This window comes from Cervus elaphus, chromosome 13, assembly GCF_910594005.1.
Source record: "Cervus elaphus chromosome 13, mCerEla1.1, whole genome shotgun sequence".
NCBI lineage: Eukaryota > Metazoa > Chordata > Mammalia > Artiodactyla > Cervidae > Cervus > Cervus elaphus.
In genome coordinates this window covers 24,497,219-24,558,166 of record NC_057827.1, presented here as the reverse complement: position 1 = coordinate 24,558,166, position 60,948 = coordinate 24,497,219, and the positions used below count along the sequence as shown (strand labels likewise).

The 60,948-nt window shown below is 44.0% G+C and overlaps 1 protein-coding gene and 1 non-coding gene across 2 annotated transcripts; one reads left to right on the top strand and one right to left on the bottom strand.

Annotated features, from left to right (window-relative positions):
• Positions 1–994: 994 nt before the first annotated feature.
• On the bottom strand, positions 995–41,338 carry TICRR (TOPBP1 interacting checkpoint and replication regulator). Its single transcript, XM_043921685.1, has 22 exons — positions 40,579–41,338; positions 34,263–34,542; positions 33,106–33,344; positions 31,618–31,852; positions 30,576–30,705; positions 28,793–28,932; positions 27,609–27,827; positions 26,154–26,320; positions 25,442–25,539; positions 24,535–24,628; positions 24,361–24,440; positions 23,956–24,192; positions 23,351–23,444; positions 21,323–21,380; positions 17,804–17,950; positions 10,559–10,649; positions 9,451–9,512; positions 8,043–8,177; positions 6,841–6,998; positions 2,954–5,078; positions 2,716–2,841; positions 995–1,874 (listed from the first exon to the last, which is right to left on the bottom strand). Exons 1-22 carry the CDS (start codon positions 41,239–41,241, stop codon positions 1,762–1,764), a joined length of 5,691 nt encoding a protein of 1,896 aa, XP_043777620.1. The 5' UTR covers positions 41,242–41,338; the 3' UTR covers positions 995–1,761.
• Positions 41,339–54,607: 13,269 nt separating this feature from the next.
• Positions 54,608–54,708, top strand: LOC122707091. Its single transcript, XR_006344616.1, has one exon. It is a non-coding gene; the product is annotated as a U6 spliceosomal RNA (small nuclear RNA).
• Positions 54,709–60,948: the final 6,240 nt, after the last annotated feature.

Genomic DNA, 60,948 nt, shown 5'->3' with positions numbered 1-60,948 from the left:
AGTATCTTCCAAGGTGTCTGCCACCAGTGTCCTTGTCCCCATGGTGAACCACAGCCGACCCCCGCCTCCAGAGCTCAGCTGAGGAATATACCACAGGGCCTCCACCACTGGTGTTCCTGCCCCTGCAGTGGGCCACAGCCAACCCCCGCCTCTAGGAGACCCTCTGAGACCTGCAGGTAGGTCTGGTTCAGGCTCTAATGGAGTCACTGCTCTGCCCTGGGCCCCAGGGCTCATGGAACCTTGTGAATGCCCTCGAGAGTGCAACCTGTCTCCCCCAGTCCTGTGCGCTCCTGCACTCAAGCCAAATTCTCTGGGGGCTCCTCCCCCCCGATGCCAGACCCCCAGGCTGGGAGCCTAATGTGGGCTCAGACCTCACTCCTGTGGGAGAACATCTGCAGGTGTGGGACTTGATTACATCATGAAAACGCCCCTCCTGTCTTGTGGTTCTTCTTGGTCTTTGGGTGTAGAGTATCTTTTTTGGTAGGTTCGAGCCTTTTTTGTTGATGGTTGTTCAGCAGTTGTGATTTTGGTGTTTTCGTGAGAGGAGACAAGTTCAAGTCCTTCTACTCCACCACCCTGTCTCTCTCTCTCTGCCACCTTTTGGCTTGAGTTTCAGAAAACCATTTTATAATAAAACAATCTCTGGAGGGAGAAAATAATGGGAGTTTAACTTAAGGGTTTTGTTTATAAGATCATAGTAGGACTCAGACTTGGAAACACAACAGGCTTGAAAGCTTTTCAGAGACCATGAGATGGTTCTGAATCTGCTGTTGGCCAAGGCCCTGGCCTGGACTTGCCAGCCAGCTGGGATGCGGGGTGCCCTGGACAGCTCCACGACTAAGGTGGGTTTCCCTGTGAAGGACGGGAACCGTGCTGGGGACTGACTGGCTCCCAGGGCAGACCTTGAGATATGGCTGCTCTGGAAACCATTAGAGCTGGACCATGGTCATATTTAACCTCAGGCTGGAATGTCACACACAAATGCACCAAATGCTAAATAGCTAGAGACGATTTTATTGTTACACAGGGAATGCAAACCTTTATTCTACCCCTGTGACACGGCCTTCTGTTTTGCGTACGTTGCTTCCATCTCCAAGTGCTGCCTCTGTCTTGGGGTCCTGGCCTTATAGCAACTCGAGGGACCAACATAGGGGTCCTTCTCCCACTTCGCAAGTGACACGGAGTATTCTGAACTTGCCAGGGTCACTGCTGACGTGGGGCTGGAATGGGATCCTGCCCTTACAGTTCCTTGTCTGATTCTGGACACCCAGGCTGCCTCTGAGTTACACCACCAGTAATACCACCTCACTAAGGCCAGGCAGGCGTGGTGGATTAGGGCTGGGCTTGGGGGTGGATGGATTCCAGAGAGGGGATTTGAAAACTTGAAGGCATTCTACTGGGACTCTAAAAGCTGATCCTGGTAAAAGAGGCTTGGGACCAGGCCACCAGTTTCTTTCTGCTGTGGGGACCTGGCTGACCTCACCTTCATGTTTTAAATTTCCTCAGTTCCATTAAGCCCTGGTTATTCCTGTTTCTGTGCAGCAAGCTGAGGGTTACATATGAGGAGTGGGCTGGCAGGGCCCTGGCTCAGATGGACCGGGTTTCTGGGTACATGACTAAGAATGCGTTTATTCTACACGCCTGGAATTCCACGTATGTCCAGAGAAAACTGCTCTCAGAGCACTTTTGTGAGGAAGTGCAGTGGCTCCAGGCAGTCGGTAGTGTTTGTAGTTACGTGTCCCCCAGACGGTTCCATTCTAACTAGCTGAGCAGCTTCTTCCGTGAATAAGTTCTGATGTTAGGGCGTCTCCGGGAGAATGCTCGGCTGAAAGGAGAGTCTTCTGCCGTGGGAGGAAATACATCCACATTCTCATCTAGAAAGAGGCAGGAAGACTTAGCATGCAGAACGTAACCGAGAACACAACAGAGGACAGTGGGCTTGACCTGCACAGGGTTACGCATGAAGACGGACTTAAGAAAACCAGCATTGCTGGTAGGCGCTCTCATTCCATGGAAGCATTCATTCCCCACAGTTTATCAGGCCCTCTACTCTTAATGTAAGCACTGAGCAAATGGCAACAAGTAACTGAAAATGCAGAAAACCTGTGGCGCTTCAGTATTCTGCACCTTCTTTTTGTCTCAGGTTGTGGGGGCTTTGCTATTTCGCATGATTTATATCATGGTCTTGAGGGAGGAGAACCATTGGAGACCCCCGCCTCCTGCACCCCCTCAACAATTCTAGCCATGCAGTGCAGTTAATAGGTTCAATCCCATTCTTCCCAGGTGGGGTCGAGGGGAATCCTAGTCTGAAGGGTGGTGGTGATGGATGGAAACGGGTGTAACCTGAGGAGAAACGGCTGGCTGGCTCGACAACACACCACCTCCGACTCGTGCTGCTCGCCCTCCAATCCCAGGGGCGCAGACAAGCAGTCAGTGGCTGTGCCCACTTCTGTCACTGTCTTCAAGAAGCTAAAGTAATCCGGCAGGATTTTGAGAGTTTTTTTTTTTTTTTTGGTAGTGGTGGTTCCAAAGCACGTACGTTCTCAAGTGGTGTTTCTCTGGGAGCCCATGACAAGGCGGGGGATAAAACAACCCTAACCCTACGACGCCTCCAAGATTCAACTGCCTGAAAACCCCAGAGGTAACTTGAGATCGAGCTAACCAAAGGACATTAGCTAGATCCTGGTGATGTCTCTAGGACCTCCAACAAATTACCTCCGGCATCTTTACGCTGAGAGGAGGGCGTCTTCCCCTGGAACAGCAGCGGAGAGTGGGTCAGCGCCTGCAGCCCGCTGGCAGAGAGGCAGCTCCGCACGGCACAGCCGGGAGGCGGGGTGGAACCTGGAACGATGGCACAGTCAGCGCAGCCCACGGCCCCAACAAGGAAGCCTGAGCCTCCCCCGGAGTCCCCTCGGAGCTGCCGCACCCACATGGCCGGACATGGCCAACTCACCTGGGACGAACGCCCCGTCGTCCGCCACGGAGGGCAACTGGCGAACGCTCGTGCCTGGAGACCACTCTTCCAAGTCTCCCTGCTGGTCGCAGACCCTCTTCGCTTGACGTTCAGCCTCCTCCTCAGCAGAGAAGCATCTCTTCCTAGATCCCAACCCAAACTGTCCCCAGAAGAAGGCCTCCTCAGCCGTGGGCACACTGTCCCTGGGAGGCGACTGGTCTGGCAGCTGACACACGCCCTCCAGCTCAAACTCCCCCAGGACGGGGGCCCTGCCGAGGCCAAGTTCCAGGCCTCGCTCCTTGCCCTCCGGCTCCAGTGGCGACACTCCCCCGGGAAGGTCGGCGCTGACCTCGCTCCTCCCAGCAGAGGGGCCGAGGCTGCAGTCCACCGCCCTCTTCCTGCGGGGCCAGTCTTTAATTGTGTCAGGAGTCGTCTTCCCGCTGTGCTTGGGGGATGGGGTCCAAGGAACCCCAACTTCTGTCTGGAATGGAGAGGGGGTACTGTAGGGGCAACGGGTGGGGGTGCATGACTGGCAGATATAGGTCTGTCCCCCACTCTTGCCAGGGGTGCTGTGTGAGGGGCGAAGGCAGGGGGCTTCGGGTTTGCCTGAGGACCTGCTGGCCCTGGGCACACTGGGACCGGGGAGGGTGTTCTCCTCCCTTGGCGGAGGCTCGGCTGCTGGCAGAGAGCTGGAGTCTATCTTCTTAATTCGGAGCTTGGGGAGGCCAGAAGCTTGCATCTCCAGCTCAACCTCATAGGCCTGCGGGCTGGCAGGGGCTCTGCAGGGCCGGGCTGACGCCTGCTGATCCTCGAGCTGCGTGGCCGCCTGGTGCTGCTTCGTGCCCGCCGTGCAGTGCGCGTCGTAGTGGGGGGTCAGCGGAGAGCGGGGCCCAGAGGAAGGAGAGGTGGAAGGAATCCCAGGGTCACATGGAGACGGCTTCTCACACGTACCCGGCCTTAACCCCTCACCTTCGTCCAGGGGTGAAATGCTGCTTTTTAAGTTATCACAGCCATGGTGCTCAGCTTCATCCAGGAGAGTGAGACAGTCCGAGTCTGTTGCAACAAGCAAAGGAGAGGATGTATGCCAGACACCCCCAAAGCCAGTTCCAGGGTAACCGTGTGTTTCAGGTGAAGCCGGAGGAGAGAGGGTCACTGCCTTCTGGTTCTTTCCAGCGTCTGTGATGGCAGCTGGGTTGTCAGTTATGGCAACCCTCAGAGCAGCCAAGCTGTCAGGCTGGCCCTCCAGGAACTCTTGTTCTGTTTCCAAGGTCTTTTTATGCCGTTTCCCATGTTTAGAAGGGGGCGGAGGGGGCCAGAAGTCAGATGGAGCTACCTGTGAGGCATTGGGGGGCGTCAAGGGAGCAGGACAGGAAGGAGGTGTGGTGACGCTGGGTGATTTCTGGGCCTCTTGCCAGCCCACTTGTCCAGAGGAAGGAGATGCTATGGGAAATTCCCCAAGTGAACTCTTCTTAGAAATACCACGTGAAGGAGAGGTAACGGGTTTTTTTGGAGAAGTCAGAGCTGCATTCCCTGGTCTCTCTGGGGTTTTGACAGTTTTGTTATTCCACAGCTGTGGCAGCTTCTCTGCCTGGGGCGCTTCAGAGCCCCGGGGGAGCTGGTGTTTCTGACTTGGAGATGTGCCCTCAGAAGTGGCTTGTTTCTGGAGCCCCAAGGCTGCTGCCCCGGGAGGTGCTCGAGCAGAGGATCTGCTGGGGGTCAGACACTCACTCCTGATCTGGGCAGTTGATGAAACCAGGGCTGCTGGACAGGAGGTGCTTTCTGGACTGGAGTCCACCAAACATGGCCAAGAAGAATTCTGCAAAAATCTGGGGGGCTGACTACCTTGTCTCTGGGGAGTTCTCGGTACCTTTTCAAGAGGAGAGGCAACTTTTGCCAGGGAGTGTCCTTTCCGAGGGGTGACTTTTGGTCGCGATAGTGAATTCCAGCCATGTGGGGAGAAGTCTTTCAAGAATTCCTTAAAAATGACCTGTTTGGCAGGGGTCATTTCCGCAGGGGATTTCTGCAGCCTTTCCGGGGTGCGCAGTGGAGTCTGTGGTGTCCGAGGGACCTTTCTTGGTGTGGCTTTACAAGAGCTTGGAGACTTCCAATAACTCTTCTCAGGCGTCTGTAAAGAAAGATGCTTATTTCAGTGCTTTGAACATCATAACCCATAGTCTCGGAAATGTTTTAATGATCTCTAAGAAGATTAAAAAGTCCAGTGGGAGGTTTATCATCAGCCAAAGGAATGATAAGTTGGATTTCATACAGTGACACGTTTCCACTTCCAAAACATGACCCAGATTTTACTTGTCAACTTTTTCTAGCACTAAGCACTGTATCCAAACTTCATTTCTTCTAAGACAAATTGTTTTAATAATTTGCACACTACAGTGAAAATATGCTTTGCCTTTATCACTCCACTCACTACTCATAGCTGTCTTTTCCTCCAAGGAGAAAACTATTTCTGATCTTTGCCTGAAGTAACCTTTAGGAGCCACATCATCTGCTATTCACCCGCCTTCAACATGTGCTTTTAAGTACCTGATATGCGTCAGGCAAAATGTGTGCAGAAGGCAGGGGTCGGGGGGATTGAGGTGAAACATGGACTCTACGGATACAGAGCAACAAAGATAACATCTCAGAGAGGAACCTTCCCAACAAAAAAACTTCCCTTCTTGCGAACGTTGCAGTTAATTCCAACAGGTAAGGCAGTCTGACAACTATTGTGTAATCTTATTATCTCAAGAGTCCTGGTCCAGTTGGCATTTCATGTGGGGTATAGACAGATGAGGGGAAGATTCCCTGGAGGAGGAAATGGCAACCCACTCCAGTATTCTTGCCTGGAGAAACCCATGGACAGAGGAGCCTGGTGGGCTACAGTCAATAGGGTTGCAAAGAGACATGACTGAAGCAACTTAGCACACAGACGGATGATAATACGCTGGCTGATGTAATGACGGAGCGTGCACGGGACACTGGGAGCACAGAAGGGCTGGCTGTCTAACCCAGCTGGGGGTGGGGGGCAACGGACAGTGAGTCAGGTCTTAAAAGAATGGGTGTCGGCAGGTGAAGACACAAGGTGGACAGTGCGGGAGAGGGAAACTGAGGCACAGACAGCAGTATGAGCAAAGGCACAAAAGTGAAAAACAGCAGCTATGTGCATCCTGAGGCGGCTGGGAAGGTGGAATGTGAAGCAGAGATGGGCGAGCAGGGATCAGACCACGGAGGTCCTTGCCTGTCCAGGGAGGAGACAGAATATAGTCCTATGGACCCTTCCCCACAGCTCTGTGTCCCCCCGATCCCCTAAGTGGTTCTGGGGCAGAGTCTGTAGAGCTTCCAGCACAGTGAGGTAGTCAGAGGAGCACCCGATGGGGTCACAGAGGTCCCCCCGTCTCTGGGGGCAGGGTGGATTTGAGAGCGAAGAGGCTTCGGAAGTGTTGCAGGCAGAAGTGAACTAGGGTAGGAACTGAAGGGATGGAGAGGAGGGAATGAGCGTCAGGTTGTCAGTAAAATGGGCAGGACCGACTGATTAGCCAAGCCTGAGGAGAGGGAGAAGTCCAAGACGACCACCAGGTGTCTAACATGGGTGACTGGATCGAGTGGGCAGTCTAACGGAACTGGCGAGAATGCTACTGCACATTTCAGGTAGATATAGATTTGTGTCCAATATAAACAGAGATGAACCCAAGAGCTAGCTGAGATCTATCTGCTCAGTCCAGCTGCTACCTTAAGTCCCCATATACCCAATAATCATTCATCAAGTCAGCCCCAACCACCTCAAGTCTCTATTATTATCTTCTCTTCCTTACTCGCCTCAGTGGCTTTCCTTGCCCATGTCTACATGTTCCCCAAACTGTACTACTTTAAACATCATAGTAATTTTATACCTGATAGGCTGTAGGTATTTCAGAACCCAGAGTGTTTCCTGAAGGCCTTTTAATCCGTGCTGAGCCCTTCTCTGAGGGACTGATCATCTCAGACATTGCCCCGAATAGAAGTCTCTTGGGAGACCGAATACTTTGGACTGGAGAGTTTTCTCTTTGGTCTGCAAGTCAAAAACAGTGACAATATTTAATTCTTTCTCAACTCCTGCCCTCTCACCCCCCATCCAATACTCATAAAACAGCCAGTCTATATAAGAAAGATGACAATTTGGGAGCAAATGGGGGGAAATCCCACCTAATTATGATAGCACTGGTAACAAGTGCTGCTTTATTGCATTCTGAGACTGCGTACCAAGCCCAGTCCCTATGTTAGGAGGTGTGGGCAACTGAAATAATTTAATTTGAAAAGACAAGTATAAAAAGATACATCTGATGAGCCAAGTTGATAATAGATAAAAGAATGAAGGTCATACAGTACCTTCAATCTGGGGATATCTTCCCATGGGATCTGAATGTATGGAGGAAATTACAGGTAATTTCCTCTGGAATGAATGCAGTACCTACAAGGATAGTGTGGACAGCCAGCCATGGGAAGCCAAAGGGGTGACTCTGATAATGGTGGCTGTGGTCACCTGCTCATCTGGTCATCACTCTGAACCTCAAATATTTATACCGTAAGTCCCCTGCATACAAACGGGTTCTGTTCCGAGAGTGCATTTGTAAGTCCAACTCGGTCCTAAGTCCAAAGTCAGCTGAGATACCTAGCTAACACAACAGAGTGCTATGTAGCACTGTGTTATAATTGGTTTGTAATATTTTTCACACACAGATGAAAATATTCCTAACCTTGGAGTACAGTACAACAGCTGGCATCAAGCAACAACCGCCAGCTACACCACCACTGTTTCTATGCTGCTTCCAGACAGCCTGGGCTTGAAATAAAGACACTGCACTACCGAGCCCTGTACAGTACAGTGCACACACACAACCACTCGCAGAAGGTGCACGCTCGTGACACCGTACGCCAGACAGGTGCGCGTACATGACTGGACACTCTAACGCACGTTGGCATCTGTGAAAGCTCACATCTGAAGGTTCACACATAGGCAACTTACTGTACCTGACCTGTTTCTCCAATATCAAATTTCATTCTTTTCCCACCAAGTTTGTGTGGACCTCTGAAGACAGGTAGGCAAAGTGTGTACCTGACTTCATTTGCTGGAATGAGTGAACTCTTTGTATACTTCGAGACTTTGGCTGAGACAAAGAGTAGAAGGAAGCAGAGTTCGTCCTGCTGAATGCCAACTGCTTGATTCGAGGACTTCGTCTCAAACTCCCCACTGTAAGACCAGAATCACAGTTAGTAACCAAGAAGAAATGCAAGCTCGCTGTTTCCCCTATGAAATGGGTAAGATCTATGTGACACCATGTACAAGAGGGGATTCCCTGGTGCCTCAGGCAATAAAGAATCCACCTGCAGTGCAGGAGACCTGGGTTCCTGGGTTGGGAAGATCCTCCTGGAGAAAGGAATGGCTACCCACTCCAGTATTCTTGCCTGGAGAATTCCATGGACAGAGGAGCCTGGTGGGCCACAGTCTATGGGGTTGCAGAGAGTCAGACATGACTGAGCAACTAATACTTTCATGCAAAAGATGGAAACTGGACAAGCTCTTGGTTTTGAGATCGTTGGTGACAAAGCTAGGAGGGCTATGATATGTGGCCCCAGCAAATTTCCAAAAAAAAAAAAAAAACCACCCCAAAACCCCCAACCCCTCCAGAACTGTAATCTGCATAAATATTATGAACTGCCACCTTGAAGCATTATGTAGAGTGATAAAAAAGGTTTGTAGAGTGTGACTTTCATTAAAAAGTTTTAAATCACAGTTTTCATACTTATGTTACATATATTTGTACAGAAACAACACCTGTAAGAGTATTATTAAAGCTAAATGTTACAGTATTTCTGATTTGTGGGATTACCAAGTGTTAATTTTTTGGCTTCTCTATGTTTTCTAATTTTTCTACAACAAACTACTTGATTTTAAAAAATATGTTTTTGGAAACCCCTCCTTCATGTATACTTTAAAAATAGGCCACAGGTTTTTATTTTTAACTTTTGGCTAAGCTGGGTCTTGGTTGCTTCACGAGCTTTTCTCCAATTGCAGCACGCGGGGGCTATTCTCTAGTTGCGCTGCATAGGCTTCTCTTATTGTGGTTCCCGGGCTCTAGAGCACAGGCTCGTAGTTGTGGCACATGGCTTAGCTGCTCCGCAGCATGTGGGATCTTCCCGATCAGGGATGGAACCCATGTCTCCTGCAGTAAACATTGTTTACCACTGAGCCACCAGGGAAGCCCCACAGTACCTTATATTAACATAGTTTAACGTTCACTCTGAATCCCACTTCTATTATGTAAAAATATTTCTTCTCCAGAAACTCTCAGTATACTCTGTGTAACAGATCATTCACCAATTAACATGTATGATACACACTGTGGGCCCAGAGCTGTCACAATGGATATGCTGAGCAAGAATACAAGTCCAGAAAAGTTTCCATAGAAAGTAGAGAAAACACAAAAGCCCAGAACCCCAAAACAAACAAAAGGAGGTAATACCATCTTCTCCTTTCTCTGGGGACTCTTCAACGACGTTAATATCAGGACCAGGGTCAGAGGACCTTGAGGAACAGTGGGTACAAGGACAATTCAGCATCACTAATAAATAACGCACATCACAGACCTATCGGTTCTCACCTCACAAGGTAACAAAGACCACAAGTGGTCTTGGTGACATCACTGTAGGCAGGCACTCTCAGACATCACTGTCAAGAGTGAAAGGGTAAGAACATTTTTTTTTTGAAAGTAGTTTGACAAAGTTAAATTTGTATACCGTTTGATCCACAAATTTCACTTCTTACAATTTACCCTGTAGATAAATGAGCACAAGTGTGTAAAATCCACACACAAATAATGTCCAGATGTAGCCTTGACAAGGAGTAGATGTACTTCTCCCATTCTTCCTCTCATGTACAGCTAAGAACCCTGGATGTTACATACAGAGGAAGCAGAAGGCTCTCAAAGGTGGAGAGAAGACTGAGGACCGCACGACCTGAAGAGACACAGCACAGTGGGCTCTGGGGTTTGTGTTTGAGTCATAGATCCTGGATCGGGTGCTCAGCAAGCTGACGACCCCAAAACACCAAGAGGTGCAGACAAAAACTTCCCTAAGGAAAGTTAGTTCTCTTTAGACAAAGAACCAGGAAAGGGGCAGCCAAGTAAGACAGAAACATTCAGCAAGAGCTGCCCTACTGCAACCAATTGCCATGGAAAACTGAGGCCCCACCACACCCCTGAACGGGCCTAGCTGGGATCATCCCAGGCCTGGCAGCGAGACTCCCTCCTTCCCTAGGTCAACACATGAATAGATTTTAAAACCAGGCAATATCCATTCAATAGAATACTACTCAGCAATAAAATGGAACGAACTATTGATATATACAACAACACAGATAAATCTTAAAATAATTGTGCCAAATGAAAGAGGCTGGACACCAGAGTGCATTTTGTATGGCTCTCCAGCCCTCATAGAATTTTCAGAACGTTCTTTGGTAATGAGCAACACAGTTGAGACTGGGTCACAAATGTCATGAGAAGGTAAGCATGGCCCATAAGATCAGGAGGGCTGTGTGGGAGCATGAAGAAGCTAGACAAGGATGTCGCTCACCTGCCCTTGATCTGTCTATGAAGCAGCCTTCCGGAGATTTGCTTGTGTACTGGCGTCTCGGCCACACTCTTGGTCAGCAGCTTGCGATAACCTAAAATATAAACAGGATAAATTTCACACTTATCAAGAAGGAACAGCAAGTCAATGGAAGCAATTTGAACTTAAATACGGTTTAACACTTAGCCAGAGTGGCTCTTAATGGTCTCGTGGACCAAGGTCTTACCGTAAGATTCGACTTAATCTGACATTACAGTTTATCAGCACTATTAGAGTTTAACAATAAATAATCCAATATAAAATATAATGAAATTTTAAAATAATGATCCTGAAAAAAAGTTCTTACTTATTAGGGCTAATACTTCTGTCCGCCTGGTTGGTGGTTCTTTTATTTATGATTAAATTATTGCATTTATGATTAAATAAGGCATGTGAAAATGCTGATATGTCATGCAATGTTAAGATATTTAATATAAAGATAAATCTAATTTATGCTCTGGCATAAATTTTCTCAATAGCGTAGGACAGACAAGTTACTCATGGGAGGACTGGTTTTAAGTGAGATAAAAATGACTAGGAAGAGGATTGATGTCAGCAGGAATGTGGGTAAGGACCTCTGAGAAAACTCCCCCATAAAATGAATGAGAACACTGACCAAAAGTGAACATCAATTTCTCCAGAACTCTGGAAATTAACCAGTTTGGAGTAATCCAAGGAGTAGTTAATTCAACACAAACAGCTGTATCTCATTAAGAATAGAAAGCCCTGCAGAACTTTAACTTCCCTGGCCCTGACCTCCTCTCCCTGGCCCTTGAGAACCAACAGCCCAGTGGCCCCTGGGTGAACAGAATGGTGTCTGAGCTCCTCCACAGCCCCATTCCCAGATAATGGTCTATTTGGCCTATCTGGCGGTTCCCTGGAAAATCCCACTCACTGGGCCTATCTCTATTTGACCTGACTCAGAACTCGTCCAATGCAAACAACTTTTTCCCAGGGAGCCATTTACAAAAAACAATCAGCAGCAACTGTAAACATCACAGCTGCCTGAGGTGGTGATAACTCGTGGGGCAGACAAGATAACCAAAAGTCTAGATGTGAAAACTGGGGAATGAGACATCCACAATGGACTCTGCTAACTTCTGACACACTCCCGGGAACCTACAAGTCCATGTGCGGGAGGGCTGTGTGCATGCCCAGGATGGACCCAAGAAGGCCCTTGCATGCGTGCTCAGTCGTGTCCGACTCTTTGTGACCCCATGGACTGTAGCCCCCAGGCTCCCCTGTCCACGGAATTCTGCAGGCAAGAATACTGGAGTGGGTTACCATTTCCTCTTGGCTATTACCTTTGGCTGACTCCAAGGCTCTAGAAAACAGAAGTTGTAAAATGTCTGGCTGAGTACTGAAGACGTGAGCCAATGCACACATAGGGCCCCTCAGCAAAACCTGGGAAACTTACTAGTTCCAGGCAGGGAACGAAATCTCTGTCCAACACTTAGCTGACCACTAAGCTAACCAAGCAGAGATTTTAGTGGCTACACTTGTCAGAATACAGACTTGAAAGAACTAGTTCAGTAAACAAACAAAAGCAGTTAAGAGTAAAACAAACTCTGCTCTGGAGCTGTGGCAATCTGATTGTCAGAGCTGACTCAATATTTAACATGTCCAGTTGTCAACAAAAAATATGAGACAAGAAATAAGAAAGTATGGCCCATAAACACGGGGAAAAAAAAACCCCATTCAATAGAAAGTATTCCTGAAGAAGTTCAGACATGGATTCCTTAGCACAAGACTTTAAATCAGCTATCTGCAATATGTTCAAAGAACTAAAAAAAGAAATAATATCTAAAGAACTAAAGGAATGTACAAACCTGATGACTTGCCAAGTACAGAATATCAATAAAGGGAGATGTCGTTAAAAAGAACCAAGTAGAAATTCTAAAATCGAAAAGGATACTATCCAAAATAAAAAACTCATTAGAGGGGCCTAGAAGTTGATATGAGGTGGCAAAAGAAAGAATCAAAGTTGAAGACAGGTAATTGAGATTATCTAGTCTGAGGGACAGAAAGAAAAACGAACAGTCTCAGACACCCGTGGGACACAATCAAGTGTAACATAAGACATACTGGGAGTTCCAGAGAAAGAGGAGAGAAAGAGGTGGGAAACTTTGAAGAAATACTGGTTGAAAACTTCTGATGTCTGATGAAAGATATTACATAGCCAAGTAGCTCAATAAATCTAAATAGGATAAAGACAGAGATCTGCACCAGACAAATCACAATCAAACCGTCAGAAGTCAACGGGCAAGAGAGACTCTTGAAGGAATCAAGAAAGCAGCGATCTGTCCTGTACAAGCAGGCCTCGATATGATTAACAGCTGATTTCTCCTCAGAAACACAGGATGACAAAAATGTGGGGTGATGAAAGGCACAGGGTTGAAAGAAAAAGACTCAATCAAGAATTCTATTATAACATCTTATAGAAAAACCCGAATGAACTTTTTGGCTCACCCAACATATCCTGTAAGGGAATCTCTGATGGCTCCGCAGTAAAGAATCTGCCTGCAACGCACGAAAAGCAGATTTGATACCTGGATGAGGAAGATCCCTTGGAGAAGGAAATGGCAACCCACTCAAGTATTCTTGCCTGGAGAATCCCATGGACAGAGGAGCCTGGAGGGCTACAGTCCATGGGTTGCAAGAGTCAGACACGACTTAGGGACTAAACCACCACCACCAATAAATCCTGTAAACTCAAACATGAAGGGGAAATGAGCACATCCTCCCCACCCACAAAGATACACCCAAAAAACAACACTGGGAGAATCTGACACCGGCAGACCAGCCCTAGAAGTAATATCCGTACTATCATCAGTCCTTTAGGTTGAAAGGAAGGGCACTAGAGAGGAACGTGAGTCCACGCGAAGAACTAAAGAGCACCGGTAAAGGCAAGCATACAAGTAAATGCCAACAACAGAATAAAAGTATTGTTATTTCTGTATCTTTTCTCCTTTGAGTTAAAGATAAAGCAAGGATTATAAATGTGCTGATGGGCATACAATGTATCAAGATGTAATTTGTATGACAAGATAGCACACAGAAGGGGGTAGAAAATGGTCATACAGAGGAGCAAAGTACCCCCCGCCCCAGCAAAGTTTTTGTTGCACTCCTGAAATTAAGTTGATATTAACCTTGACTGGGTAAATTAAGAAATTAATTGCAACCCCCATGGAAAAGGACACCATACAAAACAGTAAAGTAGGAAGCTCTAGGGTTTGGTCCCTCCCCTGAAACAACTAGTAAACTAGGAAAAAAATGATCAGAGTAAACTATTTTGGAACTTCTGGAACCTGACTGGCACTAATGACAACGAGGAAAGAGCCTAATGAAGGGAGAGCCTGATATTGAGTAAGGGGATGACGTGCCCGGAGCAGCTACCAGCCCTCTTTCCTCAGCCCTTCTGCAGCTCTGGGGGCAGTGGCCCACATCCTAGGAGCAGCTGGGGGGTGGTAGAGCAGACAGTGGGGACACTGTCTTCTAACTCTGGGTTATAAGGTTCAGTCAGCGTGCTTGGAGAGTGGAGCCCTGTGGGGCCTGCACAGACTTCCGCCCTGATTTCTGCCCTCGGGCGCCAGCAGCTTTCCCCCACCGCATCCAACAGGTGACTTAAAGGGACAGGAACACCTTTTTGGAGACAGACATTTAAGGAAATCTTTTTCAGATTACCACCTAATCACAGAGAGAGCAGAACAGAAACTTCAGTGACCACACAAGAGGGAATACATACTTTGTAAAAATAGCTGGCAAAAGGCACAAGTGGACAGGCTCTCAATAAGCAAAGATCAGTGATTTCACAGGAGTGGGAGAATCTTATCTCCAGGGTCAACAGACTATAAAATTCAGAATACCTTAACTCTCAACAAAGAATTACAAAGCATACAAAGAAACAGGCAAGTGTGTCCAGGAAGAAGAGAATTTGACAGGAAGTACCCTTGAGAAATCCCAGACAATGGAATTACTGGTCAAAAATGTTAAATGAGCTCAAGAAAAAAAATGAACACAGAACTGAAAGAAATAAGGAAAACAATGGATAAACACAGTGAGAATATCAATAACGTAACAGAAATTATGAAAAGGAACCAACCAGAAACTTCAGAGCTGAAAAGTACATTAACTGGAAAAGTTCACTAGAGGGGTTCAACCTCAGATTTGAGCAGGCAGAAGAATCAATAAACTTGAAGTTAAAGACAACCAAAATTATCCAATCTGAGCAGAATGAAAAAAAGGACTAGATGGCTTCATTGATGAATTCTACCTAACATTAAAAAAAGAATTAATACCCTAACACCTAAGCAATTTAAAAAGCACCTAAGACAACTCAAGGAGGAAAGAACAGTCTTTGCAATGCATGAGGCTGGTACAGCTGGATAACCACAGGCAAAATACACAAAAACTAACTGGAAATGAGTCAAAGACCTAATTTAAGATTTTAAGCCATAAAACTTGGGTTGAATAATGGATTTTTAAACATGCTACCAAAAGCACAAAGAACAAAAAAAATTGATTAAACTGGATAGCATCAAAAGTAAAAATACTTTATATATCAAAGGACACTATCAAGAATACAAAAAGCAAAAAAAAAAAAGAAAAAGCAAACCCAACAAATTGGGGTAAAAATATTTGCAAATCACATATCTGATAAGAGATTAGTATCTAGACTATTATATAAAGAACTCTTACAACTCATAGTAAAAAGACACACAATCCAATTTCAGTTCCATTCGGTCACTCAGTCTCATCCGACTCTTTGTGAACCCATGGACTGCAGCATGCCAGGCTTCCCTACCCATCATCAACTCCCAGAGCTTGCTCAAACTCATGTCCATTGAGTCGGTGATGCCATCCAACCATCTCATCTTCTGTCGTCCCCTTCAATCTTTTCCAGCATCAGGGGGCTTTTCCAATGAGTCAGTTCTTCGAATCAGGTGGCCAAAGTATTGGAGTTTTAGCATCAGTCCTTCCAATGAATATTCAGGACTGATTTCCTTTAGGGTAGCCTGGTTGGAATTCCTTGCAGTCCATGGGACCCTCAAGAGTCTTCTCCAACACCACAGTTCAAAAGTATCAATTCTTCAGTGCTCAGCTTTCTTTATAGTCCAACTCTCACATCCCATACATGACTACTGGAAAAACCATAGCTTTGACTAGACAGACCTGTGTTGGCAAAGTAACGTCTCTGCTTTTTAATATGCTGTCTATGTTGGTCATAGCTTTTCTTCCAAGGAGCAAGTGCATCTTTTAATTTCATGTCTGCCATCACCATCTGCAGTGATTTTGGAGCCCAAAAGATAGTCTCACTGTTTCCATTGTTTCCCCATCTATTTGCCATGAAGTGATGAGACCAGATGCCATGATCTTAGTTTTCTGAATGTTGAGTTTTAACTCCCCAGGTTGGTAGGTACCCAGTATGCTACTGGAGATCAGCAGAGAAATAAGTCCAGAAAGAATGAAGAGACATAGCCAAAGCAAGAACACCACCCAGTTGTGGATGTGACTGGTGATGGAAGTAAAGTCTGATGCTATAAAGAGCAATATTGCATAGGAACCTGGCATGTTAGGTCCATGAATCAAGGCAAATTATAAGTGGTCAAACAGGAGACGGCAAGAGTGAACATTAACATTTTAGGAATCAGTGAATTAAAATGGACTAGAATGGGTGAATTTAACTCAGATGACCATTTTATCTACTACTGTGGGCAAGAATCCCTTAGAGGAAATGGAGGAGCCATCATAGTCAACAAGAGTCTGAAATGCAGTACTTGGGTGCAATCTCAAAAACAACAGAAGGATCTCTGTTCGTTTCCAAGGCAAACCATTCAATATCATGGTAATCCAAGTCTATGCCCCAACCAGTAATGCTGAAGAAGCTGAAGTTGAACAGTTCTATGAAGACGTTCAAGACCTCCTAGAACTAACACTCAAAAAAGATGTCCTTTTCATTACAGAGGACTGGAAAGCAACCCAATTTAAAAATGGGCAAAGATTTCTCCAAAGAAGTTATACAGGGGTTTCCCTGGCAGCCCATTGGTTAGGAATCTGTATTGTCACTGCACTGGGTGCAGGTTTGATCCCTGGTCAGGAAACGCAGATCCTGCACGCCGTGCAGTGGTGAGACTAAAAAGAGGCTATACAAGTAGCCAGCGAGCACAAGAAAAGGTGAATAACATTAGTCACCAAGGGAATGTGATTCATAATCACAATTACACACCACGTTACACCCACTGGATGAGCAGAATCAAAAAGGGACAATGGACAGCAGTGGCAAGGATGTGGAGAAATTAGAACCCTCACACATTGTTAGTGGGAATATAGCCACTTTGGAAAAGTTTGGTAATTGCTCAAAACTTAAAACAGAGTTATTATGTGGCCCAGCGAATTTCATTTCTAGGCATATGCCTGAGAATTAACAACATGTCTACACACAATCTTGTACATGAATGTTTACAGTAGCATCACTCACAATAGCCAAAGGTGGAAACAACTTAAATGACCACCAACTGATGAATGGGTTAGTAAAATGGAGCTTATCCATACAATGGTATATTATTGCCAATAGAAAGAAATGAAATACCGAGACACACTATACCATGTATAAACCTTGAAAACATTACGCTAAAGTAAAAGAAGCCAGTTACAAAGACCATATGATTCCTCTTATAATACCCATAAGAAATCTATAAAAATATAAAGTAGACTGGTGGTTGCCTACAGCTGGGAGGATTAGGAGAAATGGAGTGACTGGTTAGTAATGGGTTCAAGGTTTCTTTTAGGAATGATGAAAATGTTCTGGAATGTGTCATGATGTGCACAACTTTGTGAACATACTGAAAACCACTGAATGTTGATTTTATGATACATGAATTACCTCAATTACAAACAAGCAACAACAACAACAAAAATAAACACACCAGAAGATTAGAAAACAGCTAGTCACTATCTTTCATTTCTGTTTAACTGGTTTTATAAAATAGGTGTTTGTCTGTTGTCTTTCAGAAGGGAGGAATGAGAAAAATACCAGGATTAATTCTTCATCTAAGCTTGGAGGGAGAGAGATCCCAAGTGGAAAATTAACTGATGGTAACCACTGAGGAGAGGAAAACATGAGATTAATGCGCTCCTCCTGCAACAAAGAGTCTGGAGACTGGTTTGAGGTTGAGAACCCCTTGTCTTGGTTATCCTACAATGCGGTACCTTTGGTCCTCTTAAAGTTGTCATGTTTATACTCCAGACCTTCCACAGCTGACACTGAATGGCTTCTGGGCAACCCCCTCTTTACAGATCTCTTTGAAGGAGAAATCATTTCCTGGTTGAAGAGATTTCTTCGAACTTTGGTTACTTCTGAAAGCATTAAAAAAAGAAAAAGTCAAACATTATCATTAATAAATGCCATATATGAGAAAAGAAAGATATCCAAAACAGAGAATCTGCTTAAGGAAGCTATTTTACAGACTGACTGCTATTATATATTCACATTTAGTAATAGGATTTCCTTAAATAGTATACTTGCATGGTATATCAAAACTATTTACTCTTATAAATTTAATTTAAACCCAACTTTCTGGGAATACATGGAAGGCCCACATCACTTAAACTGGAAAAGATTTCATTTTTCTTCTTTTGAGTATTTTACTGGTTTGCTGGGTAACAGTAGCCCCACCCTATCCACGGTTTCACTTTCCAAGTTTTCAGTTATCCACAGCCAATTGCAGTCTGAAAATATCAAATGAAAAATCCTAGAAATAAACAATTCATAAGGATTAAAGTTGTGTGCCTTTCTTAATAGCATGTTAAAATCTCATGCCATTCTGCTCTGTCCCACTCAAAAGATAAATGATTCCGTTAGTCACTTAGTAGCCATCTGGGTTATCAGATCGACTATCGCAATATAGCAGTGCTGTGTTCAAGTAACCCTTATTTTACCCAGACGCCTTTTGAGCCCCAAAACACAAAGTAGTGATGCTGGCAATTGGGATATGCCGAAGAGGTTACAAAGTGCTTTCTTTAAGTGAAAAGTTTCTCTACTTAAGGAAAGAAAAAAAATTATATGCTGAGGTTGCTACGATTTATGATTAAGAATGAATTATCTGTGAAATGGTGAAAAATTCATGCTAGTTTTGCTATCACATCTCAAACTGCAAAAATTATGCATGAAAGTGTTTAGTTAGGATCAAAGAGGATTGAAAGTGTTTAGTTAGGATTGAATATCTTGTAAACCTATACAAGATACTTTGAGAGCAAGAGACCAAATGCATGTTAACTTCTGTTATGACTGTTCTATTTTATAAGGCATTAATTCCTACCATGCCTAATTTATAAGTTAAATTTTATCCTAGGTATGTATGTATGTGCATGCTAAGTTCCTTCAGTTATGTCCAATTCTTTGTGACCCCATGGACTGTAGCCCACTAGGCTCCTCTGTCTATGGGATTCTCCAGGCAAGAATACTAGAGTGGGTTGCCAGGTCCTCCTCCAGGGGATCTTCCTGACCCAGGGATCAAACCTGTGTCTCTTTTGTCTCCTGCATTGGCAGGCAAGTTCTTTACCACTAGCGCCACCAGGGGAGCTCCATAAATGTATAGGAAAAAACATACACAGGCTTTGGTATTATCTGAAGTTTCAGGTGTCCACTGTGGGTACTGGAATGTATCCCCTGTGGTTAAGGGGGAACTCTGTGTGTGTGTGTGTGTGTGTGTGTGTGTGTTAGTCGCTCAGTTGTGTCTGACTCTTTGCGACCCTATGGACTGTGTGTGTGTGTGTGTGTGTGTGTGTTAGTCGCTCAGTTGTGTCTGACTCTTTGCGACCCTATGGACTGTGTGTGTGTGTGTGTGTGTGCGTGTGTGTGTTAGTCGCTCAGTTGTGTCTGACTCTTTGCGACCCTATGGACTGTGTCTGTGTCTGTGTGTGTGTGTGTGTGTGTGTGTGTTAGTCGCTCAGTTGTGTCTGACTCTTTGCGACCCTATGGACTGTAGCCAACCAGACTTCACTGTCTGGAATTCTCCAGGCATGAATACTGGAGTGGGTAGCCAGGTGTCCACTGTGGGTACTGGAATGTATCCCCTGTGGTTAAGGGGGAACTCTGTGTGTGTGTGTGTGTGTGTGTTAGTCGCTCAGTTGTGTCTGACTCTTTGCGACCCTATGGACTGTAGCCAACCAGGCTTCACTGTCTGGAATCCTCCAGGCATGAATACTAGAGTGGGTAGCCATTCCCTTCTGCAGGGGATCTTCCCGACCCAGGGATCAAACCTGGGTCTCCTGCATTGCACGCAGATTCTTTACTGTCTAAGCCATCAGGGTGGACAAGGGGGAAACTACTATATTTGAAATCTTCTTTCTAACTCCAGTGCATAAGGGTTGTAACCACCTAAACTCAAAGTTAGGAGAAAAAGCTTAAGAATCAGGAAATACTTAACAAGGCCAGCAGGATGACATCTTAAACTCAAGCAAGATGGCCTAGTGTATTATACTCAAAAATTCACTCAGGGTAAAACAAATTCTAAGACCAGGTTTCCCTGGTGGCTCAGCAGTAAAAAATCTACCTGCCAACGTAGGAGACACAGGTTTGATCCCTGATCTGCAGCAAATAAAATATTGTGCCACAACTATTGAGTCTGTGGTCTGGAGACCGCGAGCCGCAATTACTGAAGCCCAAGTGCCCTAGAGCCCGTGCTCCACAATAAGAGAAGCCACGCAATGAGAAGCCTGCACACCACAGCTCGACAGTAGACGCTGCTCGCCACAACTAGAGGAAGCCCGTGCACAGTGACGAAGATGCAGCACAGCCAAAAATAAAAATAAATAAAATTATCTTTTAAAAAATTCTTTAACAGCAAGTCATTTAAATAAAAACCAAATAAACTGGGATTCACAAACTGGGAGAAGCCTCTTTGTTTACCCATCAACAATATAAACATTAAGAATATCAATAATAAACAAAGTTTTCAAAAAGTGTTCCTCTATCTCCATTATGAAAGCCTCTGTTACCTGCCTTAAGCTGTTCTATGAAACTAATCTATGATCTGACAGCCAAATTTGATCTGTTACTTTCTGTTTTTCCCAACTTTTGGAAAAGTTTATATTGATAGAAAATTTCAAAAAGGAATACAATAAACAGAATTGTCACTAAAATTTATCAACTGTGGACATTTGCTTTCTCCCTCATCCTACGTTTATACAACCCCAAAACAATGTGGGGTGACCTGCAGACATCACAACTCTGCAGATTTCTGTATTTCAGCAGGTATCTCCAAAGAACAAAAGCACACTATCTAACCCATCCTCTCTCATGACTCAGTAACATCCTTTACAGCTTTTCTGTCCTAAATTTAAGATCCAAACAGGGATCATGTGGTGCATGAATGTCACACGTGAACTCCTTTTATCTAAACCAGTTCTGCTGCCTCTTTCCTTTTGGGCTTTCATGTGACTGGCATTTTAAAATATATGTATATTTCAGCCAGTTATTTTACAAAATGCAATATTTTGAGTCCATGTGAACATCTTACTCTCCTAGCACACAGTATATAGATGTTTCATTAGCTGCTAATTATACCAAACTATGTATTATATATACTGCAACATGTAGTTGCAACATGCAACTACAAAGCTATATACTATATATACTACAAAACTATATATACTACATGCAGCTGCTTAAATATATGTAATCAAAATAAACTTGTCATTGGCTACAACAAGGAAACAAAAGCATACCTTGTACTGTGTCTTTCACTGGGAGTGAAGGCTGCTGAAGGGTAGGGTGAGAATTCTCCTGAAAGATAAGAAAATCCAATAAGAAAACTTCAATAGGTACTCATTTAAAAGAACAGGAATTCCACAAAAAAAACCCTTTGATTGTTGCAATTTCACTTGTAGCAATCTGTACAGAAACAGCTGTAAAATGGACAAAAACAGGGTCTGGGAATATACACAACAAACTGCCATCAGTGACTACTTCTGAAGAATGGATGGTGAAGAAGTACTAACATCTAACTTTATATAATTTCTATTTTTTTAAAATTGCATTTATTTTATATTTTGGCAGCACGGCAGATGGGATCTTACCCATCTGATCAGGGGTTGAATTTTCAACCCCTGTGGTAGAAGTTCGGGTCTGAAAAACTGGACCACCAGGGAATTCCCTAGTTTCAATTTTTAAACAATGTTTCTGTATAACTTTTATAACTAAAATATAAGGGAAACCCCATATAATTAGAGGATGGCTATACTCTGGGGAACCTGTCCATATAAAACTGCTATCTGGGGACTTCTCTGGCGGTCCAGTGGTTAAGACAACTCCTCACCTCCACTGCAGGGGGCCTGGGCTCCAGCCCTGGTCAGGGAATTAACTAAGATCCCGCATGCCGTGTGGTATAGCCAAAAAACAACAAAAAAAAAAATTCTTGCTATTTATTTGCTATTACTGTAGAGAATTCAAGTGCCCAAGATCAAATGGCATCTAAACGAGAGAATTGTTTTTAAAGATTTTCTTGCTTTTTTCCAAGTATGCCACTGTAATCACTGAAGAATGAAAGTCATAGAAGAGCAAAAACTTAACAAATGATACCCTTTAACCAAAATCAAATCCTGATCACACTAACCTGGTCTTAAAGAAATACACTTTCTAGGCCAATCTGAAAAATTTTCAGAAAGGAGACCTATCATATAGAATCTACTGACAGAGGTGTTCTGACACTTTGGACTTCACACTCTCCAAACAAAATCTAAGATTTGAATCTTATTTACTTATATGTATTAAGGTATACTAAGAAAGTGAACAGGCTTCCTTGGTGGTAAAAAACCCGCCTGCCAAACGCAGGAGACGAAGGTTTTTAATCCCTGGGTCTGGAAGACCCCTTGGAGGAAAAAGTGGCAACCCACTCCAGTATTCTTGCCTGGGAAAATCCCATGGACAGAGAAGCATGGTGGGCTATAGACCATGGCATCACAATAGAGTCAGACATGAATTTTTAGCGCCTAAACAACAACAAAGTGAACACCATTAACTCTTAAAAAGAAACCCCACCTCCTATTCTAAAGCGCAGCTATAAATCTCCAGAAACAAACCACTATTGTAATGACTAATGCTTGAAAGCTAGTTCTCCTAGAATTCTAACTCTTCTCATAATTCATGCAGTTCAAAAGTTTCAATGCATTCTTTGTCTCTCTCCTCTTAGACATTAATTCTATTTAGTAAATAGACTCCAGCTGTATTTCTTTCTTTCTTTTTTTTTTTGGTAACCAACAAGTCCTAAATCTACTGACACAGAAAAATAATTACCACCTGGCTTCATATGTTTTGTTTTTTTAACTTGTTATTGAAGTAACACATATTCACTGAAAAGCACTTTCTGGTACACAAAGTCCTAATATGATCGTACATTACTTTTTCAATGGCCTCTTTGCTTATGTTAGTTATTATTTCATGAGTTTTCTTAACTACATTGAAGATTTTTAACTTATCCCTAACTTTTACTAGTGTCTTTTTTCTCCCTTTAATATTACTTCTGTCACACTTTTGAGAAAAATGATTAATCTTTAACAAATTTATATGTCTTTACTCCTTAGACCACAGTTGTGGACCCCACATTCATAAAAATACCTAATTTTAGTCCTGTATCTACTAACATTCATTTCTTAAAAGTGAAGATACTGCCTTTCATTCTTATTTATTGCATCAATTCATGCCAAAAGGAACAACTCTGGCATAGCACCACTTTCTATCGCCTGGAAATTACTTACATTTTTGGTAGCTCTCTTGGTAACTTTGGGAATTTCAATTTGTCGCAGATTTTGTGAAACCTCTGTGATGCTTTTATGTCTGATTGCATTTTTCCTTTTAAAAATAGAAAGAAACAGTCAATATACACTCAATACAGGTGACAATTAGTTAGATTAGAATGGAACTAGAGTTTAAAATAAAACATTTAAATAAAAGTCAATTATCTTAAAGGTTGGCCTGAACTTACAGCAAAACAAGTCAACCCCAGAATTTCTAAAAGTAACAACTACAAATTTAAGTAGTTAAGAACAGTGAATAGCATCATGGAAAATAAAAAGCTAAAACCCTTCTCATGGAAGGCTCCTAGTTCTTGAAGACCTCATATGGACAGTCAAGACTATGGCTACAAAATACATATTACACTGTATGTTCCCAAGATAATACAAAGAGCGTCAGATGCTCCTTGTTAAGAACTCTTAATAATTGGCTTCTGTGATTCAGACATAAAGGCAACTATTAATTCAATAAATTATAGACAAAGACAAACTGGACTATGGGCTTAAGTGTGCCCTATGCCAGTACGGTAACAGTGCAAGAAAATTCCTTTAAATCCTTGCACTCCTACCTTCTCTTCTTAGCTGATCTGGTACGAAGCTCCTCCAGTTGGTCAGATTCAGTGCTGCCAGACACTGACCTATGAGCGTTTGACGTAAGAGGCACAGAAAGGGGTGATTTGCTCTCCTGGGTCATGGAGTCATCGCTGAAAAAATCTGCAGGAAGGACACCAGCCAGCTTCTGAGGAATCACAAATCCTAGGCTGTCGTAAAGACTTCCCAGTATCTTTGGGATTGAGTCAATATACCTGTGGAAGAGGTTGGTTAAATGTGGAACAGTCAGTCACCATTCCACCATCTCGAATCCCTCCCTCACCGAGGATGAGAAACAGTCCTTACAATCCTACAGCTCTGAGACAATACCTATACAGTACGTGGTAAAGTAATGAAAAGTTTAAATTAGTCATCAAACTTACAATTCCAAAATTTCTTCCAGAAACTGTGCTAGGTATGCTGAATCTTCAGTTAAACACACCATGCGCAGCAAATCTGTCAGCTGAAGATTTCAGAAAATTACCACATGGCCTCTGCAGGGAAGCTGAAACAATCCGTGTACAGCATGTCCCAGGGGCAGTAAGCGGTATACTTGCCTCATCCACTACGTGCTCCAGACCCTCTACACGGTCATGTACTGAAGGGCACTGCAGACACAGCTCCAGACGAAGGAACACCTGAAGCTGGCACCTTGAGAGAGAAAAACACCCCGTCTTATCTACTTCGAGTGTCACCTAACTAAAATGAAAACTCCTTCCTTGTGTAGAGATTTATTTATAGAAGAAACAACCAAAAAAAGGAACCATGGCTTTCTAAACAGCGATGGGGTTATTAGGTAAATAGGTGGTGCAGACTGCACACAGTGGTGGTGGTCTAGTCGCTCAGTCGTGTCCGACTCTTTGCGACCCAATGGATCGTAGCCCTCCAGGCTCCTCTGTTCATGAGACTCTCTGGGCAAGAATACTGGAGTGGGTTGCCATTTCCTTCTCCAAGACTGCACATGAGAACATTATAAAGAATCAGCCACAAAAGCCTCTTCAAGCAATAGGCAATCTATTTTAAACTGATACTTTTATAGCCATAGGAAAAAAAGAAATAATGCTATTTGCAGCAACATGAATGGACTGAGAGATTATCACACTAAGTGAAGTCAGGAAGAGAAAAACAAATATCCCGTGATCACTCATATATGTAGAAACTGAAATATGGCACAAAATGAACTTACCTATGAAAAAGACTCACAAATATAGAAAACTTACGGTTACCAAAGGAGAAAGGAGGTGGGGAAGGGATAATTTGAGAGTTTGGGATTAGCAGATACAAACTATTATGTATAAAATAGATAAACAATTATGTGGTAGTGTGTAGCACAGGGAACTATATTCAATATCCTATAATACAAAAGAATTTTTAAAAAATTTAAAAAATATTAAAATCAATACAAGCAAATCTTGAGAGCTCTGTTTTTGGAGTAATTGTTTAAAAGAAAAGATAGTTAATTACTCTCTGACTTTGCCTTCTTTATCCAGTTTTCCTAGGTTCTGTCGAAGACTTTTGCTAGTTTTCAAGAAGTTGTTTCTTACTTGATACAGGCAGTTCATCTGAAAATATAAAATTATTACATAGGAGAATATTAGTATTAATGCTTACCATTATTTCTAATTTTCACACAATTTTCTAATGCCCTAAGAAGGGAAGTACATCTTCTTTCTTTCATTTGAGTGAAAAATAGTATACTATTCTTCTTCTATATATTTTAAAAGAACATTTTAAAAAAATGTTGAAAGCATTTGAGAGCAAGTGGGCGTGGATACAGCACGTGTGCAGGTTTGAACTTCCATAAAAGGAAGATTTCATTAAGTAGTGACTGAGAAGTCTAAGCAAAATACATCAACATTTTAAAGAAATGTTCCAGGTGACTCTAAAGTGCAGTCAGGGTTAAGAGCTACTGGTTTAATTCATGCAGCTAACGTGCAGCTCAGATGAGGACACAGCTTCCATCTGAAGAGAAGTACATGTAATTATTCCTAACTGGCCCCTTCCCTTGATTTTCGCCTTCCCAGTGGACCACGTCCACCTTCCAAGACCTAGAACTGACTGGGCTCACCCTTCTCCCTCATCATTTCTGAAATGTACACTGCATAAGAGACATTTTCCAAGACACATGAGCCAGACCCAACAACAAGTAACCAACATTGTTATGACAAACGACAACCTCCAGACTGGCTTCTTCTAATCCCTTGGTTCCCTTGGACTTTAGGAACGCTTTAATGTTGGAGATGGTGTTCCGAGCACATGAATACAGCATGGTGTCTCCTGTGGCCACAGTCTTTTGGTAATTTTCGTGTATGTGAGATAGCAGCTCTTCCTCAGTTTTAAAATCTGTGGGGGGAAAAAAGTCAACCTGATCACCAGACCCAATGGAAGGCGTTGTATTTTATTTAAGCCAGTAGTTGTCAACTGGGAGGTTTTGCTGCTCAGGGAACATCTGGTTCTGTCTGGGCTGCTTGTGACTGGTGGGGAGAGTAAGGATACCACTGGCATCTCATGGGTGGAGGCCAGGGATGCTGCTAAACATCTTATGGTTCACAGAGGATTATCCGGTCCAAAATGTCAAAAATGCAGAGGCTGAAGTAGTGCAGAGATAGCGATTAATTTTAAGGGTTTGCACATCAAGTGTACATGTTATAAATTTAAGGGTAACCAGTAACAGAGAAGAAATAAACTATACTACCTCCAAACCCATTGAAGATTATCCTTGTCCCGCTGAATTGTTGGGGCACTGTTGTGCTAGTCTATTTATGGAAAAAAGATCTAGTTCAGAAATTATGCTAATACCACATTGCCTTGCATTACAGTTAATTTGCTTTCCCATCTGCATTCCAGTATACCATACTAGCTCACCAAGGATGTTCTATCTCACTCAAACTGACCATCATCTATGATCCAGTGCTTCACAGGGGAAAAAATTATTTAAAGAAGCAGAACACTTTTATCCCAGAATTTCCAAAAGAACTCAGAGGTGACATCATGCAATTATTGCCCAAAGTTCTTCTCCTCAAGTTTCAAAGACCCCAATAGTCCAACTCTAGATTATTCACAAAACTTTTCCCTTTATCTTTATTCACAAATATATAAAACTTGTTTAACCACTTGTCCTATGGACAGGCCACAGACCTCCTTTGTGACTTTGCTTATACTAATCCTTCATCGGGCACACACTTCTTTTTATCTTTCTGCCTTCTAATCTCTGCCTGTTCTTCAAAGTCTAACCTGGGCTCCACTGGCTTTTTAAAAGCCTTCTCAACCTGTTCTTCCCTACAATGACCTTCCCTTTCTCAACTCCTAGTATGTCTTTACTTCTAAAATGAACAAGTATTTTCAGTTGCAGACTCTTGGTTCTCATATCCATTTTACATATTCATTGTGTAGAGAGATATGTGCATGTATACACACACACACATATGTATGTATTCATTATTATTCTTTGTAACTAGATCATAAATCTAAGGAGAGGAAATTATTTACTCCCCATAACACACTTGTGGACATGTAGCAGATATCTAATAAATGGTCATTAAGTGAAGGATATGATACAGCTTAAAAATATGAGCGTATAGAAGAGTAAACATAAATTTCGGTATCAAAATCCAATGGAATTTAGGAATACCTTTAGGTTTAGAACTTCTCAGTGTTCTTCCTCTGTTTTCCAATCTATCTGCTGTTCTCCCATTGGCTGTCTTTTGGATCCCTTTCTCCCCAGCTGTGTCTGGACTGCCATCTGGATGTAACTTCTGAGCCTTTACATTCAGTCTTGCAACATTCAGCATCTTTAAGGAACGGCACATGGTATTCATCTTCTTCCTCACTGGAGTGCGAGGGACACCTCCTACCAAAACACCACCATGGGAAGAAAAGTAAAATAATTTTTACTTCCGTGGGATCAAGAACTACTTTAATTCAGATTAAATATTCTGCAAAAGAATACCGAGATGAAGTATATCCCTTCAGAATGATCTGAATTGGGTAATTCTTGCTACAATACAGGGTGGAAAGCAATCTTTTAACTGAAGTTTAGGAGCTAAATATCTCAACTTAATTGGGTGATTTTTACATCTAATGCCAAACAGACAACAGACAAAATGCCAAACAGACTCATTTTGGTGTTACCCAATAGTCACAGAGTTGCAATGAAACTCTTTTGAAAGGCAATCCAGCAGACTACACTCAGAGCTCCCTTTTCCTCACTTTTTGATACAGTAACTTGTTCATGGAAATTTATGCCAAGGAAATCACTCAGAGGATAAATCACATGCCTGATATACACTATAGTATTTACAATGGTAAAACCTGAAAACTATCTACATGTCCAGCAACATAAGGAATTTGCCAATTTTTTAAGCAATTAGATAGAACAGTAACTAAAAAAACCAAAAGAACAGATGAGCAAGTATCTATAAGCAGCACACAAAATTGCATTTAAATTCCTATTATAACTAAAACCAAAAATGGTTTACTCATTAAGAAGGTAGGATTGTGGGTGACTTTTAAAATCACTGTTGTACTAATGTAATTATTTTCAGATGTGAAATAGAAGAACTTGAACTTTATTCAGTTACCATTTCAACTTCATTTTCGGGAATACCAATCTTTTAAAACATACAGTGTTGGGACCTGCCTGGCGGTCCAGTGTCTAAGACTCAGCACTCTCAACGCAGGGGGCCCGGGTTCCACCCCTGGTCAGGGAATTAGATCCCACATGCCATAACTAAGACCCGGCTCGCACAAATAAATAATGTTCACGACATACAGTGTCAAAAAAGACTGTAAGAAACAGCCTATCTACTTGCTTACGTTTCTTTTTGCTGTCTTCCTGATTGGATACACTGTATTCTTCACGAGACTTTCTCTGGTAGAGCTCAGAGAGGCCGCGTGTCAAGTCACTCTCAGTTTTGGAAGGCTCTTCCTTAGGAGATGAAGCAGCCTGTAGCAACCTGTGAGTAAGTCAAGATGTCAAGCATAAAGGTGACATTCTGATTTTCCAAAATGCTTTAAAAACAAAGCAACAACAATATTCATTAACCTTTTAAAAGCTACTCAAAAGAGGTCCCCACAAGGGAAAATGTTCCTCTTATCATTTATGATTTGAGTAAATTCAGGGACAGGAGTTATCTGTTCACAAAACCATTAATGTATTTGGGCATCCAGTATTGACTTTATAAATATATATACACACACGATTTATTTATCATTTATTTTTGGCTGTGCTGGGTCTTCGTTGTTGCGTGGGTTCTTTTCTACTTGTGGTACGCGGGCTTCTCATTGCGGTGGCTTCTCACTATGAAGCACAGGCTCCAGGCGCCTGGGCTTTCAGTGGTTGCGGCACACAGGCTTAGCTGCTCCATGGCATATGGGATCTTCCCCGATCAGGGGTCAAACCCATGTTTTGGCAGGTGGATTCTTTACCACTGAGCCACCTGGGAAGCCCCAATATTGACTTTTATTAATAAGATTCTTCATATCCTAGGGTTCATGTCTAATTATGGCAACTATTTCACTCACTTCTGGGCTTCCATAGTCTTTACCCAGTGTCCATACATTAAAGTACACAATGATGTAATACCATGTAGTGAGTATCAGAGTAACTTTTGAATAAGTCTTTCACACTCTAGTAAACTAATCTGGGATTGATGAGCAGGGAAGGAAGTAGAGCAGGGGAGATTAGCTATTAACTGTTTTACCACCAAGAGCTAAATTACAGTCACTAAGGAAATAATGAAAATAGCACAACTTTCAAAACGTATAATTTCTATTTTATTATCTTCCATTATCTAATATCATCTGATTTAAAAGTAGGACAAAGTTATGGTGACATTAGTTGAATTAGTTCATACAAAGAGCAGGTCTGAAAAAGCCTAATTCTCCCTAAGTGCGTTGGTATGTCCTTAATAGTGAGAAAGGTTTGCTTTTTTTCTCCTTATTAATTTACCAGAGCTTCAGATTATTTTTTAAATGAAGATCAATCATGACAGAGAAAGCCTAACCCAATTTCTTCCCATTCCTTTCTCCCAGAGGTACCCAAGTCTATGACTAGGTTTTTATTTATTTTCATTATTGCTTTTTTAATTTTTTGTGTGCTCTCGACTTCATGTCTCATCTAATTAGTTTTTACCTCTTCTTCAGAAGATGCTTTAAGTCTGTAAATTTTCCTTTATGTATAAATTTAGCTGCATCACACCAGTTTGCTATTTTTCTTTTTTACTGAGATTTAATACTAAATATTTTGACATCTATGAGAGTATTTTATATTTGTAATTAACCTTCTCTAAATTTTTAATTCTGGTAAAATACACAACATAAACTTATCATCTTCATCACTTTTAATCACAGCCTAGATCAGTGGTATTAAGGATATTCCTAATGTGCTACCATCAACTCCATCCAGCTCCAGAATTCACCTTGTAAAACTGAAACTCTGTACCTGGTAAACAACATTCTCCATCTGTAACTAATTTTTAAAATTACTGGACTATACTCAGGCAATGTGGCTTTGTTAAAAACAACAACGAACTCATATATGCAGACAACTGAGAGCTGATTGCAATTATCAAAACCCAGGGAAACAAATAAGTTTTACCAAAATGACTCCATCAAACTTGAACTGGCTCCACTGAGGTTAGAGCAAGGAAACCACTTCTCCACAACAGCCGAAGTCCAGGGAGCACTGCGGCCAAGCTCCTGCTGGGCCCATTCTGGGACAGGCAAGGCTATAGAAACAAGCAGAGATGGAACAGAAGAGGCATTAAAAGAAAGCAGAGACTCCCAAACGCTTGCTCCTCCTCTCAACTGACCGCATTTTTCCAGAGGAATTCCAAAGCAGCAGCATTAATGATGTTCCTTCAACTGCACGACCAATTCCAACAGGCCTTTGTTGTCTATGAACAATGTGCAAACACAGGCTTCCTCACTGTTCCTCACACACACTGGACACGCAAGCCTCAGCACTGACTTTTGCCACCATTCCCTCCTTCAACGCCTTTGCTCAGATACCACTTTTTCAACAAGGCCTGTTTAAAACTGTAACTCTCCCATCCCTTGACTCCCCATTCCTTTTCCTCTGCTTTATTACTACAGCACTTAATTCTTTCAAGCACACTACATAATTTCCTTACTGAGTTTACTGCCGTGTCTCCCCTGACTGGGTAAGCTTTGTGAGAACAGAGACCTTTATTTTGTGCTCGGATGTTCTCCTGGCACCTGGAACAGAGCCTGACTTACAACAGGCCCTCAGTAAACATCTGCTGAGTGAATATGAATGGAAGAAATATCAAACTGATTCTATTCATATCTATTTGGCATAAATAAAGTTTGTACCCTATTAGTAACAATGCAATGAAGTAGAAGGTAGACAGAACCCTAAGATTTACATGCACTTTATTAAACATATGAAAAACTAGGTTTCCTCTTACACTTTCAATTTCAAACAAGTTTCACAGAGCCGTTGGCCTCCTCAGAAGTGCTTCAGGATTTCTATAAATAATGAGTTAAAACTGCCAGAAATACTGTAGCTGACTTTTACCTGTTCTATAATGGATACTAAGTTCTACTAAGAGCATACTGAATAAAAGCTTGCGATGCTAGAAACGATGGTGACCCACTGGCCTGGTTCAGAAGCTTACCTGAGGCAGCAGGAACTTCAAGAGAAGTGTCAATCTGTTTCAGTACACCATCCACAACCTCAGAAAAAAGGGAAGCTGAATCCTGGGGGCCCTCTGCCACAACCGTCTGGAGAAGATGTCTTTGAGATTCAGTCTCCCGGGTGCGGAACAAGGTGAGAATGGTAGCACTGACGGAGAAGGGAGAAATAACTCCAGTGATGGGGGGCCAGCCTTCGCCAGGGTCCACACTGGCAACCTACGTGAGAAGTTCTAATTAGTTGAGAATACTGTTGACGTGTGTCTAAAGAAGCACGTGGTTTAGTAAAAGGATGACAGTGTCATCCAATAATTAATATAAAGGAGAAAACTGAAAGGGGCTTGGGGGATACTGGTGCTGGAGCTGAACTTACTGATCCTATAATCCCAATCCCTCAATTTACAGACAAAAATCTAAGTTACCAGGAGTATTTACTAAGCACTTACTATGTACTTACTGCAACTCACAGACTCCTCATAACCACTGAAGTAAAAAGGATTATCGGGACTTCCCTGGTGGTCTAGTGGTTAAGGCTCCAAGCCCCTACTGGAGGTGGTCTGGGTTCCATCCCCAGGTGGGGAATTAAGATCCCACAAGTTACACAGTGTGGTCAAAAAAAAAAACTTATCTCCATTTCATACAGGAGGAATTGAGGTTGAAGAATAAGCAACCTGCTTAAGGTCACCCAGTTACTAAGAGGCAGAAGCCAAGCGTGTTTGAATTCAAAATTCATGTTCTTAACCAGGAATCAGTGCTATCACTTGAGGGGATTTATTCAGATCATATGGTGGGCAGCCAAGCAGAGACCTAATCCAGGTACCTGACTCTCTGACCCCAGTGCTCTGTCGGAGCGCACAACTCTTAGAACAACACCTGTCCAAATGACTATCCAGCTTTTCTCTGGAATGTTTCACAATGGAATCCAGAAGATAGAAACCTTCTGAGCTTACAAAGGCAAAAGATGAAGTAAAGTAAGGAATTTCCAAAAAAAAAAAAAAAAAAAGGAATTTCCTAGTTAAAAACTTCCATCACCTTTCTATCAAATCTGGATATACATGAATTCCTCTTCAGAAGACATTAAAAAGTTTGTATAACTACTGGACACTATTACATCTAATTTTACAATGTAGAGTTTTTTTAAATATGAATTTATTATGTAAATACATAATACAATGTATTAAAAACAATGAGAAACCACCTATCATTTCACTTCCCTAATGTAATTATTCCATCTGGCCCACCACCTTTTCCCTATATGAATATAATTTAGTTTAACTGGATTCAAGGTTACATGCAGTTCTATATGTTGTTTCTTTAATAATAAGCACTGTCATGACTCTATATGACTTGCAAAAACAGCATCTGTTTCATTGAGACTGTATTACGTAGGGGGCTCCCATTTTATAAATTCACTTACTTCACTTTACCCATGTTATTAGACCAGAATAACTTACCACTTGGAAGATACCTACCAGATGTAACTCTTCAGCAGTCAGCCTATTTACCAGCTGCTGAAATAACATCCTCTGAGTTGATCTGTCCCCAATGGGACTTTGCAGCATCCAGCTATCGGTGCCTAAAGTGCCACTTGCTGGGAGGGACCACTGGGTCACTGTGCCTTTTAGAAAAATTCTGACTGGTTTCTGAAAATGTCTCTGATGCATGGCCAAGGGCTCTAGGGTGACTGTCCATGTTTCCTGAAGCTCTTTGCCTGTGAGGAATAAAGGATATTGAAATTGTAATAAAACAAGTAGTTCCTAAAAAGAGATTTAAGGTTAAGAAGAAAGAAGTTAACACTGCCAGCTGAGGTCCCAGCATTATCACTGAGTTCACACCTCAACCCCCAACTACCGTCAACAGGCTCTCACAGCAAATTCTGTGAGGAAAAGCTGTATGTGACAGGAGTTAGAAGGGTGTGATTGACATCAGAACTCAACAATTATGACTCAGAAATAAGTATTCAAGCAATACACACACATGAAATCTGCTTTTTAAATCCATAAAATACAGTACATCCTATCTTATGAGGTTAAATTCTAAAGACCATGTAAGACAAACCTGTTTAAATAATACTCTTGAAATTTCCTTAAACTGCCCATCATGTAAAATACAGTTTATGTATATCTCTATATAATATTGCTTGAATATATAATGATTCAGAAATTAAGATTCACTATATAGAAAATCATATGATAAAGCAAATTTATGAAGATTCCAGTATGCTGGCTCTTTATGGTAATAAACACCATTTTCTATTTGAGTTGACTAATTTGTTATGTCTTCTTAGCCAATCATTGATTTTCTAGGGTCTTCAATTTATCGATCTCATCTACGAGACAGTGAAACCTTAGCACCCATTAGCTTGGGCACCTGACAACTCTGCAAAAAGCTGGAAAACTCTTTAAAATCACTGTTGTCATTTTTGCATGGGCTTACAGTGTACCAGACTTTAGTCCTTTCCTGTGGTATCTCTGATTTGGCTTAGACATCTTTTAATTACAAGCATTAACGGAAGGCCTAGGCCACTAGAAATTCTAAAGAATTCATAGGCCTGCCTTAAGACATGAATGACACCCAGACCAACCACTCCATCCCCACGCTACCCCTGCCCCAAATAGTATTTGCTTACCTTCGACAGGGAAAAATAACGTTCCTTCCATCCGTGGAAATGAGGCTTCATACTCAGGAGAATTAAAGAGCAAACAGTTTAAAGTGGAATCAGTTGGCAGAGTTGAAACCCATGGAGAGAGGTGAGGTTCCCTTGACAGCTTTCTTTCACCACTGAGCAGTGTTCCCCCAGCTTTGGTAAAATCCTGGCTGAAACTTTCAAATGGCAAGACGGTGCCTCCCATATGGTAGAGCAGTTCACATACTGTCCAGTAGCCAAGGTGGTCTGGGGATTCCCACAGCTAAAATAAAAATGACAAAGAATGTTGGGTTATTGCAAATTAGGTATTCACTGTGGTGTTGGAGAAGACTCTTGAGAGTCCCTTGGACAGCAAGGAGATCAAACCAATTTCCTAAAGGAAATCAGCCCTGAATATTCATTGGAAGGACTGATGCTGCAGCGGAAACTCCAATACTTTGGTCATCTGATGGAAAGAGCCAACTCATTGGGAAAAAAAATCCTGATGCTGGGAAAGATTGGAGGAAGGAGGAGAAGGGGGCAACAGAGGATGAGATGGTTGGATGGCATCACCAACTCAATGGATGTGAGTTTGAGCAAACTCTGGGAGATGGTGGAGGACAGGAAGCCTGGCGTGCTGCAGTCCATAGGGCCACAAAGACTCAGACATGACTGAGCGACTGAACAACAAAAGGCATTCATAAAAGTAAGGGAGATCAGGAGAAAGTAGACACGTACATTAAAGGATCAAATTATGTAATTCATGTATCAGTGGAACCAAACATAAATAATGGCCAGATTCCCATTACCAGGGCTTCCTTCATGGTTCAAATGGTAAAGAATCTGCCTGCAATGCAGGAGACCCAAGCTTGCTCCCTGGGTCAGGAAGATCCCCTGGAGAAAGAAATGGCAACCCACTCCAGTATTCTTGGCTGGAGAATCCCATGGACAGAGGAGTCTGGCAGGCTATAGTCCATGGGAGTCGCAAAGAGTTGGACACATCTGAGCGACTAACACACACATCCCATTACTACACAGCTCAGGAATAACTGCTGTATAATAGGCCTTTAAGAAAGCACCCCAGAGAAGGCAATGGCAACCCACTCCAGTACTCTTGCCTGGAAAGATTGCAACTAGTGTTGCAATGAACTCATGTCCTAAGAGTCGGACAGGACTGAGCGACTTCACTTTCACTTTTCACTTTCATGCATTGGAGAAGGAAATGGCAACCCATTCCAGTGTTCTTGCCTGGAGAATCCCAGGGACGGGGGAGCCTGGTGGGCTGCCGTCTATGGGGTCGCACATAGTCAGACACGACTGAAGTGACTTAGCAGCAGCAAGAAAGTGCCCATACAGTGAAAACAGCACTTCAGTTCTATCTTCTGTCAAGGAATAGAAGTGATGCAAATCACTAGGGACAAATCATAAAATGTTAGAAGGAATACAAAACCATTACACATTAATAAAAGAGAACAATCATGTCCTCCACCACACAACCACAGCCGAGTGTCACCAGTGAGGCAGGAGCATCTCCCTTAGAGGGTTACCACCCACAGGTCTTCTCAGTTCTATCTTCAGTGTTTTCACTTAAGTCTGGGACTCTGACTGTAGCCTACAGAGTCGGTACTCTGCCTCCAATCTTTCCTCCTTTGATTTAAGAAGTATTCTAAAAACTACATACTGAATCATGCTACTTCTGTGAAAACTCATATGGGCTTCCCATTGCCCTACAGTAATGGTGACAGAGCACTTTAAATCCAGCTCTAAACAACCTTTGCAAAGACACTATCCTTCCCTCACTCGTCCCTATGTCCCAGGCACACTAAACCATTTGCTGTTTCCTGAACATGCCATATTTTTATTTTATAACGCGTTCATGTTTGCGCTGGTTCTGTTTGCTGTGTCTTCCCCTTCCATTTTCACCAACTGGATGCTCATTATACTTCATTATCTAGCTCAAACCTTGCTGTCCCTGTAAAAGCATTCCTTACTCCATCACACGTAGCTGACTCTTCATCCAACCTTTTAACAAACTTTTATTGAGCCACCATATGTGCCACTGAGACAGGCTGGGACCTGGGACTGTTTATTGGAGTGAGTGCACCTGGACAAATGAATTCAGAGAAACTATGAGGGACTAAAAGGAGATGTAAGCAGCCAGGGCAACTATGAACAATATGATGCAAAAAGGCCACAAATCAACTGCCATTTCTGAGGTGTTGAGAGCAAAGGCAGGGTACTGAGCGTGACCCCGCACACAGCACCACCTGGGGGGGTTGGGGGAGGACATTCCACCCAAGCTATACCTCCACCCAACCCACCCATCTGCTCCCACGGCACCCCATGTAAGAAATCAGATCCCTGCCTGTCTCCTAAGGGCACCTGTTTCTTGTTCTTGCTCCCTCGAGCAGTATGAGTCCCAACAAAACCTAAACTGAATTTCTCATCTGGCCTCTCACCAACTTCTGTTGATTACAGAGCCCAAGGACCCAGGTCGATAACACCATGAATTAGCAAAACAGTCCCTATCTTTGTTGATCTTAAAGCCAAGAGTGCGGTGAGTAAAACAGCAATAACATGTGAAATTTAACTCAGAACCACAATATACCATACAATATTCAGGCACTATGGGGTTTCCCAGGTGGCAAGAATCCGCTGCCTGCCAATGCAAGAGATGCAGGTTCAATCCCTGGGTCAGGAAGATCCCCTGGAGGAGGAAATGGCAACCCACTCAAGTATTCTTGCCTGGAGAATCCCATGGACAGAGGAGGCTGGCAGGCTACAGTTCACAGGGTCCCAAAGAGTTAGAAAGAACTTAGCACACACATTGTTACATGAAGGAGCCCTTCCCCTAGAATACATTGATGGTGCTGGTTTGTCTACTCCACAGATGAGCTAAAAACTGTAAACCATAAACAGCTATGTGCATGTGAAAAATTAAAACCAGGTCATCTCCACACTTTCCATTATATCAAAGTCCAGAGAGCGGCATAAGGGCGCCCAGGTTCACAGCAAGGCAAAGGCACTCCAGTCCAAGAACCCAGAACTCTCCTGACAGTGCTCTTAACGTAGGGATCATGGCCCTGATGGACTTGGACGAACTGATTGAACGGTTTAGGATCAGTAGTTAAAGGGAAAAAACCATGAAAGAAAATAATCAGAGCACAACAGAACACATCACGTATAGTGAAGATAAGCAATGTACTGCAAATGTTTTGCTTTGGTTATGCCTGTCACTTTGGAAAATGCTGCGATAGATTAATCGATTGTTATTTAATGTTACCACCAAGGCAGCCACACCTGTGCTCACTGGCTAAGGGGGAGAGTGGTAGGCTAGTTCAGGTATCATAGATTCTGATTAGGATTTTCTGCCAAAGGGAAACAAAAAATGTGTTGAAATTGTCTCAGCCAGAAGATCAGCCAGGAAAAAAAAAATTTTCTTAGCAAATGAAAACTTTCTTAGTAAGTAAAACTTTAAAAAGGAGCTGAGAAGGACATTAGCTTTGTTTAAAAATATATGTACATGGGGCCTTCCCGGGTGGTACAGTGGTTAAGACTCCACACTTTCAGTGCAGGGAGCCTAGGCTTGATCCTTGGTCAGGGAACTAGATCCCACAGGCCACAACTAAGACCATGTGCAGTCAAATAAATAGAGAAATTAAAAACATACACATATATGTACATGACTTAAAAAAAAACATGACCAGTATATATATAGAATATGGCAATGTTTTTATTTTTATGCATATTATGGACTAAGTAACAGACAAGTCCTACTGGCAATTTCAGACTTAGGAATTTATAAATGTGCACAAGACTATAAGCTCCAAGACAGTAGGGACTACATCTGTCTAGTTCACTAATGATGCACCCAGTATTCAGCGTATCAGCATATGGTGGTATGGTTTAGTCACTAAGTTGTATCCGACTCTTCTGACCCTGTGGACTGTAGCCTGCCAGGCTCCTGGGTCCAGCATGGTATGTGTTGAGTAAATCAGAAGCATAAGGTTGAAAATGTGAGAAGGGTCTCTCATGCCCCTTCTAACTGATGTCTTTGCAAGAGTTCTGTGTGCTTGGATTCCCTGAGTCTGTTTCTCCCAGTTCTACTTCCCAGACTGTAAACTCCACAAGGCAGGCCCTGGAATTTCTCTTCTTTCTACTCTCATTGTGAGGGCTCCCCAAGGACAGAACCCAAGTCTCCCTTTCGCCTCTGCAGTATGGCGAAGCAAAGGCTTCTGAACACGAAAAATGAGATCTACACTAGAAAAAAAATTCCAGAAAAGCTTACGATTGTTTGATGGGCTTTTTCTCACAGGAAACAACATAACAAATGTAAGAAGGCTTAGAGAAGATCCACCTCTGCAGGTGATGAGATGTGAAACCTGGAAAAATCTTTAAATAGATACTGTCAACCTACTTATTTTAATATCATTCTGAAAAAAGAAAAAGAATCTTCAAGCCCTTTCTGCTAAGACTTCTTTCTAGCCAACATCTGATACAATACAACTCCAGAATAAAGATTCTCTGATGTGATTTAGTATCAATTATCCCAAATCGAGCACTAATGTGTTGTGTACTGTGTCCAACACTTAATTTGCTGCCTTCACAAACACTTTTAGGATTCCATCTTCTCCATCAATGTTTACCATCACCTTAAACACTTCTGCCTTTTCCTTTTCTTTGACAAGCCACTGCTGCCTTATTTGGCATTTGCTACATCTTTTTTGGGCTTTGTATGTAAAAGTAACTCGGAAATTTTAACCCACTATATACTTTGTGTATATACTTTGTGTATAATACTTTGTGTTAAGTATCTCCTCATTTCCCATTTGCAGCCTTGCACTGCTACCTCAGCGACATGTTTCCAATAGACGCAATCACATCTTTCATCTGGTTAAGCCACTTTCCCAATCAGAACAAAACCTGAATTTATTACCTTGGCCCTACAGGTAGGCTTCTGCTACCTTCTAACTTCCTCTACTCTGGTGCTTGCCCCTTGCCTACTAGGTTTCGGCATTCCTTGCTTCTAAAACAAGAGGCTCCTTTTCCACTCAGATCTTTACACTGGAATGTTCTCTTTGCCAGGAATGTTTTTTCCCAACATCACATTCCTCCTCCTTCACCATTCCATTCTCTGTTCAAAAAGGTCTTCCCTGACTACTAACCTATGTACCACTGCCTCCAGCTTCTACCTCCTCTGCCCCACCCTCAGCCTCTTACTCAGCTTTATTCTCTTGAAAGCATAATTTGAAATCCCATCACTTACTTGCTCATCTGTTAACCTTCCCTGTGTAATATTTCTTCCCCCAGAAGGTAAACTCCACTTGGCTGACCACCACCTGCCCAACAGCTAAAACAATGTAGTGGGTACACAATGTAGTGACTCCTAAAATTAAATTATTAATTGACAATGTAAAGTGATAGGAAAATGGTGGACATATATACTTATCATAGCACTTAACTACAGCAGGGGGTCCACTGCCTCACCAAAAATTCAAATTAGCCATTTAGGACTGTAAGTAGGTAAGAATTTGTTCATTTGGCCAACAAATACTTCCTGAACACCTCTAACACAGGAGACAGAGAGAGATGTGTGCCTGCCTCTAAGGTTATTTTTAAACTTGATGGAAGGCAGGTGACTACACACCTGGAACATATAATGGAGAAAGGGTAACTGCCACAGAAGTGTTTGGAAATTCAGAAGCTGAGACTGAGTAAGCTGCCATGCAGCAAGGGCCCTAAAGAATGAAAAACTGAAAATGTTAGTCGCTCAGTCGTGTCCAGCTTTTTGCCACCCCATAGACAGTAGCCCACCAGCCTCCTCTGTCCACCGGATTCTCCAAGCAAGAGTACTGAAGTGGGTTACTATTTCCTTCTCCAGGGGATCTTCCGGACCCAGGGATGGAACCTGGGTCTTCTGCATTGCAGGGAGGTTCTTTACCATTTGAGCCACCAGGAATTTAAACTGGCACAAAAGAGCAGTGGCATTTCAAGTGACTAAGACAAAACAAGCTGTGAAGATCTGTTGGGCAACTAGATTATGTTTCAGACAGGCTGGAACAGGAGTCATATGCAGAAAAAAAAAGTCTGGAAAGACAGACAGGACCCAAATAGTGAAGGTCCTCAAATGAGTTAACTCAGTAGGTATTCAGGGCCTACCTATCCCGTTGTGATGACTGTAGGGATGTGTTGTGACTCCAGGATTTTCCTTCGGAAGGGACACCTGTTGATCATGTTAGTCTCCTTCTGGGTTCAGGAGCTGCTCGTCAGACGCTGCCAAGTTCTGGTTCATTAGAACCAGTTCACCGTTTAATCTTACCTTCGGCCAGTCGGTGGTATCCACCCAGTAGAGGGTGATTTTTCGGGTTCTCATGATTTCCTGGACTCTCCTGGGCAGCAACTTCTCCATCACCTGCTTAGGAGTAGGCGGCAGGCGCTGGGCCTGGGTCTCGGAACCGGACACGAACTGCAGCAGCTCCCTCTGCGAGTGCGGACAGGGGGCCAGGAGGAAGACGGCGTTCACAAAGCCCCCGAGGGTAGATTTTGCCTCCCTGGCCTCGCCCTCCACGTCCAGCAGTCTCCTTCCGCTATTACGCAGAATGGGCTTGGTGGGCGACGTGATCTCCGGCCGGTCCCACTGATAGTCTAGCAGCGTCTCCATGAGCGCACTGTGAGTGTGGCTGGCCCTGGGCGCCGGGCCGGGCAGGTGGGCGCCCTGGGCGCCATCCCCGAGCCGGGCCTCCAGCTCCTCCTCAAATTCCTCCCAGGAGCGGACCCCCAGCTCTCGGAAGTCAGAGACGCGGGAAGGCCGGCTCCGCGCCCCCTGAGAGTCAAAGAACCTGAAGGCCCAGCGGACCCTGGCCAGGCCGAATCTGCAACTGAGGTAAGTGAGAAGGCGCAGGGCAGCTCGCCGGACCAGGCTCTCACCAGCGACGCCTCCCGCGGTGTCCAGCAGCAGCATTACGTTGTGGCAGCAGGCCATGTCTCCCGCCCCACTGCCTCAGGGTTCGAGACCGGACCTGCGCCGCTCTCTCCTAGGCCCTTGCTTCAGGGAACCAGCGCCATCCTCCGCTTCTCCCAGGGACTCTGGTCGAAAAGCTCCCGCGCTCTCCAAGGGCCGCTGACATTGGTGGAGCTAACTCCCAAACTCAGCTCCAATTGGTCGCTTGCCTTACGTAAGTTACGTGAGTAACTTTCATCCTTCGCGTTGATTGGAAGAGCGGTGGAGAAGAACTCGGCTTGATTGGTGGAGGGCGGGACTGTGGGCGGGATGCTTTGTTCCGGGAAAAACTTAACGTTCATTGGCCTGAGCCTCCGTTTTAAAATTTAAAGAGGTGGTGCCTGCGGCCTGTGTCTTTAGGTTTCCGTTTTCCGGAGGAGTACTGTGCTTGTGCAGGTGGTATTTACTAAGACCTTGAGAATAGTATCACCGACTCGATGGACATGAGTTTGAGTAAACTCCGGAGTTGGTGATGGACAGGGAGGCCTGGCGTGCTGCGATTCATGGGGTCGCAAAGAGTCGGACACGACTGAGGGACTGAACTGAACTGAACTGAACTGAACTGAACTGAACTGAAAATAGTAGGGGAAGAGAATTTGGGGTAGTTTGAATTGAACTGATTTGTAAGCCACCCTAGACTTTCTATGGAGTGGGATCTGAAGACGAAGACAAGCTTTCTGTAATTTAAGAAAAATAATATTAGAAATTAAAAGTTCGCTCTCTTTGCCCTAGTTTCTAGGCGTTTCTGTTGAAGAAGGTAATTGAAGGTTGGGATAAAAGTTTAACTTGAGAGAAAAAAGGAAACAGCTTGAGAATGGTTAAATAAGTTATGGAACACTTCCAAGGGGAACGTCATGGAAATTTTAATGTTTTTATACGTAATGTTAAATGGAAAAAAAGACCGCAAAACCACACATGCAATGAGATCCCAAAATTTTCTGTCTACCTGCATATATATTTTTAAACTGTTAATACTGTGTAGGGAAAATTTAAGTGTATCTGGTAGTAAGATGGTGATGGTTTTAAAGGTTTGTTTTGGCTTTTTTGGTTGCATTTTCCAAGTTTTTTACAGTTCTATATTTTTTATTTTGCCTTTACATTTGAGGAGAATATTCTTTTTTTAATATATTTATTTTAAATTGAAGGATGATTGCTTTACAATACTGTGTTGGTTTCTGCCATACATTAACATGAGTCGGCCATAGGTATACATATGTCCCTCTTCAGGGAGAATATTCTTAATGAAAAGGATCCTTCATTTGCAAATAGAAGAATCCTCAATTGTAAAAAAGTTGTGGCTCTAGATCCTAGAGATTCCTATTATTGGTTCTAACAGCAGAGGAGAATCTAAACTTTCTAGCTAGAACTGGGCTACCTTAAATATTCTTCCAATCCTGAGATTCTCTGAGCCAATTGTCTCAAGAAAGACCACCAGTGATACTTTGTAGAGTTGTTCCTGGACGTTTCCTAATCCATCGACTGTCAGAGCAACAAACATTTTTTTAGTGTTAATGTGTCAAGTGAAAGTGAAAGTCAGTCAGTCCTGTCTGGCTCTTTGGGACCCCATGGACTGTAGCCTGTCAGGCTCCTCTCTCCATGGAATTCTCCAGGCAAAAATACTGGAGTGGGTAGCCAAAAGCTTCTCCAGAAGATCTTGCTTACTAAAAACACACACCTGTTGTTCATCATTCATTCAATAAATAATCATTACAGGGAACAAAAGAGCTAACTGTCCTTGCCCTGGGAAGCTTACATTCCAGTGAAGTGAAGTGAAGTCGCTCAGTCGTGTCCGACTCTTAGCAACCCCATGGACGGCAACCTACAAGGCTCCTCTGTCCATGGGATTTTCCAGGTAAGAGTACTGGAGTGGGGTGCCATTGCCTTCTGTGTACGTTCCAGTTCAGTTCAGTTCAGTTCAGTCGCTCAGTCGTGTCCGACTCTTTGTTGACCCCATGAATTGCAGCAGGCCAGGCCTCCCTGTCCATCACCAGCTGCGGGAGTTTACTCAAACTCATGCCCATCAGATTTGGTGATGCCATCCAGCCATCCCCCTACATTCCAGTAGGGGGAGCCAAAGAAGGAAGTAACATATATGTTCAGTTCAGTTCAGTTGCTCAGTCCTGTCTGACTGCGACCCCATGAATCGCAGCACGCCAGGCCTCCCTGTCCATCACTAACTCCTGGAGTTTACTCAAACTCATGTCCATCGAGTCGGTGATGCCATCCAGCCATCTCATCCTCTGTCGTCCCTTCTCCTCCTGTCCCTAATCCCTCCCAGCATCAGGGTCTTTTCCAATGAGTCCACTCTTCGCATCAGGTGGCCAAAGTACTGGAGTTTCAGCTTCAACATCAGTCCTTCCAATGAACACCCAGGACTGATCTCCCCTAGGATGGACTGGTTGGATCTCCTTGCAGTCCAGGGGACTCTCAAGAGTCTTCTCCAACACCACAGTTCAAAAGTATCAATTTTTCAGTGCTCAGCTTTCTTTACAGTCCAACTCTCACATCCATACATGACCACTGGAAAAACCATAGCCTTGACCAGACGGACCTTTGTTGGAAAAGTAATGTCTCTGCTTTTTAATATGCTATCTAGGTTGGTCATAACTTTCCTTCCAAGGAGTAAGTGTCTTTTAATTTCATGGCTGCAGTCACCATCCACAGTGATTTTGGAGCCCCCCAAAATAAAGTCTGACACTGTTTCCACTGTCTCCCCATCTATTTCCCATGAAGTGGTGGGACCAGATGCCATGATCTTAGTTTTCTGAATGTTAACATTTAAGCCAACTGTTTCACTCTCCTCTTTCACTTTCATCAAGAGGCTTTTTAGTTTCTCTTCACTTTCTGCCATAAGGGTGGTGTCATCTGCATCTCTGAGTTTATTGATATTTCTCCCGGCAATCTTGATTCCAGCTTGTGCTTCTTCCAGCCCAGCGTTTTTCATGATGTATTCTGCATGTAAGTTAAATAAGCAGGGTGACAATATACAGCCTTGATGTACTCCTTTTCCTATTTGGAACCAGTCTGTTGTTCCATGTCCAGTTCTAACTGTTGCTTCCTGACCTGCATACAGGTTTCTCAAGAGGCAGGTCAGGTGGTCTGGTATTCCCATTTCTTTCAGAATTTTCCACAGTTTATTGTGATCCACACAGTCAAAGGCTTTGGCATAGTCAATAAAGCAGAAATAGATGTTTTTTTGGAACTCTTGCTTTTTCGATGATCCAGCGGATGTTGGCAATTTGATCAAGAAACACCTGGAGTAACAGGCAAATTTGGCCTTGGAGTACAGAATGAAGCAGGGCAAAGGCTAGTAGAGTTTTGCCAAGAGAACGCACTGGTCATAGCAAACACCCTCTCCCAACAACACAAGAGAAGACTCTACACATGGACATCACCAGATGGCCAACACTGAAATCAGATTCATTATATTCTTTGCAGCCAAAGATGGAGAAGCTCTATATAGTCAGCAAAAACAAGACTGGGAGCTGACTGTGGCTCAGATCATGAACTCCTTATTGCCAAATTCAGACTTAAATTGAAAAAAGTAGGGAAAACCACTAGACCATTCAGGTATGACCTAAATCAAATCCCTTATGACTATACAGTGGAAGTGAGAAATACATCTAAGGGACTAGATCTGATAGAGAGCCTGATGAAATATGGATGGAGGTTTGTGACATTGTACAGGAGACAAGGATCAAGACCATCCCCATGGAAAAGAAAGGCAAAATGGTTGTCTGAGGAAGCCTTACAAATAGCTGTGAAAAGAAGAGAAGTGAAAAGCAAAGGAGAAAAGGAAAGATATTCCCATTTGAATGCAGAGTTCCAAAGAATCAAGGAGAGATAGGAAAGCCTTCCTCAGTGATCAATACAAAGAAATAGAGGAAAACAACAGAATGAGAAAGACTAGAGATCTCTTCAAGAAAATTAGAGATACCAAGGGAACATTTCATGCAAAGATGGGTTCGATAAAGGACAGAAATGGTATGGACCTAACAGAAGCAGAAGATATTAAGAAGAGGTGGCAAGAATACACAGAAGAACTGTACAAAAAAGATCTTCACAACCCAGATAATCATGATGGTGTGATCACTCACCTAGAGCCAGACATCCTGGAATGTGAAGTCAAGTGGGCCTTAGAAAGCATCACTACGAACAAAGGTAGTGGGGGTGATGGAATTCCAGTTGAGCTATTTCAAATCCTAAAAAATGATGCTGTGAAAGTGCTGCACTCAATATGCCAGCAAATTTGGAAAACTCAGCAGTGGCCACAGGACTGGAAAAGGTCAGTTTTCATTCCAATCCCAAAGAAAGGCAATGCCAAAGAATGCTCACTACCACACAACTGTACTCATCTCACACGCTAGCAAAGTAATGCTCAAAATTCTCCAAGCCAGCCTTCAGCAATACGTGAACCGTGAACTTCCAGATGTTCAAGCTGGCTTTAGAAAAGGCAGAGGAACATATATGTTAGGTGATGATAAAAGCTTTGGAGTAGAATTAGGTGGAAAAAGTAACATAGAGTAGGTAGGAGTATGCAGTTTCAAATAGGGCAATCAGGGAGGCCCCTTGGACACAAAGGGAGAGAGGCCCTGTGAACATCTGGGAGCAGAGGGTTTCAGGAAGAGGGAAAAGCAGGTGCAAAGGTCGTGGGACAGGATTTTGCTCCCTATTCACCAAGCTAACTTCTGAAGAGTTATTATTAGACTCTTGCTTTGACAAATAGAGGAAACTGAAGCTCAGAGCAATTGAAGAGCCTCCTCCTTGATTTTATACACAGCAGAATCACAAATGGGATTAAATTCAGATTCCAAAAAGCAGGTCCCCAGGGTACAATGCTTGCAAACCTAGATCGAAAAATCAGCTTCATAAGGAGGGGCTTATTATAGAATACTTTTAAGAGTAAAGTTGATTGGTTAGGTCTTCATTTAAAACAATGACAGGGATTTGGCTATTCTGCATTTCTTCTCCCCCGCTGCATTCAACAATCTCCCTTAAAGTTTCTTTATTTAATATTTGTTTCTCTTTCTCTCCCTGTCTTCTACTCTTTTATTGAGTTGGCCAATATACCCCATTTGTACTCAAGGTCGGAAGAAGAGAGCAGATCCCAAGGCAAGAAAGCAAAGCTTTCACAGAATCCATCCCACCATCAGATTTTGACTTCAATCTCAGTGGGTCACATAGCACTACCTCTACCTGCAAGGGAGCCTGGGGAACTTGGGAAGACCGACTGAGAGGTCTATGTTGGATGGATCATTTTCACAGATGCTGAAGTTACCAAGAATGATGAGAGGGGCAGTGGTAGAGAGAGACAGTGAGCCTGTGGCCCAAATGTTCAGTGAATGAGGTAAGGATCTACAGATAACTGTGACAAGGAGATAGGGTATGGTTTAATGTCAGAAAGGCTGGGGTTTTATGGAGAAGGGCAAAGGACAACTTCCCCCTACCTGCAGGCCAGGTGGAATGAGTGATGTGAGAGGGAAAACGGCCCGTACTTGGGGAAACTACACTGGAAGTAATATCAGCAGGCGTTAGCCAGGTTTCCAAGAGAGCAGGAAGGTGAAGATCTGAGGACATAGTTAAGTTTGTTCACAGTACACTGCCATTCCAGCAAACACTATAGGGGGTCAAGGAAGGGTGGGAGATGGGGTCTTAGGGGAAATACAGAGCTGTAAGGGGTTAAAATCCAGGTGATGAAGGTTACCTGGGAAGCCTGGAAAAAGAAGGGATGAGGGTTCAGTCAGTGCAGGACTCAGAAACCATTCTAGGTATTTAAAGCAGGAAGAATTTAATACATGCATTGACTATCGACCTAGAGTGGAAGGAGACAACCTCTCTCTATAGTATGACAATGTGGCAGCAAGAGAAGCCCACATATTTAGAGAGTGCCCCACAGTGGGAAGCCTGTGCATCACAAATACTGCGTAGCCTCCACTTGCTGCAGCAAAGACCCAGCACAGCCCTAAGTAAATAAAGAAACATCCTCTCATACCCTTAAAAAAAATTCCAGCTCCCCACTTGGCCTTCTCTGATGCCACCCTGACCAGGGAGGGGGCCACCTCATGATGTCCGAGTCAGGAATTGGAGACTCCCACTCAGCCTTTTCTTACAGGGCTGAGCCATTGCTTTGGGTTTTTTTAAATTCTGGCCAGACGGAAGTGATTTATTATTGCCTAAAAGTTTTCTGTCTTACTAGCCTGCCCCTTTCCTGTTCTTTTGACTAGAGAGAGCAGGTTTTGTTGCTGTTGTTTTGTTGGGGTTTTTTTGCCTGCACCCTTTGGTGTATTAGGTTACCACTTCTCCAGCACCAGGTTGGATATGAAAGGCATAAAAGAAATCCAGAGTACACACCACTATGTCATTTCTTGGGTCTCAAGAGGTCTGACCGGTCTGCCTCTTCTTGCAAAGTCAGGATATTCTTATGTTTGTTTATGTAGAATGTCCAGGGAAACTTTAGCTTTTACTAGTCAGAAGACTAGGAATAAATATGTCTACTCCATTTTGTCTGGAACCAGAAGTCAGGAGTCATTGTTTTTATTAAAACATCACATGGCACTGTATTTGAAAAGTGAAAGTGTTAGTCGATCAGTTGTGTCTGACTCCTTTTGACCCCATGAACTGTAGCCAGCTGGGGTCCTCTATCCATGGAATTCTCCAGGCAAGAAGACTGAAGTGGCTTGCCGTTCCCTTCTTCAGGGGAATGTCCCGACCCAGGGATTGACTCCAGGCCTCCCACATCGCAGGCAGATTCTTTACCACTGAGCCACACGGAAGCCCTGTTGTACTGTATTTAAGCTATCTCTTTCAGAGTTTGTTTCACATCTAAACTGTGAAGGCAAGAACTGTTTTATTTGTTTTTGTATCCCTAGTGTCTAGAAGAGTAGCAATCAGTTATTTTTTCCCTCTACTATTCCCTTTTATTTTTTAATGTATTTATTTTTAATGGATTATTGCTTTATAGTATTGTGTTGGTTTCTACCAAACATCAACATCATTTTTTTTTGTTGTTATCAAGCATCTTTGTATTTCCCCGAAGGATGTTATGAATTTGTGCAGATACAGATATATTACCACCAGAGGGCAGTAGCAGCAACACTTCATTAAGGGCTCTGAAGCCTACACACCCTGCTCCAGAATGAAAACTTTCTCCACAATTGCTTCTGTCTTAGTTTGTGTGAGAAAAGCTGAAGTCTGGGACTTAATGTGCTTGAGCCTTGCAGCGGGAAAGAAAAGGACCTGACGAGGCTGCACTTGGAGCACATGGTGGGGAGTTATATATTTCCAGCATCTAGAGTTGACAGAAAATGAAAAGGAACTAAAGAGCCTCTTGATGAAAGTGAAAAAGGAGAGTGAAAAAGCTGGCTTAAAACTCAACATTCAAAAAACTAAGATCGTGGCATCTGGTCCCATCACTTCATGGCAAATAGATGGGGAAACAATGGAAACAGAGACAGATTTATTTTCTTGGGCTCCAAAATCACTGCAGATGGTGACTGCAGCCATGGAATTAAAAGATACTTGCTCTTGGAAGAAAAGCTATGCCCAACCTAGACAGCATATTAAAACAGAGACATTACTTTGCCGACAAAGTTCCGACTAGTCAAAGCTATAGTTTTTCCAGTAGTCATGTATGGATGTGAGAGTTGGACTATAAAGAAAGCTGAGCACTGAAGATGCTTTTGAACTGTGGTGTTGGAGAAGAGTCTTCAGAGTCCCTTGGACTGCAAGGAGATCCAACCAGTCCATTCTAAAGGAGATCAGTCCTGAATATTCATTGGAAGGACTGATGTTGAAACTGAAACTCCAATACTTTGGCCACCTGATTCGAAGAACTGACTTGTTGGACAAGCCCCTGATGCTGGGAATGATTGAAGGCAGGAGAAGGGGATGACAGAGGATGAGATGGTTGGATGGCATCACTGACTTGATGAACATGAGTTTGAGTAAGCTCCAGGAATTGCTGATGGACAGGGAAGCCTGGCGTCCTGCAGTCCATGGGGTCCCAAAAAGTCGTACACGACTGAGCAACTGAACTGAGAGACAGTCATGCATCTAGAGGGACACACCTCACATTCTAGCATCTAGAGGAACACACTTCACAATATTTCACAGGCATTATTCCCTCCCTTTTGTAGATGAAGAAAAGTGAGGCTCAGAGGGCCTCTTATAGCTAGTAAGAGGAAGTTCTGAAGCTCTTACCCTACTTCCTCCAGGAGAGGCAAGGCCAGCCTCCTCCCTGTGATGGAATGAACAAGAGAAGGAACCTCCCTGGGAGTGGACCCAGACCAGCCCCACACCAACAAGCCTCTTTGCTTTAATCGTGTTTTTCCTCTTTCTTTAATGAGGTGATAATCCACTCTGCTTTTAAGAGCTGTATGATCTTGGGCCAGGGTCAGTGCAAAGTGCAAAAATGTGGGACCCCTTTATTAAAAAAACTTTGAAAATTCGAAACAGCAACAACAGAGCTTTAAACTAACACAGGACCCTTCTAGGCACGAGGGCCTGTGTGATTTTGCAAGTCATTTGTCCCTGATGCCAGCTCTATCTAGAGTAATAATAGAAATAATGAAATAATAATTGGTTCCCTCTTTGGGGTGGGCTTCCCAAGTGGCACTAGTGGTGAAAAAAAGAAAAAAACCTGCTGCAAGAGACGAGGGTTCAGTCCCGGGGTAAGGAAGATTCCCTGGAGGAGGAAATGGCAACCCACTCCAGTATTCTTGCCTGGAAGATTCTGTGGACAGAGGAGCCTGATGGGCTGCATACAGTTCATGGGGTCGCAAAGAGTCAGACTTGATTGAGCATGAATGCACTGGATTTTGGGGGTCCTACTTTATATTAAATTCTGCCTGTCCCTTTAAATATTTTATTACTTTTAACTTTTCTGAGATTACTTTTTTCTCCCCCGCGTGTGTTTTTATCTCTACAATGGGGAGGTTGGACTAGACCAGTAGTTCTTAACCCTGGTTACACATTAGAAGCACCTGGGGACTTTTAACAATACCCAAAGCTGGCCACACACCCACAGATTCTAACTGAACTGGATTGAGGTTGCAGGTTGGAAATTTTTACTGGCAGTGACGTGAATAATAGGTGTCCTTGGTGAGTCTGGGTAAAGGGCAGGTCTTTGGGGACATTGTTTCTCCTCCACAGCAGCATTTGTCCATTCATCCATTCTGCCCGGGGTCTCGATACTCCAGTGTTACCTGGTGGGGGAAGCCATCCATTGGTAGCAGTATTTCCGGGCACAAAGAGAAAACAGTGGCTTCCCCACTCCTGCCGGGAACTGCCAGCTTGCCTAGCTTCCCTGATAAAGCAAAACAATGGGCACGAGACTGTTACAGAGAAGAAAGCAGAGAGAAAGTGATGTGTATTGCACACTCTCTGAGTGTCTGGCGTTATACAAGGAGCTTCCTATTTAACCTTCCAAAAATCCTCTGGGTAAGTGTTTTCTAGAATCCGCCCCCCCCCCCCCCCTTTTTTAATACAGCTTAGAAAGCTTAAATAAGTTGCTGGACAGCACACAGCTGGTTGACTGGTCCCTCCTCCACTTACTGGAGTGCAGTGCTGCAGTTCAGAGACATGGAGGAGGGCGGTGTGGGGTGCAGAAGTGGAGGGGTAAGACTGGGTGGGAAAGGAAGGCCCTGATGCTGGGAAAGATGGAGGGCCGGAGGAGAAGGGGGCGACAGAAGATGAAATGGCTGGATGGCATCATCAACTCAATGAACGTGAGTTTGAGCGAACTCTGGGAGACGGCGAAGGACAGAGGAGCCTGGTGTGCTGCAGTCCATGGAGCCGCAGCGTCTATAAGTCACAACTTACAGACTGAACAACAAGGCTGGGTGGGGCTTGCCCCCACCTCTGTCCCATCCTCTCTGACCCCAGCCGACCTGAGGCCTGGGACCCCTACCGCTTTGCTCTACCCCCACCCCCACTCCTACCCAGCCATGGTCCCTGGGCAAACTGTCTGAGGGTCGGTATAACCCCAGCACCCTGTGGGACCAGCCCTCCCTTTTCTGGCAAAGTGAGCCAAGCCGTTACTGAAACCGGTGAACCCTGTCCAGGCCTGCCTTATCAGGACCGCACAGAGCCCAGAAACCCTTCTCCTCAAGTCCTATGGAAATGGCCTGGAACACTGGGTCATTCACTTTCGTGAGAACCCAAGGACAAAAGGAAGGTCGCCGGGGAAGGCAGCCCAGGCACCTCAGGGAAGCCTGTCAGGAGATGGGACTAAAGTGAATGAGGGGCCTCTGGAACCACTGAGCAAAGCGGAAACTCCTTCTAAGATCGAACTCCTTCTTGGAAGCCAGTCACGCTCCTCACAGACTGGCAGGCTTCACCCTGACGACCAGCCATCAGCCCCAGGGTCGCCCAAGGCGGGATAGCCTGGCTTCCGAGGAAGGAGCACACGTTCCTCTCCGTGCTCTTGGAGGGGGGCTTCCCAGGTGGCTCAGTGGTAAAGAATCCACCTGCCAATGCAGGAGACGTGGGTTCAAACCCTGGGTCAGGAAGACTGCCTGGAGCAGAAAATTGCAACCCACTCCAGTATTCTTGCCTGGGAAATCCCATGGACAGAGGAGCCTGGTGGGCTACAGACTGTGGGGTGTCAAAAAAGTCAGACACGACTTAGTGACTAACCAACAACTCTTAGAGAGCCTTGCAGAGGCTCAGGGAAGCCGTGAGGTCTGGGGTGGAAAGGTAGAGGCAACGCAAACCCCAGACAATTTACAGGGTGGGCAGGACTGCAGCCTCTCTGATGGAGCCATGGCCAGAGCAGAGGGGAGGGCTGGAGCTAATCAAGAGGCCTGTCCCCTTAGGGATCCACCCACCCTTCTGCTTAGAGGAGACCTGCAGTTTCACAGCCCCAAGCTGGGCTAAGCCAGTGAGGCCTGAACCAGCTAATCGCAGCCACAAGGGGAGAGATTTCTATCACACCTTCATCTCGGGGCTGCCAGGTCATTTTCGAGTGAAGGGCTGGGGAGCCTGCTTTTAATTCATTCTTCTTCTTCTTCTTTTTAAATATGGGATCTTAGTTCCTCAACCAGGGATCAAACCTGTTCCCCCTGCATTGGAAGTGTGGAGTCTTAACCACTGGAAGACTCCAAGGAAGCCTCTAATTCACTCTTAAATAAGTAAATATTCAAATAAGTAAAGGCTAAGATCAGATTAAAAATATTTTAATAAGAGGAAACTGATTTGGGATGATGAAATCGTTCCAGGGATGGATGGTGGTGATGGTTATACAACCAAGTGAATGTACTTAATATTACTGAACTGTCCTTTTAAATGGTTAAAATAGTAGATTTTATGTTGTATGTATTTTATTCCAGGCAAGAATACTGGAGTGGGTAGCCATTCCTTTCTCCAGGGGATCTTCCTGACCCAGGGATCCAACCCAGGTCTCCTGCATTGCAGGCATATTCTTTACCATCTGAGCCACCAGGGAAGCCCTTACTACAGTTAAGCAACAACAACAGGAGGTGAAACTGTGCTAGTTTAGAAAGCACATCAGATCAGAAAGCAACAGTCTCATCTGAGGTTGAAGAGAGGTTTCCAGAAGCCCCTCCAGGTCCCAGGGAAGGCATTGTCTTCCCCACAAGGCTCAAAATGAACTGCCCCTGAGTTTAGAAAGGGATTCTTTTTTTTTTTCTTAATTTTTATTTATTTAGATATGTATTTAGTTTTGACTGTGTTGGGTCTTTGTTGCTGCGCACAGGCTTTCTCTATTTGCCAAGATCAGAGGCTCCTCTCTAGTTGTGCGCAGGCTTCTCATTGCAGTGGCTTCTCTTGTAGGGGAGCACGGGTTCTAGGGCACGTGGGCTCAGTAGTTGTGACGCATGGGCTTAGTTGCCCCACGGCCTGTGTGATCTTTCCAGTTCAGTTATCGAACCCACGTCCCTGCATTGGCAGGCAGATTCTTAACCAGTGGACTGCCAGGGAAGTCCCTAGAAATGGACTCTTAAAAGCCTGACAGAGGTGCCTCCCTTCTCACCCTTTCTGGCTGTCCTTAGATCCTTGAGATGGGATTGTCTCTCTCCTCTCCAGTAATATTTGGGGGTGAATGTGAGAGCTGAGCCAATGAGACAGGCCCTGGCATTTCTATAGCCTGCTTGAGGACTGCTGAACCATTTTACAGAATCTCAGCTGGTGTGAGTGTGTGAAGTTTGCAGTGGGGAACACAGGCTGCGTTTAAGCTGAAAGAGCCAGATAATGATGCAGCAGGAGGTACACTCTCTGAGCAGAAAACCCGTACGCCCCAGGTAGCGGTCTGTTGCAGTGTCCTAGGAGCACAGGAAACCTCAGAAAAGACAGGACTTACCTGCCTGGAGTGTATTTTTACTTAAAAATTCACAAGAGTGGATCTTACTATGTTTTTACTTAAAACACATATAACATCACTTTGGCAGCCCATATATTGGTTTGGCCAAATGGTCATTCAGGTTTTTCCATAAGATGTTACAGAAATGACTTTTTGGGGAGGTGGGAGGGGGGATCGGGATGGGGAATACGTGTAAATCTATGGCTGATTCATATCAATGTATGACAAAAAAAATAAATTAAAAAAATAAATAAATAAATAAACGAGTTAAAAAAAAAAAAAAAAGAAATGACTTTTTGGCCAGCCTAATACCAAAACATGGGCTTCCCTGGAGGCTCAGATGGTAAAGCGTCTGCCTGCAATGCAGGAGACCTGGGTTCAATCCCTGGGTGGCGAAGATCCCCTGGAGAAGGAAATGGCAATGCACTCTAGTACTCTTGCCTAGGAGATTTTGAAGAAGGAATTCATAGGGCCTGGACTCCATCTCAGGCCTGTCTGTGCTGATCGTGCGTGGCCACCTCTCCAGTGGACTCTGAACTCTGTGCTTAGCGCCTGTGGGAATGACAATGGAAGGATAAGACCCCCCTCTGGGCAGGGGAATCTTGAAGAACAGACACTAATCACCCCTGCCTCCGGATACTAGCTATCAGAATGTAAGCACAGGCTTATCAGTTATTAACTAACTGCGGGCTTATTGATTATTGACTGTTTGAACACATAACACGTGAATGATGGGGTTATTGTAGTTGTATTTACCCTTCCTTTGTTTATGTAAGTCTCAAGGGAATTGGGGTAGTGGATTTGGACACATGGGGTATAAAAGATTTTCACAAATGCTGGTCGGGGTCCTTGGCTAAGAGGAGACTCTGCCTTGGGCCCGCCGGCGTAATAAACTGCACTCCACTATCTGCATTGTCCTTCTGAGTGAGTCTGTTTCCCGGAAAGCGTGGCTATAACAATTTCATGGATGGAGGAGCCTTGTAGGCTACAGTACATGGGGTTGCAAATAGTTGGACATGACTAAACAACTTCACTCACTCACTTACTCAATACCAAAACTATAATAATACAGAAGATTATCCTCTTCCTTGTTCAAGGATGACGTGCAAATTTGTGAAACAGTCCATATTTTTTGTTGTTTTCGTCACTCAGTTGTGTCCAACTCTTTGCAACCCCATGGGCTGTAACCTGCCAGGCTCCTCTGTCCATGGGACTTTTCAGGCAAGAATAATGGAGTGAGTTGCCATTTCCTACTCCAGGGGATCTTCCTGACCCAGGGATCAAACCTGCTTCTCCTGCATTGGCAGGCAGATTCTTTACCGCTGAGCCAGCAGGGAAACCCCTCCATATTTTTTAGCAGTAGATAATTGAAAAAGCAATCCAATTTACAGCAACAACAAAACAGAAATTACTTAAGGATAAATGTAACAAATGATGTGCAAGACTTACATGCTGAAAACCACAAGTCACTGGGGCACCATCCTGACCCCTGGCCTGCTGACTTTACTACTAGATTGGGTGACTGCTCAGTTGACCTAGGAACAATGGCATCAGCCTGGGTAGTTCTTGCCAGAACTGGCAGGGGTTAGAGTGGGGTAGCAATAGCTGGGAAAGGCCCTCTTCTTGGATGGAACCAGATGATCTAAAGGCTCTCAAAGACAAAGATGACTTGACTCTTTCAGCTAAGTACCTATGGCATCCTTCCTGGTCACCCCATCCTGCCCATCCCCACCCTATGATTAGTGTGGTAGCTGTGAATGATGAGGATGACAGAGAATACTTCGAGAATCAGGGCTGATGAATAGATGTGTAACATCTTTGCAAGTACCTACAGGCCTGGTATCCTCCTGTCTAAGTAGTTCTGACTTTAAAGGCATGGTCCTGGGTCAGTCCAGTTCTTATTTTCTTACCTAGTATGGCTAGCTTTTTCAGTGTCCTTGTGTATTTATCCTGATTTCTTTCCTTAAATATCATTTCTTATTAAAAAGTGATATTTGCTTATCATAGAAGATTTAGATAAGCAAATTGAATCAATTGAAATAATCACTCAGAGATAATCTCTTGGAAGCCTGTGATGTGGTTCTTGACAATGCAGTCTAGTAGGAACCAGTAGTTCCCGTTTCAGGATAACCAAATAGTTCAAGTTGATTAAGAAAATTCTTATTTACAGAAGAATGTGCTGTGTGCTTAGTCACTCAGTCATGTCAGACTCTTTGTGACCCCATGGACTGCAACCTGCCAGGCTCCTCTGTCCATGGGGATTCTCCAGGCAAGAAAACTGGAGTAGGTTGCCATGCCCTCCTTCAGGGGATCTTCCCAACCCAGGAATTGAACCCCAGTCTCCCACATTTCACGTGGATTCCTTACTCACTGAGCCACTGGGAAAGCCCAAGAATACTGGAGTGGGTAGCCTATCCATTCTCCAAGGGATCGTCCCAACCCAGGGATTGAACCGGGGTCTCCTGCATTGCAGGCAGATTCTTTACCAGCTGAGCTACCAGGAATGCCAGCTAATAAATATCAAAGAAATTATAGCATTAGAAAAACATCCTCTTGCAATCCCTACTGAAATAATTAATTCAGGAAAGGAGAGTCAATGGATGCTAAAATCATTAGATAAAAGCTTTCTTGGGGAAATGATTTTTCTAAGGAAGAAAATATAAAGTTACAATGGCAGGGGCCTTCTAAACCTAGTCCTTCATCTAACATCACTGTTACTGAAAGAGTGTGTGGGGCTGCCTGCTCGCCACTTGAAAGCCAATAAACAGGCCAGGTTGGTGGAAAAGAAAGTTTGCTTTATCTCAGATGCCACCAACTTGGGAGGGTGGATGTCTGTCCAAAGGCCAATTCCCCCACACACGATGGCAACCAGTGGGGCAAGAGCTTTTAGAGACAGAAGGAGCAGTCAGCCCTGACAGTCATCTTCAAACTGGTCATCAGTGATCTGACCAGCATCATCTTGATTGTTTTAGCTACAGTTAATCTTCAGTTCTAGGGTTCGTTTGTTTCCATTTCTTTGAAGCCAATTTTCAGAATTGTGGCAGCTCGAGTCGTGGGTACAGTCTGGTCATCATGTCACTAACTTTTTCCACCTGGTGTTTTAGTGTTTATAAGACAGCTCGCAGGCTGTGGCTCAGAATATTATCTATAGCCCTTGAGAAAGAACAAAAGGGCTTGACTATGCTTAATGACTACATTACTATTATTTAGTCTCCTTTGACTGTTTTCCTTTGTATCCACATGTCTCATTGCTCTGATTAAACTTATTCTTTGACTAAAGTTTTTCACAGACAAAAGGCAGACAGAGGTCATGGTTGGGGCAGGGGGTGGGGGTGGTGGCAAGGACCATAAGGTCTTATTCCATTTCATCACTACTAATAGGATATTATCCCCTGCTTTCTGAGGTGATGAATTAGGCAGAGTCAGCATCACCTGGATATATTCTTGCCAAATTTACTCAGGCCTTTAGCTCTAACTTTCAGTTTTCAGAATATGCAAGGATTAAGGAAACAGAGTGACATCACAAGGAAACAGCACGTATATTTAGACAGTCAACAAGACACTGGTATGGCTTCTTCAAATCATTGTCAGTAGAAACGCACAAACACAACAAAACAAGCAGCCTGGTGTTTCTTCTAGATTAAAGATACTTAAGACCCAAAACAACCAAATTCAACTCTTAGTCTTCTATTGGAGTCTGGTTTGAACAACCCGTCTAAAGTCATCTTGGGGGAGTGAAAGAAATTCAACTAAACAAGACAGTGGCAATTCTTTCAGTTCCTCTCCTGCCAGCTCCCTGCCCTTCCCACTGCTCACTTCATAAGTTTGTTTACCTGCCTGGCCCTTGAAGGCATTTGAGTTTGCCTAAGAAGGCCCAACCAACCATAAAAGCAGCAAGGATTAAACCATTGCTCCCGAGATACATAGGGAAGAAGGCCCCGGGTGAGGAGGGGCATCCACCCTTATGCTGTGGACTCCTGGGGCAGGGCAAGAATTTGAGGGCGTGTAGGGTGGGTTCACACCCACGTAGCATGTCAGAGCTCCAAGATCTCTCTCAAAGCAGTATGGTTACCTCTGAAGGATTGTTAGTCTTGTGCTTTTTAAAGTTCCTGATTACATGTGAACGTTCGTCATTCTTCCTGCACCCCCAAACACTCTTCTTATGTTTAGAAAGTCCATCCCCCTTTCACTCTGCGCCTCCACTGAAGTAGAAACCCCAGTCGCACTTTCCCAGCTTCCTTTGCAGTTAGGGCCCACCATGTGACCTGGTGTCCACCAATCAGATGCAACCTCAGAGCCTGCCTGTTTGGGAATTGAGCCCCACCCAGTTTGGCGTGGGTGGTCTGGAAGTCTCCTGCTTCCAGAGGTGGCAGCAGCAGAGTGTGAGCCCAGCGTCAGTCCTGCCAGGGGTTGCACCTGGCCCACACTCAGTCAAGGTAGCAATGGTATCTCCTTACAGCAGCTCTGCCTTCTCACAGCTGCCAAACCTAGCCTCATGCCTTCACAGAGATTGTTGAAAGTGAAAGGCAGTCAGTCATGTCTGACTTTTTGTGACCCCATGGACTATACAGTCCATGGAATTCTCCAGGCCGGAATACTGGAGCGGGTAGACGTATCCCTAACCCAGGGATTGAACTCAGGTCTCCCGCATTGCAGGCAGATTCTTTACCAGCTGAGCCATCAGGGAAGCCCAAGAATACTGGTGTGGGTAGCGTATCCTTTCTCCAGTGGATCTTCCCGACTCAGGAATTGAACTGGAGCCTCCTGCATTGCAGTCAGATTCTTTACAAGCTTATCTATCAGAGAAGAGATTCTTAGAGGTATCTTAAGCCTTTTCTGTTTAAGCTGGCCAGAGTGGATCCTGTTGTTTGCAACCAAGAATCCGGAGTGATTTGCTGTCTTATCTCTCTAGGCTTGCGTCTGCAGAGGGAAGGAGATAATACTGCCTGGTATGCAGTCAGGGACTTCCCTGGTGGCTCTGGTAGTAAAGAACCTGCCTGCCAGGGGAGGAGACATAAGAGATTTGGGTTTGATCTCTGGGTAAGGGAGATCCCCTGGAAGAGGACATGGCAACCCACTCCAATATCCTTGCCCTAAGAATCCCATGGACAGAGGAGCCTGGCAGACTACAGTCCATGGGGTCACAGAGTTGGACACGACTGAAGTAACTTAGCATGCATGCATGGGATGCAGTCAGAGCCTTTTTCATCCAAGTCTTCCACTTCCCCAAACCCTGGGTCATTTTGGGAGACATCCCCGACCCTCAACCCCCACGCCCACCCCTGATGAGATGTGAAGTCCCAGGGTGCTGCGTAAGAATTAGCAAGAGAGGCGCTGCAGTGGCAGGGCATTGGGGGGGTGCCAGGGGTCGCTGTCCATTGCTGAAGTCTCCAAAAAGAGCGTTGTCCTGTCTACTTTGGCAACTAACTTCCTGTTTCTTGACTTGGAAGAGTTAGTGTCACTAATCAGATGAGGCTAAACTTCTTCAAGCCAGCCTAGTAGATTTTCCCTTGGCCCTGTTTGACATGGAAGGATCTCCTATCATTAATACTTCTTTCAGATGCTCCCAGAGCTCAGTGAATAGTATCACATTGGTCCCAGCACACTATGATTCCCTATAATTCCCATGCTTCCCAGAGGCCAAGTTCAGTGGATTCGGGGGTGGGGGGTGGGAGAGAGAAGAAAAAGAAAACCACAGTCATAAATTCAGAATATTGAGAGACAGTACATAGAATTATTCAGATCAGTTCACCAAATGATTGGTAGCCGCCATATTTAAACAATGCTGTCTGATTCAGCCCTCCTGGTACCATTGTGGGAATGGGACCCACGCACATCCTGGGCCCCAGCCATCACCCAGGGGTGCCCTCACTGCACACAGTGAGCTAAAGGGGAAGATTTCCGTCACCTGATGACTTACTGCCTTTTCAGCTCACCCAACCCCATCCCTTCCGTGACTTCCTGGGTCTGCCCACCTTCCTGCCTCCCTCTGGCTTTTGAAACAGGAACTTAACTCCGAAGGCACATGAGGAGACAATGAGGTGGCCAGACACACCGAAACTCAGGTGGAGTGACTGGATGATTGGACTGCAGATATTAGTAATGTAATAACAGCCACAGTTGGTGCTTACTAAGTGCCAAGGAACCAAGCACCCTCCTGAGAACCACATACATATTAACATTTCATTTCACAACTCCATGAGGTAAATGTCATTGTATTCTCCATTTAAATGGGGCACAGAGAGGTTAAGTGACTTGCTGGAAGGCACATCATCTCCGTCACAGACTCTCTACTGTCTCTTTACTCACAAGTGGAAGAAGCAGAGTGAGAAGTGAGTTTGTAGAACTCTGCCCTAATTTCTGAGAGGGCTTTTTACTCTGAGAATGTCTGGAGGATGAGGCCATCTCTCTAGGCTTTCTGTGAATGCATGAGGGATCACTTCTCATGATCCTCAAGGGTTTTCAGTGGCTCCCCTGGGTGTTCAGTTCCTCGGACAGGAACACCTAAGGAGCCAAAGGAGCGTCTCGGTAGGACTGTGTGGCTCTCTTCTGACCAACTGTGTGGCCTCGTTGAACCACTTTGAGCCTTCATGTCTTTATCTGTAAATTAGGAATACTACTACTACTCAGCTCATGGAGTTGCTGTGAGGATTAAATGAGATAATGCATGCAGAGTGCTTTTACAGATTAAATAAATGTTCACTGTAATTACTAGATGTATTGTCTTCCTTATTCTCCACATGCACACCCCAGAGTTACATTCAGTGTAATGAGTACAGGACTGGTGGAGAGACTCTGAGCTGCCTAACTCTTTCCTATTCCCACAAAAGACTGGGAAACCACCAAAGACTGAGAGAAGGCAGGGACTTCCTTGGTGTTCCAGTGGCTAAGACTCTGAGCTCCCAATGCAGGGGGCCCAGGTTCAATCCTTGGTCAGGGAACTAGATCCTGCATGCCTCAGTGAGGACCCCCCCATGCTGCAACTAAGACCTGGAGCCACCAAATAAATAAATATTTAAAGGAGAAAAAAAAGGCTAAGGGAGACAGAGTTCACCAGACAGCACTGAACTTGAACAAACACTTGCAGAATGTTGGCCTGCTGTTGGGAATCATAGAAGACAAGTGAAAAGTATTAGAGGAAGACAAACCAGTAAGGAGTGGGGGTGGGTATGCAATGGCCCCACCTGGACCATGGGATAAGGAACTATGAGGTCAGAGAGGAGAGAAGACACTGTCCCCATCTATGGAGAACCAAAGTGGACAGGACAGCAAATGAGGCTGCATTTAAACTGTCCTCCAGTTTCAGACCTTGATGCTGAAGCAGGGCGCCCAGCATGGCTCACCCCCATTCTGCGGGTCCTTTGCAGAGTCTA

What these genes read in the sequence shown, in the direction of transcription:
- TICRR (XM_043921685.1), bottom strand. Translation starts at nt 41,241, where the DNA reads ATGGCCTGCTGCCACAACGTAATGCTGCTGCTGGACACCGCGGGAGGC. An exon ending in TGGAGCACGTAGTGGATGAG is followed by an intron (nt 24,441 to 24,534) that starts GCAAGTATACCG and finishes TGAAATCTTCAG; the next exon opens with CTGACAGATTTGCTGCGCAT. An exon ending in AGTGAAAGACACAGTACAAG is followed by an intron (nt 17,951 to 21,322) that starts GTATGCTTTTGT and finishes TAATGCTTTCAG; the next exon opens with AAGTAACCAAAGTTCGAAGA.